Source organism: Triticum aestivum, chromosome 2B (genome assembly GCF_018294505.1).
Source record: "Triticum aestivum cultivar Chinese Spring chromosome 2B, IWGSC CS RefSeq v2.1, whole genome shotgun sequence".
NCBI classification, from domain to species: domain Eukaryota; kingdom Viridiplantae; phylum Streptophyta; class Magnoliopsida; order Poales; family Poaceae; genus Triticum; species Triticum aestivum.
In genome coordinates, this window is record NC_057798.1 from 183,272,034 (window position 1) to 183,344,122 (window position 72,089).

Consider the following 72,089-nt stretch of genomic DNA (forward strand, 5'->3'; position numbering starts at 1 on the left):
AGAAACTGTTCTCAGGTCTGATTCCGTAGCTATGGTCCATACTCCTTTGCTGTTGCATCACCGTATTTACTCATACCAACTACTTTCGAATTTGAAGGATCCAATTGAAACTCCAATGGCGTAACAAGTATGTTTTAAACCTATTTCTTTAACTAGATTGCTGTTCTAACTTCTTGCTCTATGTTGATTTTAGTTTCAGTTGTATAAAAAGTTATGTTCTCATGTGATGCACATTACAAGTGTTGCCAATGTTGTGTAGTTTCTCACACTTATATTCTGTCTATGCTGCTATGTCTTTAAAGTATATGAGTTGAACTGTGTCTCTATCTTGATTAGGAAACATAAACTAGAATGATATGGACAATACAGTGACCATAGTACATAGGTATATGTTTCTTTCATGTTGTTATCCTGTCCACCTTACTACTGAACCGGTTACCAAAATGAGTTTTGTATACTACATGTTAAACCTATGATGTGTCTTCTTGTTTCTCTTGTAGTATGCGAACAGAATATTGGAGAAGAGCACCCCACTATGCAATGGTAGAGAAAGTAATGCAGATAAGGTTCAAGATAGTGAGACAACCCTGCTGGTCTCCAAGAAAGGTGATAATAACGATCTTGTAGATAGTGAGAAAACCCCACAATCCTGCGTTGATGTAGTGTTCGAGTTACTGGACAGTACCTCTGTCACAAGCTCTTTGAACTCGCTGCCGGAATCACTTCTGCTTCTTCAGTCTCAGCTACAAGCCGAAAGGCATCAGTCAGCTGTGATGCGGCAAGAAGCCGAAGGACTGAGGAAGTCCCTACAGAATTTAGATGCATACTTTCTTGTGCAACAGCAAGCGCTGGAGGATTTAAGCGCCAAACAAGAGAAAGTTAATAAGCTTGCTAAGCATCTTGCCAACATTATGGGTACCAGGATATTGTTTCTTTGAGCTCTTCTGAAGTGGTTTCAGTTCTAGACTTATTTTGCTGCGGCGTTTATATGCTACTTTGTTCCCTATATTTGCACTGGTGGTGAACTTTGATGCCTAGTGGATGTAATATGTGTAATAGCCGTGATAGCCTAGCGTAAGTTGCTTGCCTATTTATTTCCTTGTTGTCTTGTTTATTTGTTTGCTTGTAGTCAGTGCAGTTCTTTTTCCGCGGTTTGCTAGTGGCCATAATAACCTATTTTTAAAACTAGGCCACAATAACCATGGGCTACATATTTACTATAGTGACACTCGGCCTCCTACAGGCCGTAGAAACAATGGGCCTTCTACGGGCCGTAGAAACAATGGGCCTTCTACGCGCTGTAGACACAATGGGCCTTCTACGGGTTGTATCATCAATGGGCCTTATACAAGCCGTATGATCGATTGGCCAAATATGGGCCAATAACAAACCACATTATGGCCGTAAACGGGCTAGAGTTGGAATCGTCCGTTCGTGGGCCGACCATAATAGGCCATCGTTAATCGGCCGTATTTGATGACGCTATGAAAATGGCCCAACGTATTAATGGGCACAAATGGGCCAACTGTAACCACATGCTGAATTTGACCCACAAGCAGAAAATTACAGTAACGGGTCGTAAGTAACCGAATGCTGGAAATGAGCCCAAGAATAAATGGGCCCTGAGAAGGCCGAAAGATAACACTAGAAACAACCCAATGGAATAATGGGCTGTTAATGGGTATAATGTGATACACTGTTCATTATGGGCCACAAGCCGTTAATGGGCCAAGAGTTACAAAGGGCCTCATATGGGCCGAAACACATCATGGGCCATACATGGGCTGGAAGTTAAAATGGGTTAGAATCATATTAGACGACCCAGATGACGCTACTGGGCCTAATTTGAATAGGTCGTAACGGCCCCTGGGTTAGCGGGCTATAAATGGGCTATATCTGAATAGGCCGTTAACAGGCTTTTTGTGGGCCGGCCCGCCACCTTTTGACCAAGTCAAACGGGCCGGCCTTTTCACAGGAATGGGCCTCTGTTGGGCTGTGCCACGTGTTGACATATCATAGGCGCCTTCGGTCAAATTAGTGGATGACATTTGTCCCAATGGTGAGCCGACACGTGTTTCCTCCGGCCAATGATGATTTTACACGTGGAAAATCCCCATTGGTCGGGGCTGTTAATGGGTTATCGGATCCAAAACCGGACCCGATAGCTTAACAGCGAGCCGTTACGGTGGATGCCACATGTCGGTCACCCTTGACGAAAGCACTTCTATGACATGCCATTTACCGTCATGGAAGTGGACACTTCCGTGATGATAATTTTGGTAATGTCATGGAACACTTCTACGACATCACAAGTATGACTATCTTGATTCTGTCACAACATTGTCATGGATGTACATGCATGACAAAAAACGTGACCTACTGTGACAAACACGTATCATCACGGAAGTGTATTTTTTTGTAGTGACTACGGCTATATATGGGTAGTAGTAGTGGGCTATACAAAATAGTGCCACTGCTAATAGTTGTAGCGCTTGATTTTAAAAGGCGCTACTGCTAAGTACATACCCCTTGCTACTATTATTGTTATTAGTTTCTGAAATTTTTTCTGCTGCATATTTCTTTTGTATTTGTACAGGTTTTATACAATAATCTCTAGCATATCATACACATACAAATCTAATCATGTCATACACATACAAATAGTCTCATCAAATCATGTCATCATCGTAATCATCATCCAGCACAAAGTGATGTCTCTCGTCATCATCTCGAATTAGCGATAGAAGTCTCGGATACTTGCAACTACATCGTCATCCATCTAAACAATGATATAGAACAGAACAACTATCACTATGAGTGAGAGCGGAACTATGCAGTACATGAGGCGGCGGTTCTAAATCCTCTCTTGCACTAGCGTGAACCTCAAGTAACTAGCTTCTGCTTCTTGTGTGCTTTTGAAGCCTTTATGGCTGGCGTCCAAGAACCGCTCCACTTGCACCTGATACTCGGTCCACTCATCGTACACTCACGAAACCTTCCCTATGTACATGACATAGCACTGCTTCTTTGCCATCAAGGATCCAGGTACCTGTTAGAGATGCATCCTCATCAAGAGAATCTACAATAATATGCAACAAAATATACTTGAGCAACACAAAAAAGAAAGGGTTAGCAAATAGATGCAACATACAGTAAACTTAAATAATCAACACAGTTTCATCGTACGCAAACTAATTAACTAGAGGTACGCATGTCATCGTACCCAAACTAACAAAGTAGCGTTAGGCAAGTTCGGTAGGGATCGCGGACATCACAAAGTTTCATCACTATAGAAAGTATACAAGTTCAACCGACACATCATCATCATCAGAATCATCAATCACTAGAAGTTCCATCCATCCATATCACCGAGGATGCACACTAGCTTCTTGAATGGCGTCAGGTCCTAATGTTGCATGCCTATGCGAGTTCGGACATCATGTGGTGGAACATCCCCTTCTATTTGATGACTTCTTTCATGATGATCGTTGCGATGTCCCTCTGCATGCGAAAGAAGTCATCTCTGAGTTTATAATCCGATTCTCCTAGGGATTCTACCGATTTGTGGATATGATCATCACTTCTGTTTGTCATGCGAAGATATTGGTGATACCTTCTGAACTCCATCATGAGATGGAGGAGGTAGAATCCATCATTCTTACTTGCTTTCGGTTGATGGATGCCACAAAAGTTAGTTATATGCGAGAAACCCGTCTTGCGGTTCCTTTGTTTCCTGATCTCGATGTGGCCACCCCTCAAGCTGAAGCCGTGGAGAGCATAATCTAGAATATTCATTATGTGGGTGTAGACCTTCTTTTTGTAGTTTCTGGAAGGGTCGAAATACACGATGTGGGAGACCCGCACTCCTGCGTAAAGGATGATAAGGATGGCGCGCCCATTGCTGCGAGAAAAAACACCTCAAATTATTCTCCATATAAGTGAGAAGAAATGATTGAAATGTACGAAAGGGTTGTCCGGCACTGACTTACTTTGGATGATAAGGCAGGATGACCATTGCCTTGTCCTTATTCCTTATCATGAAGTTTTCGATGTACTCCCTAGAAGTTTTATGCTCAAAGTCACCGACACTCAAGGACTCGTGCATGTAGTATGGATCCGCCACACATATTTGTGAGATTTGTTCTCTCATGATGATGGAGTTCATATGTAGCGCAAAAAGGCGGACGGTTGTAAAAACAAGCCACCTTATCAGAAACATCTCGAAGAGGTGCTCAAACCGCAGGAAGAACACCTCCACGGGTCATGTGTCGACGTAACACTTCCCCTCAGGCACACGAACCATGTATAGCTGATATCCTAGATCCTTCAAGGCTAGTAGGCTTCTCTCAGTCAACAGCACATGGTCGTGCAGTCTCCCGAGATCCCCTGATATGCCCTCTAGTGGTTTCGACGGTAGGATCGGCTCGCCCGTGACATGTGTCGGAGTGATGGGCCACGGGTAGCCTCACCCGAGTCCCTTGGCACATCAAAACTTTGGGTCGGCTTCGTCCCATAGAAACCCCAGTTAAAAGTGCCGCCCTCTGGGGGCCGGCTATCTCCGAGGCCGGCTACCGGAGGACGGCCAAAGCACCAAAAGACGGCATTAGGAGCGGCCGGCTCCAGCAGGCCGGCTCCCAGAGAGGGCGGCCATCCAGCGCCCTCAGAGTCTGAGCCCCCATCAAGAGTACAAGATAGTGCATGGCTACAGTGGAGCACGACGCTCCCGAATCCCAGAGCCGGCGTGGCTACAGTGCTCCGTATAGGCGGAGATCTCCGTGCGACGGGGCACTGTGCCATGTCCCCCCCTGATGTCGCCCCGAGCAGGCGGAGTCCTGTTCCCCACGACGACCTATCGGTACAGCCTGCCAGCGGAAGGCCCCATCAGGCAGTGACACCGTAGAAGATGGCAGAAGCCCAATCAGCCGGGCTCGGGGAGGGCCGGCTTCCAGCAGGCGGCCGTCCCTCGCCTCGAGGCAAGCACGCCATTAAGCTGATGAGACCGGGTGTGGCTACAGTTATCTCCCACCAGACGGTGGGACTATAGCCACACTGGGATGACCAAGCCCTCGTCATCAATGACACGGCTACAGTAAGCAGCCACCAACCAGTCGACAGGGCCCACCAGGCAGCGGGCCCCAACGGTCGGCGGAGAAGCCGGATGCCGGAGACACTGACAGCCGGCACCCAGACGTATTACCATTGTAACCCTGGGGGGTAGGCCTATATAAACCCCCCAGGGCACCCATGCAAAGGGTTCCAACCCAGATAGAGCTAGCCAGTTACCTAGGACAGGGAAGAGCTAGCCTTGCCTTCTCCTACCTCTAGACACAGCTCAAGGAGCAACTTGTATCACTAGTGCCATAGTGATCATGCGGAGACCCCGTAGAGCAGGAGTAGGGGTATTATATGCACGGAGAGCCCCCAACCCGGGTAAAGTTCGTCGGCGTACTTGTCTACGCCTTATCCCGCTTCCAGGCACCGACGACGTTCTACTCGCTCCCACCATGATAAGCCATCCATTGGCATATGTCGCACCCAACCCCCGACATTTGGCGCCCACCATGGGGCGAGGTGCACCATCTTCCGGAGATCTGCTCTGGACGGGAACCCTGTTCCTTCCTGGCGAGCAAAGCCAGCCCAGCACGCCTGACGGCGTCAGCCCCGACGCGCTGCACGGCGCGGAGATCGCCTGCCCGGCGAGCTGCCTCGCCGACCTCGTCGGCGAGATCGACCTCTCCGACGAGCCGGCCTCCAACGCGGGCACTAGCTGCCCCGAGAGCCGCCTCGTCAGCCTCCTCGACTAGCTCCATGTCACCAGCGAGCCTGCCGTGGACCTGGAGTCTGTTGGCTCCGCTGATCCGATGATCGTGGACTCCGACACGACATCGTTCGATGCGTTCCCCACCAACATGGTGGTCTACGACGAGCCGCCTCCTCGCGAGCACAGCAGCGGGAGCACCGTCACGAAGGTGCTCGTCATCACCAGCAGAGAGCACTCGGACGAGAATGCTCGAGACCCCCTCGATGCGACTTTGCGCGACCTAACGGCGCCCATCCCCGAGGGCGCGGATGCTGAAGTGCTGGAGGCACGTCACATCCAGCTCCTTGAGAGCGCTGGCCGCCTGGCTAGCATGCGCCGTCTCTCGGACGCCTACCGGCGTGAGATGGATCGAGCCGTTGGCGGCACGCCAGCTCCTGAGGGGCCTAGCCGCCTCGGCACGGTTCGACAGCGTGGCGCGACCGTCGCCAGCATGTTCGGGGCAGAGCGCCCCATCTACGCCACGCCTGCGGAGAACATCCGGGCCACCCAGGCAGTGACGAATGAGCTGGACAAATGCGATGGCAATGAGCGCTGCCACATGACGGAGCGAGTCCAGCAGGTCCTAGACACGGCCGCCGCGCAGCATGAAGCCGCCTGCCGCGCTGAACCTCCATCCCGATAAAACAACGAGCCGCCCCCTCGCCAAGATCATGGGGCGACATCCCGAACGCTGACTGGTGGCGCCCACAGAGAAAAAGGCAATGAGCCAGCTGCCAGCCGCAGCCGGACGCGCCTCTCCATCGAGCGAGACGAAGACGTCCGCCCACATGCGGTGGAGCGGCGAGGCGACCTGCCGCCTCCCCCGCCTCATGGAACCAGGCACCCCACTCCACCTCCTATCACGCACCTGGCACTCGGCGACCGCCTTGGCCGCCGAGAGGGAGTCGGAGAGAATGACGCCCGCCATCGGACCGATCACCTCAATCGATCCCTGGCGCTAGAAGAAGAAGACGCGCTGGGCCCGCCCTGTTTTGGCCCTCGAATCTGAGATGAGCCCTTCCCCAAAGGGTTCACTCTCCCACGAGATACGCCCAAGTACACCGGCTCCATGAAGCCGGAGGACTGGCTGGTCGATTACTCCACAGCCGTCAGTATAGCAAATGGCAACAAGCGCGTTGCAGTGAAATACGTCCCTCTCATGCTTCAGGGGACGGCCCGGACGTGGCTCAACAACCTAAAGCCCCGCAGCATCAACAGCTGGGTAGATTTCACCAGGCCTTCATCCGCAACTTCACCAGCACGTACAAGCGGCCTCCCGACAGCTCTCCTTGTGCGTCCAAGGGCCCAGCGAATCGACTCGCGGGTACCTCACACACTCGGCTGAGCTGCGCAACTCCTGCGAAGGCGTGCACGAGGTGCAGGCCATTGAGTACTTCACCACCGGGTGCCGAGAAGGCACCCTCCTCAAGCACCGGCTTCTCTGCGATGGGCCTGCAACTCTCGACGAACTATTAATCATCGCTGACAAGCACGCCACGACCGACTCATCCATGAAGGTGGAGATCTTAGTCGATGCATCCGGCAAGGTGGCACCTCAGGCTCCTCGGATTCCGGCTGGCGAGACCAGTCGGAGGCAGCCCCCAAGCGACAACAAGCGGAAGGCCACCCAGCTGACTTCCAACAGCCGGCAGGTGGTGACAGTCGAGGATCAGTAGCCAGAGGGGCAGCCAGCGCCCAAGCGTCAGAAGGGCGGCAAGCCCAACTGGCTGCCCGCCTTCTCATACGAGCAGACCCTTGATGCTCCCTGCAAGTTCCACAGCAGCGCAAAGCCATCCAACCACACCACTCGGAAGTGTCATTGGCTCACCAGGATTGCTAAGGGAGATGTCCTCCTACCTCCTCCGCCTGCCGGCCCGCCGCCTCCTCCGCCCCAGCAGCTGGCGGCCCGGCCAGTCGACGCCATTCAAGATGAGTATCATGCAGAGCACGGAGCCTATGTTGTGTTCACTAGTGTGGCCAACGATAGGCGCAGCAGACGGCAACAATAGCAAGAGGTGCATGCAGTAACCTCAAGCACCTTAGAGTTCATGCACTGGTTCGAGAAGCCCATCAGCTGGACTAGGGCCGACCATCCAGAAGTAATGCCTTCCCCCGGTTCCTATGCCTTAGTCCTGGATGCCACCCTTGCAACGGAAAGGTGAGCAGCACGCTTCTCCAGGGTCTTGATAGATGGCGGCGGCAGCATAAATATCATGTACCGCGACACAATGGAGAAGTTGGGAATCAAGCAGAAACAGCTCCTCCGCAGTTGGACTGTATTCCATGGCATTGTCCCTGGCCTTTCCTACTCACCAATCGGCAATACCCAGATTGATGTCCTCTTTGGGGACAAGAATCATTTCCGCCGAGAGCTAGTTTGGTTTGAGGTGGTGGACCTAGAGAGCCCTTACCACGCACTACTTGGCCGACCTTCCCTGGCCAAGTTCATGGCGGTCCCCCACTATGCCTACCTCAAGATAAAGATGCCGAGTACCAAGGGAATCCTGACCGTAGTCGGAGATTATAAGAAGTCAGCTGCCTGCACCACAGACAGTAGCCGGCTGGCCGAGTCCCTCGTGATTGCAGCCGAGAAGCGGCTCCTAGATCGGGTGGTGGCCATGGCAGGCAAGAGCCGGAAATGTCACCCACCCCCAGGGAGTCAGACGTGGAGGGTTCGTTCAAGCCGTCAAAGGAAACCAAGAAGATACCCTTGGACCCAGAGCACCCGGAGGGGCACGCTGTCGTAGGTGCGAACCTAGACAGCAAATAGGAAAGCGAGCTCGTCGATTTCCTCCGTGAGAATTGGGACATCTTTGCATCGTCTCCCAAAGACATGCCGGATGTTCCGACGGATTTCGTCGAGCACCAACTACGTGTCCGACCTGACGTCAAGCTGGTCAGGCAACCCTTGTGCCATCTGTCAGAAGAGAAGTGAAGAGTTGTTGGAGAAGAAATAGCCCGGCTTCTGGCAGCCGGATTCATCATGGACGTGTTCTTTCCAGAATGGCTTGCCAACCCAGTCCTAGTGTTGAAGAAGAACAAGCAGTGGCGTATGTGTATTGACTATACCAGCCTAAACAAGGCCTGCCCCAAAGATCCGTTTGCCATACCAAGGATTGATCAAGTGATAGACTCCACAGCCGGATGCGAGCTGTTGAGTTTTTTGGATGCATATTCAGGCTACCACCAGATAAAACTGAACCTGGCCGACAGGCTGAAGACCGCCTTCATCACGCCATTTGGAGCCTTCTGCTACCTGACCATGACGTTCGTCTTGCGGAATGCCGGCGCCACCTTTCAGCGTTGCATGCAGAAGTGCCTCCTCAAGCAGCTCGGCAGAAATGCCCATGTCTATGTGGATGATGTAGTGGTCAAGACGGAGAAGCGCGGCACGCTGCTGGAATATCTCAAGGAAACCTTTGAGAACTTGCGCCGATTCCAGATCAAGCTCAACCCAGAGAAATGCGCCTTTGGAGTACCAACCGGCCAGCTTCTTGGCTTCCTGGTCTCAGAGCGCGGTATAGAGTGCAACCCTGTGAAGATCAAGGCAATTGAGAGGATGGAAGTGCCCACCCGACTGCTGGACATGCAGAAATTCACCGGCTGCTTGGCATCAAATTAGCCGTTTCATCAGCCGGCTGGGCGAGAAGGCTCTTCCCTTGTACCAACTCATGACGAAGACCACTTTTTTCGAGTGGAACGACAAGGCGGACGAGGCAATTCTCCAACTCAAGAAGATGTTGGCAACTCCGCCTATCCTGGCGGCTCCGACTGAGAAGGAGCCCATGCTCCTCTACATTGCAGCCACCAGTCGGGTTGTCAGCATAGTCATGGTGGTAGAGCGCAAGGAGGAGGACAGAGCATTGCTGGTCCAGAGACCGGTGTATTACTTGAGCAAAGTACTGTCCGCCTCCAAGCAAAACTACCTGCACTACCAGAAGATGTGCTACGGCGTGCATTTTGCCGCCAAGAAGCTGAAGCCTTACTTTCAAGAGCACGCGATAACCGTCGTCTGCACGGCTCCGCTTGCTGAGATCATTGGGAGTTGAGACACCTCTGTACGAGTGGCCAAGTGGGCTATTGATCTGGCCCCTTACACCATCTACTACCAGCCTCGCACCGCTATCAAGTCACAAGTGCTGGCCGACTTCCTCGTCGACTGGGCCGAGACCCAGTACTTTCCGCCTGCACTAGACTCCACCCATTAGCGGATGCATTTTGATGGTTCAAAAATGCGCACCAGTCTGGGAGCCGGCGTCGTCCTCACCTCTCCCAAAGGTGACAAGCTCAAATACATGCTGCAAGTCCACTTCGCCGCCTCCAACAACGTAGCTGAATATGAGGCACTAATACACGGGCTCCGGCTTGCCAAGGAACTCGGCATCCGCCGGATCCTGTGCTATGGTGAATCCGACTTGGTGGTCCAGCAGTCGTCAGGCGACTGGGACGCCAAGGATGCAAACATGGCAAGCTACCGCTTCCTCGTGCAGCAACTCAACGGATACTTTGACGGGTGCGAGTTCCTTCACGTGCCAAGAAACGACAACGAGCAAGCAGATGCCTTGGCACAGATCGGCTCCACCCGACAAGCAATACCAGCCGGCGTCGCCCTACGCCGCCTTCTCAAGCCATCTGTCAAGCCGTCTCCTGAATCAAATTCAATCTTTGTGCCGGCTTCCGAAGCAGTCGGATCTGACTTGACAGTCCTAGAGGCCGGCACGGGGATTTCGGCAGGCGACCCGGGGACTTCTGCAGTCGCACCCGGCTCGGGGACTCCAGAGCCCGGCCCAGGGACTCCAGTAGCTGCCCGGGGACTTCTCTAGCATTGCAGGCAGAAGCACCTGCCAACCCGCCACCTCCCGGCCCAACCGCCCTCATACAAGTTGCAGTAGTAGCAGTCGAAGAAATTGTAGCGCCATCTTGGGCTCAGCCAATCCTCAAGTTCCTGGTGAATAAAGAGCTGCCGACTGATGAGATCTCAGCCCTACAAGTGCAAAGGTGAGCAACAGCCTACACCATAGTCAATAGAGAACTAGTGCGACGAAGCATCACCAGGGTTTATCAGTGCTGTGTGGAGCCGGACCAAGGCCAAGCAATACTCAGGGATATCCACCAAGGCGAGTGCGGCCACCACACGGCTTCAAGATCACTGGTAGCCAAGGCTTTCCGTCATGGATTCTTTTGGCCGACTGCTCTTGAAGAGGCTAAAGAGCTAGTTCAGAAGTGCCAAGGGTGTCAGAGGTTCTGCTCCAAGCTACATCTGCCAGCTTCTGCGCTCAAGACCATTCCCATAGCCTAGCCCTTTGCTGTTTGGGGGCTGGATATGGTAGGACCATTCAGGACGGCCCGTGGTGGCATGACTCATTTGCTTGTCGTTGTGGACAAGTTCACCAAGTGGATAGTGGCAAAACCAATCAAGAAGCTGAATGGGCCGACTATCATGACCTTCATCGCCGACATCACCACGCGATACGGCCTATCGCATAGCATCATCACCGACAACGACACCAACTTCGCCAAAGGAGCCTTGGCTCGTTTCTGCACAACATAGGGCATCCGCCTGGACTTAGTGTCCGTTGCCCACCCGCAGTCAAATGGCCACGTGGAGCGTGCAAACGGCCTCATTCCTGGCCTCAAGCCTCGACTGGTCGAGCCTCTGGAGCGTTCGGCCGGCTGCTAGCTCGACGAGCTGACGGCCGTCCTCTGGAGCCTGCGCACAACCCCGAACAAGTCAACCGGCTTCACGCCCTTCTTCCTTGTCTACAGCGCCGAAGCCGTCATCACGGCAGACATCGAGTTCGACTCCCCAAGAGTCACCATGTACACCGAGGCGGACGCTAAGGAGGCGCGAGAAGACGGTGTCGACTTGCTGGAGGAAGGTCGGCTGTTGGCACTCAGCCGGTCGGCCATCTACCAGCAGAGTTTGTGCCGATACTACAACCGCAAAGTGAAGCCAAGATCCTTCCTGGAGGGAGACCTTGTGCTCCGGCTGATCCAGTGAACAGCCGGACAGCACAAGCTCTCGGCACCTTGGGAAGGCCCTTTCATCATCAGTAAGGTGTTGGGCAACGATTCCTACTATCTGATTGATGCCCAGAAGCCCAGAGCACGCAAGAGAGATGATTCAGGCAAAGAGAAGGAGAGGCCATGGAACGCAAACCTCCTCCGAAGGTTTTACAGTTGAAAGCAGTATGTATCACGCTACCTTTTGTACTATGTATAAAGACTCCGGGTCCCCGGAGAAGAGCTCGGGGACTACCCTCTTTTATCTATATGATAAGTGTTATGCCCATGAGAATGCGTAGTTTTATTTCTTCCGCCTAGCACCGGGTTCGACCAGTCGGCCCGGAGGCTCTCCGCCTTCTGCTATATGCCGCCTCCTGTAGCCGGACAAGTAGTGTGTTGGCACCAAAAAACTTCCTTTGTCAGAAGCCATAGCTCGCAGAGCGACTGCGTGGCGGGCAAAGGTTGCAAATTAGTGCCCCACACAAAAAATGACTAAGGAAGAAACGCATATAGTAGAGGACGACATCGCACCTAGTCGTCCGGCTGCCGAGCAGCCGGTCGGCCGGCCTCTGCTTTTATTACCAACGCTCTGAATGGCTAAGTACTAGCCCTCCCACAAACAGCTAGAAATACTCAACCCAGCTGCAGTCCGCAGAGCGGCTGCTTGGCTGGCAAGAGAATAGCCAAGGGAGGGCGGCAAAGGAAAAAACCAAGGAGCAAAACGAAATAAAAGCTAGAGGTCGGCACACCAAGCATAAGCAATGATAGAATATTTACAAGGATAAAGGCCTACCGGCGACATTCAAACAAAGTTCGACATACACCCCACGGGTGGAACTGAAATTTAACCAAGTTGTTCAAGACTCTTGTAAAAACAGGGGAAAGAGAAAATCCTAAGGAGCAGCAGAAGGCTCCGGCTGGGCAGTGCCGGATGGCATGGCAGAAGTCTCCGGCTGAGCGCTGGAGTTGGCTGTGCCACCTAACGCGGTAGGCAGCTCCGTCTGGGCAGAAGAACCGGCAGGAGCAGTTGGGACGGTGGAAGGCTGGAGGACGGAGTCAGTGGCGTCCGTCGGAGGAACGGGCGGCTGGTCGATCCCCGCCTGGCCGTCCCCAGTAGCAGTCGGCGCCTTGGCGCCCGACTCGTTGCTTGAGGCCCGGTCAGGCTGGGGCTGACCGTCCGCCCCGACCTCCGGCAGGTCGACGTCGCTCTCCTCCTCCTCCTCCTCCTCCTCCTCCTCCCCTTCTTACCCTTCATCACTAGAGTCGATGACTTCAGCCGAGTCTTCACTATCCTCCGGGTTCAGCCCAAGCCACTCCCGCGGTGCTTCGGCGCCTTCCTCGACCACCTCCGGAACAAAGAATCTGGTGTCGGTGAAGTCGGCGATCGCCGCCGCCCTGTTGATGAGTTCAGCTTCCATCACCGCCAGCTCCTCCTGTGCCTCCAGCCGGAACGTGGTCAACTAGGCTAGATCTAGCCCAGGATACCACGCCTTGACGAATTCCAAGGCCCGGCGCGCCCCTGCCCGGGCTGCTGAACCCTTCCAGGCTTCCAGCCGGCCGGCTGCCACCGCCAGCTAGTCGGCAGTCCGACTTGGGGTGCGTGGGGCCGGCAGGTCGGGCTAGAGGGCGGAGACCGCCTGGGCCCTGATGCACTGTAGGCGCCGTAGTATTTGATGGGCAGGCCGAAGGCGGGCCTGGATGCTAAGGATCTGCTCACCAAGAGTCCGGGGTGCGTCAGCCGCGATCTGCACGCCCTCCACCCGCCGCTCCTTGCCTGGGCTTCGATCATCTGGATCGCGGCAACAGAGTGGCCCGGGAAGAAGTCTGCTCGGGCAAAAGGAAAGAGAAAAACCAAAGTTGTAAATAAGGGATCGGCCTAGATGAGGGCCAACAGTTCGAAACAAGAATCCAAGAGAATGAAGCTTACCGTTAACCAAGTCTTCAATACTGCTAAAGCAAGCCATCATCTGGGCTTCCTTGTCGGCCCAGGCGGAACGCTCGACTTCAAACTCGGCAAGGAGGTCAGCCTCCTTTGTCTTCACCTCCACCTGGGCCGCCTTGAGGGCCTCCACCTGTTCAGTAAGCTGAGCGACCAGCCGGTCCTGCTGTTCGGCCAGCTTGCTGCACTCTGCCTCCTTGCCATGTAGGGCGGTGTTGGCTTCGCCCAGCTGCTGCTGCAAGGCGGCGTTGGCCTCTGAAGAAAGAAAGAAAAGGAAGAATATCAGTCAAGTGACAAAGCAGGTGCAGTTAACCGAGGAGATTCGGCCCGACTGCTCAGCAGTCGGCCCGAACCTCGAGGACTACACCCCGCGGGTGCGTTGGCGTGCCCCCGCAGAAGAAAGGAATCAAGGCTTACTCCAGCTCTCCGACAGATGGCCGGTCTACGTCTCCAGCTCCTGGACCCTGGAGTTGTAGGCGACCGCGTGGAGGTTGTGGTAGTCCTGCAGAGGGGAATGTCAGACAAAATCAACATTCAACTCCAACAAGATAAAGTTCCGGACCGCCTGCTCAGCAGCCGGCCCGAAACTTGGGGACTACAACCAGTGGGTGCGCTGGCGCGCCCCCACGAAAGTCGAAAAAAGATCAAAAGAAAGAAGAAACATCAAGCTTACATGGATAACAGCTCGCGATTCCAGGAACGCCTCGTTGCAGCGCCAGAGGGCTTCGGCTTCGGCCCGAAGCTTGGCCTGGACGTCGAGGGACGCTTGGTTAAGGGTGCCCGTCCCGCCTCCATGCACCCGGCCAGTCGGCGCGGTGCTGGATGCCTTGGTGTCGGGGGCCGACGAGCTCGCAGCTTTGGTCTGCAGAGGTCGCGGCGCCAAGGCCGCCTTCTCAAGACGGCAGTGCACGGGTGTGCGGACCTGAGGAATTAGGTCCGTCACCACCACGTTCTCGGCCGGCGGCACTGGCGGCTTGGCCGACTGCTCGGCCCGCGGTTCACTAGTCGGAGGCGGCGGCGGCACGAAGACGTCAGGCATGGCCACGTCGCCGCCCTCCCTCTCCATGATGGGGAGCTCATTGCCGGCTCCCCTGGTTGTCGCTTCAAACTCCGGCGGAGGTGGCGCGGTGTTCAATGGCGTCACGAGCATCGGCTCCTGGCGACGTGCGGCCTCCGTGAGCCGCTCTCTCTCCGCGGCTTCAGCCTCCGCCTGAGCCAGCCTCCTCGCTGCGGAGGTTGCGGCCTTGTCCGCTTCCGCCTTTGCCAAGCGGTCGATCTCTTCATCACGTGCCTCCCACACATTCCTCTCTGTCGCCTCCCGGAGGTCGGCGGCCAGATCGATCCGCCGGCTGGTGGAGGAGGTCGTCGCCGACCTGATGACCGAGGCGGCACCCGACTTCTTGAGGGTGAGAGGGGCCCTGAGATATGAAGACATGACAAGGAATTTACTTTTAGGCCATATTGAAATAAGAAGCGAAGTCCAGAGAAAGACACTTACGCCGATACCATGACGGGCACCTTCGGTCGCCTCTGATACTTGGCCGCCTTGGCTGCGGCCTCTTGCCGCTTGGTCGCTGCGGCCGGGTTCTTGGGCTTCTTCGGTGCGCTGCCAAACAAGGCAGCACCTTACTTTCGCTTGTGCTTGCCGCCGCGAGTGGGCGGCCCAGCAGAGGGGCCGGCGTCGGTGTTGGCCGTGCTCCGAGTGGGGCGCGACTCGTCCTCGTCATCATCGTCATCGGGCCAGGTCTCCACGCCGCCGCCTTCCTTAGTGCCGCCGCCTCCACCGTCGCCGCCGCCTCCGCCTTCGCCGCCGCCTCCGCCGTCGCTGCCGCCTGTCGCGTCGTCCGCCAGGGCGACCGCCCCCAAGTCGGGGTCATCCTCGTCCCTCACCGCTCTGTCCGGGTGGTAGTCACCACCCAACCCCACGATGGCGGCCAACGCCGCGAACATGTAAATATGCGCTCAACAGAGGAGTCGAATCACAAGAAGAGCAAGACCAAAGACAAATCCAAAGGAAGAAATCGAGGGACTTACGATAGGCGGCGGATTATGGCGGGAGTACGGCCGCTTCCCGTATCGCCATTCTTCCTCCAACACCTTGAGGTCGGAGATCTCATTCACCATCCGCGTGACCTCGGCAAGCGGCATCCCTCTCGTGCACAGCCAGCACGGGTCACGGTGTCCTCCCATCCGGAAGATCGGGTGAGGACGGCTCTGGAGCGGGAGGATCCGGCGCTCAACAAAGGCGATGAGGAGGTCGGAGGCCACGAGGCCCTCTGAATCTTGGAGCACTCGGAGTCAGCCGATGGCGGCCGCCGCGTCCGCTGACACCGGCTTCGGCTTGAACTCCTAGTTGGGCCGGAGGATGGTGGGGGGGGGCGGCCTCGTAGGGCGGCAGGTTGAGGAAGTCGGCAGCAGGATCTACGTTCTCGACGTGGAAGTAGGACTGCTGCCACATCTTCACCGACTGGACCAGCTTGATGACCGGGAAGGTATTCCGTTTCGCCGGCCGGCGCACGGCGACGTAGCCGCCACACTCGGCCGGCGTGTCCTTGGCGGAGGTGCCAAGATTCCCGTAGAAGAACGCTCCCCACAACTCAATCGTGGGGAGGATGCCGATGTAGCCCTCGCACGCCGTGACCAAGGCGGAGAGAAGGGTCACGGAGTTGGGCGTCAGATGATGAGGTTGGAGGTGGTTGAAGTCGAGGAACGAGCGGAAGAAGCCGCTCGCCGGGAGGCCAAAGCTGCGGAGGAAGTGCGAGCGAAATACGACCCGCTCGTCCCCCTGCGGCGCCGGCGAGATCTCCATCTCCGGCGGCACCCGCGCCTTGACGAATGCCGCGCTGGGCATCCGGCGCGTGTCGCGGTGGAAGGTGATATGGTCCTCAATGACCATCGAGCCATCCCAGTCGCCGCCCTTCTCACGCGCCATGGCTACGGGCGGAGCTACGGGAGGGGCAGGAGCACAGCGACGGCGGCGGCGGCAGCAGCACCACGACAAGAGGCAGCAAGGACGAGAGGAGGAAGAAGGAGTGGGAGGGAGCGTGCGTGCCCCGCCGCACTCCTTCCTCCCCCTACTTATAGCCCTCAGGCTGTGAAGCCGAGGGGACGGGACGTGGGTCGTGGGATTAACTGTGCCCACGACCCCACGACCCCACGATCGCCACCACACTTACTGCGCTGTAAATGACCACGAGAATCGCAACCGCCCGCCTCGGCACAGTGGATCCGCCCGTGTGCCGAGGCCCGGTGGTGGCGGCCCCGTCCCACTGTCACATCCCATCAGGAGCGTGGGATGGCAGGCTGGCCGGGCTGGCGTGCGCCGCGTGGCGTTCCCATGGAGGGCGGCGGCCTGGGAAGCTTAGCAGGCACACCACCTATTCTCTCGCTGTGAAGTTCGAAATCGGCTGACGACCCCGCCTTGTCGAAGCCGGCCTCAGAGGCCGGTGCACCACAAGTCGGACCAAGGTGTCGGAGCATCACAAAGCGGATCATAGCACTCTCTGGAGCTCGGTGAGGGGGGAAGCTGCTGAGTCTTCACGGCCCCTCGACCGTGATGGCTCGCCGGCTTCGGGGACTACTGTCGGAGTAATGGGCCATGGGTAGCCTCACCCGAGTCCCTTGGAACATCAAAACTTGGGTCAACTTCATCCCATAGAAACCCCAGTTAAAAGCGCCGCCCTCTGGGGGTCGACTATCTTCAAGGCCGGCCACTGGAGGACGGCCAAAGCACCAGAAGACGGCGTTAGGAGCGGCCGGCTCCAGCAGGCCGGCTCCCAGAGAGGGCGGCCATCCAGCGCCCTCAGAGTCTGAGCCCCCATCAAGAGTACAAGATAGTGCATGGCTACAGTGGAGCACGACGCTCCTGAATCCCAGAGCCGGCGTGGCTACAGTGCTCCGTACAGGCGGAGATCTCCGCGCGACGGGGCACTGTGCCATGTCCCCCCCTGACGTCGCCCTGAGCAGGCGGAGTCCTGTTCCCCATGACGACCTACCGGTATGGCTTGCCAGCGGTAGGCCCCATCAGGCAGTGACGCTGTAGAATACGGCGGAAGACCAATCAGCCGGGCTCGGGGAGGGCCGGCTTCCAGCAAGCGGTCGTCCCTTGCCCCGAGGCAAGCACGCCATTAAGCTGATGAGACCAGGTGTGGCTACAGTGGTCTCCCACCAGACGGTGGGACTGTAGCCACACTGGGATGACCAAGCCCTCGTCATCAACGGCACGGCTATAGTAAGCAGCCACCAACTAGTCGGCAGGGCCCACCAGGTGGCGGGCCCCAATGGTCGGCGGAGAAGCCGGATGGCGGAGACACTGACAGCCGGGCCCAGCACCCGGACGGATTACCATTGTACCCCTAGGGGGTAGGCCTATATAAACCCCCCAGGGCACCCATGCAAAGGGTTCCAACCCAGATAGAGCTAGCCAGTTACCTAGGACAGGGAAGAGCTAGCCGTGCCTTCTCCTACCTCTAGACACAGCTCAAGGAGCAACTTGTATCACTAGTGCCATAGTGATCATGCGGAGACCCCGTAGAGCAGGAGTAGGGGTATTATCTCCACGGAGAGCCCCCAACCTGGGTAAAGTTCACCGGCGTACTTGTCTATGCCTTATCCCGCTTCCAGGCACCGGCGATGTTCTACTCGCTCCCACCATGATAAGCCATCCATTGGCGTATGTCACACCCAACCCCCGACAACATGGTACATGGCCACACCTTTGACGGTTACACGCTCTACAAAATACGCCGTCTGGATGCTATGTGCTCTAGCTTGTTTGTAGGCAGCAGAGCCTTTCTTCAGCGGTCTCTTCCTCTTCTTTTTCTTAGGCTGACCTTCCAGACCCTTCCTTAACCCCTCCACCAGTGCTGTCGGGCTAAGCACTGTACGACCCTTGGCTAGTTGAGCCTGCATTGAGGTGGCATCTTCAGGCGTGTTCTGTGAGGATTGCATGAAGAGAGACTCCTTGCTATCAACCCTAGGACATTCCTGCCCGGGCACATCATCCATCTCCTCATCAGCATGCTAATAGCCCGAGTCATCATATGGCCGACTCATCATTTCTACATCATCGTCATAGGGCCTGTATTGAGGAACCGAAGAGGGTCATCCTCGTCCATCTCATCATCCATTTTTGTTCTACGGGGGCAATTACATCATCCACTATTGGAACCCCTTCCTCATGTTGTCCGCCGCTCTCACCCGGCACTACTGGTGCTGGTAATCGCGTAGGCCAGGTGGTGGTGTTCGTACCTACTTGCTGATGTGTGGTTATTGGTGTGCTCTCATCCGCCTCCAGATGAAGAAGATTCTTTGGCCATAGCAGCATCCAACCCTTGCAGTTTCCAAGCCATGTTGGGTTCTTGTCCTCGTCTCCCCCGAGCCATAACGTAGGAGGCAAATCCTCGTGCCCCGATTTCACACTCAACATGATAACCCTGAAGTGGCCAACATGGATTGGCTGGCCATGGAACGTGAGTTCCAATGGCTTTGTTATCACTGCCTTTCCCACATCCACCTTCTCGCCTTTGATCATGTAGAGTATGGTGCACAGAGTTTCGTCGGCCTGCAAAGACATGTCTGCGGCGTAAGACATCTGAAAGGCAACAAAAATAGAATATTCTAGATATATGTTGGTGCAACATGTATTGTGAGGGCGTTGAGCTCAGACAAAGATGAAGGCCCGCCTAGCACGCCAGAGATAGAGGATGAGGTTGTCCTGCAACAAGGATGATACAAAGGAAATATGTGAGGAAAAACTGCTTATGAATAGATGGATAGAATTTGCTTTCGACTCTCAAGGCATTTTAATCTGAAGCAAACTTCCTTCTCCTGCAGGGATAGATAGCAAATGATAATCATGGTAGCATATCTAATCATGAGACACATATAGTTTCAAGGAGTAACATATATCTTCTCAGAGAAGCATTATTTCCTATCCTCCTTGCAATGATTTTACTTTCCCTGCATGACAAATAAGTATAGAGGATAACTTTTGCAAGGGAGTAAGCTTTCGATAGCACCTGCAGACAAATAACTAGATGCAAATAGCATTGTAGGGGGGGGTTATTAACGGTACATGACGACGAAGTGTTTCAACATCACAGGCAGTGCTTTGAGTTCCACACCCAAAAAGTTCGATGAAAACCAAATAGAGTTCGACAAAAAAGCAAATGGCGAAAGGAAACACCCCTGCAAATAACCCGCTTATCTATCACTCAATGTTCTTCTCCCCTTTTTGTCAACAAGTGTCAAAAAGGAAAGAAAAGGCATATGAGGAACTACTCATCTGAAGAATCCTCAGAATCAGAACTTGAGCTGTTCGGTGAAGCAGAACGAGCGATGGTCGAGGCTGAAGCAGGAGTTGGAGTTGCAGCTTGGGCTTCGGGAGTATCTGCGCGAGGTGCATCTGGATTGAAGATAACTATGCCTGATGTGTCTTCAAGAATATCATCTCGTTCAACATACAACAGGTCGGTGGAGTCAAAACACTGGGGAAGCACTGGGGTTTGCCTTCGGATGCCAGAAACTTCAAACAACTCCAGATAATCGTATTCTTTCTTGATACCCTTGGCACACAATTGCTTCCAAGAATAATTCTTGCGTAGAAGGGTCCAGGAGTGCTTCTTTTGTTCCTTCTCATACAGAAGATCTTGAAGAGCATAATTGTGAAGATTATTTATTTCAATCATCATCTCCATCTTCACTTTCTGATTTAGCTTGATATGACTTTATGGTGCTTGCTGAGTGCGAAGAAAGATCTCGTAGAGAGAAGGATTTTCTTCATGAGGGATTTCAAATTTTACTTTCTTAACCTTTGGAGCTTTTGCAGGAGTAGACATGGAAGAACGAGCAGTGGCATCAATCGGTATCTATCCTTTGCCAATGTCCTTCACAATTCAGAGTGTGTCACGAACTGGTGGCATGAAGATTTTCGAAACATGTGGGCATAAAAACTTTTCCTCAATAAGTTGCACGATGGCACACATGATCCAAGGTGCATAGGGCTTCAAAGCTTGAGGGTTATCAGCTGCATAGGCCAAGTTGCGAATGAAAAGATCTAGAACATCAAAACGGATCCCCTTAGTAGTGGCTAGTAGAGCATTCGCCACGATGGCTTGAATGGTCTCTGGCCTGTTGGTTGACGTGAGGGAATTGCAGAGAATGTAGAACAACACTTTGTTCTCATATGCCAGATTCTTTGGATTTGCTTCTATACATTCATCACCAACAAGTTTGGGGTCCATCAGCATATGAAGTTGGGCTTCAGTTACTCCCCAATAGTGCAACCTATGTTCTTGAGCAGCATCAAATTCACACCAAGGAAGATTCAACAATGCTAAGAATTGGTCTGCCAAGCATTTGATCTTTTCTTCTCCAGTCATCCATTCAAGAATCCATGTGCTGCAATTGCCAAGATCCCCTAAAATATAAAGTGTGGCATAGAACTGAAGAATTACTTCATGATTCCAGCCATGATTGAAGCAAAGGAGAATCTTCAGGATGACTTGTTAAATCTTCTCGATGGTGTGATGAAAGCAAGTTAAACTTTCAAGCTCAGCAAAATCTAGAATCTTATGCTTGAAGATGTGATTCTTCTCATACAAAATGTGAGCATAATACACGACATGTTCCTTAGTCTAGAATCTTCATATGGGTTGGTCCCAGAGAATGCAAGTTTCGAATGATGTACTTTTTGGTTAAAAGCAGGACCATTTGGGCCATCTTCGAGAAGAAACAAGGGAAATGTTTCCAGTGGGCTTCTCAGCTTTTGTTCTTCACTCATATCCCTGGTCCATAAGTCATCAGGTGCAGCCATACCTTTCTCAATAGGTTTGAGAGGAGCACTAAGCTTCCTCGATTTCTCTTGTGCAGATAGCTTTTAGGAACTTGTTGGTCTATCAATATTGCTCGCTGGAACTCCTTCAGCAGCTTTCTTTCTATCAGGCACTAGGGCATTTTAATTCACTATATTTTCTCCAGCGGGAGGCGCAACGAACTCTCTCTCAGATGCTTGGGGCACAACTGGTGGAGCAACTTCTTCTTGAGCCATCGGCTCATCAGATTTGTTCTCTTCCTATTCCAACTGTGGTGCAGTCGAACGAGGATCAGGATAAACATCCATCTGGGTAAGGGCACCAGATGATGCGATCGGGGTGGATTTGTCTCGGGAAGCATTTTGCTCCCCTCATTCTTTTCAGTCTCCTTATGTGGTACGGAGGGATCAACTTGCAATTTTGTCGGAGGCAATGGATCTTCCTTTTCAACTTCAATTTCCTCATCGACCTCATCACTGGGGATTGCTGCTCAGGTGTTGCATTTTCTTCATCAGTCTGATTCAGGAAGATATCCACAACATCAGGTTGCTCGTGGGCTGCTGGAATAGGAACGATAACCTCCACATGCCCAGCTTGCTGCATTTGTTCATCCTCGTGAGTTGGAGATGGTGAAACCTGCTGTAATGGAGTACTGGAATGAAGTGGAATATCAGCAGCAACAGTCTGAAGGCGGCGATCTTTGTTTACTTTTGGCTTGCTAGCTCTCGCCCTAGCCTTCTAACGTTTTTCTTCTTGAATTGTCCTTCGAGCAAGGTAATCCTTGAAACCAATCTCATCATTCCTTCTGTCACACAGCTGAGATACTTCCGTTTTCAATCGCGAGTGCCAATCAATTTTCTCATTCCGCATGATACTGAGAGCCTTGGTGAGTTCAACAATCTCTTTGTTTAGAGTCTTTCTTTCGGATTCATTGTTGGCTTGTCTCCTCATTTGCTCGAGGACTTGCTTGTCCTTGGCAACCTGATTCAGCCTCTTGGTAATTTTCCTCAGCTCGAAATGTTTGTTACATTTTGGTAACATCATCAGGAAGTCCAAAATGCTTATATCATCAGATTTTGCATCGTAAGCGGCACTCTCAATTAGATCAATCATGTGATTGAAATCATAATTATGTTCCTTTGTGGAAGTAGGAACACTGGGTTTGGCCTTCTTGGTAGAGGCTTCAACTTTTCCTTCAGACATTAGCTTTCTCTTTGGTGCTGAACCTGAAGGTTTGTCAGTGAGGGGATTGGGTGCAAGCCTTGGTGATTTCCTTAGAGAGGGTGAAACTTTCACTGGTGAAGGACTCTAATATGGCTTGTTGAGAATGGTGTGATGGTCATACATATGAATTTCATTAACATCATCTTTGCTGGATGACTCATCACACTTGTGAGAAATGACCTTTTTGGATTTCTTGGAGATGGTTTTCTTTCGAGGAGCCAGAGGGGAAACTGGTTTCCTGGATTTGCTTCCCTTGGAGGCAGAAGCACGCTCCTTCTTCTTCTGGATGTCTTACTGTGTCATCGCGACATTTTCTGCTTCAACTTGGTTTTTCTTCACTTGCATAGCATCACACTTGGATTTGGCCTTCGCCGTCTTAGCCACTTCATCAGGAAAATCAATGATAGTTTTGAGGGAGTCAGGATGAGCATTTAAAGGCTATGGTGGTCTGACTTTTTCAGCATCTGGTCCAATGCAATTTTCAGCGATGCAATCATTCCATGGTGGAGTGAAGGCAAACATGATTTGATACTTCTCCCATACATTTTCCTAATTGAACCATTTCTTCGCCCAGTGGCGGTGAATCCTTTGAAGTCTGTTGTTGCGATCAGTTGTTGCGATCAGATATTTGAGCGGTGGTATTTTCCTCTCTGCCACGACCACCCTCTTTAGGATTACCATCGGAGAACATGGTTAGGGCGCCAGTGACCAGTTCATCTTCGGGCTGACTGTGAGCAGATGGAATTTCATCATCATCTCCTTCGGATTCAAACTTGGGTTTCTTCTTCAGAGTATTTTGAGGCTTTGAAGATTTTCCTCCTCATGTCAATCTAATCCTTTTAGACCTTGGTGGAAGGTGAGTCAAATCTCCTTCAGAATCTGAATATTCTTCGGAACTCTGTGCCATGACCAACCTGTGAAAAGAATAGATACGAGGGAAAAAGGGTAGGGTCATAAACATGCACAGAAGGTTTTTGAACGAAAATGAATTGATTTTGGAAGAAACATAGGACTTCATGGTAGTCTTTGAGAAGATATCATCGGTAGATTTTGGAATAGCCAAAGAAAATAAAAGGCAGAATAAAGACTATCTAATCTTTCAAAAGAGCACACATCGAAGTGAACTAGTACGAGGAAAATCTACAAACCGTACGAGTTAACTCTTAGATATTCCTAAATATCTACTGTAGTGAAATAAATCAAGAGAAATATCGTCGATAAGAACTTCCTTAAGAACAGATATGAGGACCGAAGTAGTTTTGGATCTAAGTGCCCTAACTTGGCAACTTAGATCAACTACAGCAGTAGACGAGAAGATTACCACACTAGCGTGATAAAGTATGACGGAGTTCTACCGGAGTTGCACGACGAAGATCCCGTTGGAGTTGCTTCGAGCATAGGCTTAGATGAAGGTGAATGAGGGTTTGAGGAGCAGGGAGGAAGAAGGCACAGTGAGGGGTATATATAGCTAGTGAGCAGAACCACCTCTCCGAAATCTATCGCCCATAGTTGCGGTACATTCGGCATTCGACATACACGATCACGATTGTGGAGATCATGGGCACGTGGCAACCGTTTCCTGCGAGATACTCGGGAAGAGAGCGGGAGGCCGAAAGGTATGAAGGAGGGCAAACGCCAAAAAGTTGTAAACGTTCGAAGTTGATTTCTTTCGCGATCAAGGACATGGGATAGAAATTTCCTTCAGATCAAATTACATGCTTATGATGGACACCATAATTGGATGAGTAAGAATAGAGGGATAAAATATTCCGAAACAAAACACTCAGCCAAAAGAGAGGAAACACACAACACAGAGCTATGAGTGAGTTGTTCATCGGATGAAACACAAATATAGCAACAGAAAAACAAACACAAGAACAAAAGCAAATAAACACACCGAATGAGCACCAACAATATACATCTCAGGGCTAAGGATAAGAGAATAGAATCCCTGAGAGAGTTCCTACAAGAAGGAATAGTTCTTTTTCACAACCCACACTTGTGTGGGCAGCGAGCACCTAATTTGTTTTGTCTGAGCAGGAACATTCCTCCAATGAGCTCTGTAGTTCGCTTGTTCATTTCATGAGTAATCATATGAAAAGGCATTAAAATTGTTTCCAGAGACATGAGCATAATGATACAAAGAGGTACGCATGTACTCCTTCTGTCGAAGGTTTGATGGATATCTATTCGAGGAAGTTGTAGTGCCATTTTTTGAATGATAACCATTTCCTCAAAGAGAATTACTCTGCATATTCAGGTTAGCAGTGACAGATAAATTTTCAATGATGCACTTCTTTACCCAGATTTGCTTCTTGGGTGACCCAGACCTTTAGTTAGTCCCAGTATATCGGGTGAAGACCGTACCATTTTGTTGTTTGAAGAATTTGTAGTTTGAGTCATCAGACTCGTAAGTAACAATAGAAATGGGTGAGTTATATCCAGAAAGAATTTCATATTCGAGAGTTTTACTTTTAGCAAGAACCCACTCGTTTGAGGATATTGCTCGGGAGTCCAGTAGGTTCCATCAACGTTGAGTTTTCTTTCAAAACCCAATCCTTCCTTTCAGGGATTTTTTTGCAGTATTGTCTTCTTGAGCACATCATAGAGAGTTTATGCCCTTTGAGGCTCTTTAGCATTCCCATCTCAAGCAAGTTCTTTAATATACAATTTTCATCAGAGAGAGCAACAAATTCCTTGGAAGAGGGGTTTGAAATATCATTCGTAGTTGTTGCAATATTCTCGATGACAACATTAGAGGTTTTAGCATTCGAATCAGCATTGCTACATTCTAGGCATTGCAATCATGGAGGCAAAAAATCATCAGGAAGTCGTTTAAATTTCTCAGCGAAGAGAGAAGCTCTCTCTTTAGCAAGCACGTTATGAGACTCTTTGAGTGACTCGAGTTATTGATTCCTGTTAAGGAGTTCATTTGATAAACTCTCATAGTCAACTATAAGCGAATCATATCAGTTGGAAAGATCATCAATAGTTGAGGAAAAAACATCATGCTTTTCGATCAACTCTTGATTCTTCTCCATCTCTTCGACAAGTAATCCTTCGGTGTTCCTAAGATTATTCTCAAGTGTTTCAAGCTCATCTTGTTGAGATTTTGCAATCTTGACGAGTTTAGCATAGGCAATGCATTCAGGAGAATATGCATTCATAGATGTTCGATGTTTTGCTGATACATGATGCTTTGAGGTTTTTGCCATGAGATAGAATGCAATTGGTTCATCATCACTTGAGGCCTTGTCATCATTGTCTGATTTGAGTGATTTCTCAAATGATTCACATGTAACAAATGCATTGCTTCTTCCTATCCTTTCATGAAGCTCTTCATCTTCTGATTCTGATTCGGATATCTCATCTTCCGAATCCATAGTCATTTCAGCACATGCTCTATTTAGTTGTGATATTCTCCTCATATTAGATTCGATGGTTGCTCTGGCTTGCACGTCAGTGGCTGGTCTCATTGAAGATGATGAGTGAGGGAGTCCTGGATAAGGGGGTATCCGGACAGCCGGACTATATTCATCGTCCGGACTATAGAAGCGTCAAGATACAAGACTCAAGACTTCGGCTCGTGTCCGGATGGGACTCTCCTTTGCGTGGAAGACAAGCTTGGCGATCCGGATATTATGTTTCCTTCCTTGTAACCGACTCCATGTAAACCCTAGCTCTCCGGTGTCTATATAAACCGGAGAGCATGGTCCTTAGAAGGCCGATCACAATTACAATCATAGCATCATAGGCTAGCTCTTAGGGTTTAGCCTCTACGATCTCGTGGTAGATCTACTCTTGTATTCCACATATCTTCAATATTAATCAAGCAGGAAGTAGGGTTTTACCTCCATCGAGAGGGCCCGAACCTGGGTAAACATTGTGTCCCTTGCTTCTTGTTACCATCAGCCAAAGACGCACACATCGGGACCCCCTACCCAAGATCCGCCGGTTTTGACACCAACATTGGTGCTTTCATTGAGAGTTCCTCTGTGTTGTCGCTTCGAGGCTTGATGGCATCTTCAATCATCAACAACATGGTCCAGGGTGAGACTTTTCTCCCCGGACAGATCTTTGTGTTCGGTGGCTTCGCACTGCGGGCCAATTCGCTTGGCCAGTTGGAGCAGATCGACAGCTTCGCCCCTCGTCACCAGATCAGGTTCGGAAACTTGAACTACACGGCAGATATCCACGGAGACTTGATCTTCGATGGATTCGAGCCTGCGCCAGGAGCAGCGGACAGCCGCGACGAGCACGGCCTAGACCTACTATCGGACAGTGCCCGGGACATCATCCTCGAAGCAACCTTAGATCTAAATCCAGGGCAGGTTGCGTTGCCTATGGACGGAGGGCCGGACCTCGCTCCGCGGGCCGCACACTTATCGGCGGTAGAGCCGAACACGGGTCCCACTTCTGTGGAGGCCTGTAATCCCGGATCCCCGGACTCATATCCGGCTGTTGGTCCTGGTCCGCTCACTCTAGAGCCAGCCGAGCCAGGTTGGGCTCCGGTGATGGAGTTCACCGCCGCGGACATCTTTCAACACTCACCCTTTGGTGACATGCTGAACTCATTGAGGTCTCTCTCTTTGTCAGGAGACTCTGGGCCGAACTATGTCCAGCTCGAGTGGGAAGCAGGCGACGAAGGAATTCGGCGCCCACCCAGCACCCACTTTATTGCCACGATCGAAGAATTAACTGACGTGCTTGACTACGAAGACATCGACGGTATGGACGACGATACAGGAGAGGCTCCAGAATCCCTGGAGCGCGGGAGTACTACCTTGTCACACGATATATACATGGTAGATATGCCCAATAAGGACGGCAGCCCGGACGATAAAACACCCGGGCAAAAGCCAAAGAGGCGGCGGAGACGCCGCTCAAACTCCAGCAATGGCAAAAACAGCGATAAGAACGCAAGAAGGGTTGATATACCCACAAACTCCAAAAGCAATAATGATCACATGGACCCAGCGATGGAGCAGGACGAGCCAGGTCACGCCAAATCAAGTTCGGAGCAAATACCCGATCAACATGATCCGGAGGGACGAGCTCAAGATGCCGCCCCAGAACAAGAAGATAGTCCGGACGACGATGCATTCATCATCCCGGACGAACAAGTGGAACGAGACAACCTCCACAGAAAGCTTATGGCCACCGCAAGAAGTCTAGAAAAGCAGAAGCAACGGCTCAAGGCCGTGCAGGAAAAGCTAAGTCGCAGATGGAATAAGGTGCTAGACACTGAACAAAGATATGGCGACGACCGCCATGCGAAAAGCTATCCGAAGCGGAAGCTACTGCCAGAATTCGACGATGCGGCCGTTCCACCAAAAGAAAATTCGACCAAGAAAACAGACGTACCACCTCACAACCATAACAGAGCGGCAGCGGACACTGCGCACGATCCACGCGAACATCCGGATAAAAAGACCGGCGCAGCCAGGTCCATATATGGATCTAGAAGACACACCCTAGCGCAAGACTATGGTCACCCAAACGCTCATAAAAGCCTGATACCAGTTCGGAATAAACCCCGGACACAACAACAGCCGACTACATGCCACAATGCGTCCAGATACACAAGGGCTGCTCGCCCCCTGTGCTTCACCAAAGCAGTACTGGACCATGAATTCCCACAAGGCTTCAAACCTATGAACATAGAAGCATACGATGGCACGACAGACCCAGGGGTCTGGATCAAGGATTTTATCCTAGATATTCACATGGCTCGTGGGGATGACCTCCACGCCATCAAATACCTTCCCCTCAAGTTGAAGGGACCAGCTCGACACTGGTTGAAAAGCCTCCCCGAAAACTCAATTGGGAGTTGGGAGGAACTCGAAGACGCTTTCAGGGCCAATTTTCAAGGGACTTATGTCCGGCCTCCGGATGCAGACGATCTAAGTCACATAATCCAACAGCCTGGAGAGCCCGCCCGCAAGCTTTAGAATAGATTCCTCACTAAGAAGAATCAAATTGTCGACTGTGCGGACGCCGAAGCCTTAGCGGCTTTCAAACACAGCATCCGTGACGAATGGCTTGCCCGACACCTCGGCCAAGAAAAGCCAAGGACAATGGCAGCCTTAACAAGCCTTATGACCCGCTTTTGCGCGGTTGAGGATAGCTGGTTTGCCCGTAAAGGCACCAGCGACCCCAGCACATCTGAACTAAGGGATGGCAACGGGAAGCCACGGCATAATAAAAACAAACGCCAAAACAAGGAAGAGAGCCCAGATAGCACGACGGTTAACGCCGGATTCAGGGGCTCTCAACCTGATTAGAATAAGAAGCCATTCAAAGGCACTAAAGACGGACCGTCCAGTCTGAACAGAGTCCTGGACAGACTATGCCAAATTCATGGCACCCCAGAAAAACCTGCAAACCACGCCCATAGAGAGTGCTGGGTCTTCAAGCAGGGTGGCAAATTAAACGCCGAACACAAGGCGAGGGGCACACCAAGCGAAGACGAGGATGAACCTCACCAGCCGAACACTGGGGTACAGAAAAAGTTCCCGCCAGAGGTTAAAACAATAAACATGATCCATGCGACTCGCACATCCATGAGAGGGCATCAACGCGCGCCCATAGAAGCGCATGATGTAAAGCCCATCGTACCCATGTCTCACTACTGGATGTATCGTCCGATCACTTTCGATCACATGGATGGCCGAACTAGTATTCGGCACGGAGGATCACAGGCCTTGGTGCTTGACCCAGTAATCGACGGATACCGTCTCACCCGTGTCCTCATGGACGGCGGCAGTGGGTTCAATTTAATATACAAGGACACTGTCCGTGGAATGGGGATAAACCCATCCAAAATTAAACAAAGCAACACCACCTTTGAAGGGGTGATACCAGGCGTTGCAGCCCGCGCCATGGGCTCCATCGTGCTGGAAGTAACATTCGGCTCCCCGGGCAACTCCAGAAGCAAGGAGCTGCCCTTCATTATCGCACCCTTCCAAAGCAGCTATCATGCATTGCTAGGAAGGATGGCCTTCGCCCGCTTCAACGCATTGCCGAACTATGGCCACCTTACTCAAGATGCCCGGTCCCCGTGGCGTCATCACCGTTAGCGGAATCATAAAGCGCCCTTCACGCGCAGAGGAATATGCGACGGCCCTGGCGGCCGGACTATAAGAGGCCTCTAGTTTTAGAAAACATGATTGGTCATTACGACCACAGACACGGTTAGACGAGTCCGGTAGCCCGGATAAATTCAAACAGAGCACTGTATATGTAATCCCATAAGGGAAACCAGGGGCTGCCTATATTTAATACAGCCCCACACTTGGCTCAACCTTATTGGCAGGCCAACAGCTTACAATCTTATTACTGATCGCATACTTACGTTGCACCCTCCTACGAGTTTTTTCCTTTTTGCAGACAATGTTCGCGTGATACCCTTCCAGGATATGGCACAATGGAGACAAAGGCACAGACGTGCAGCAGGGCCCCGTGCAACAGGTTTCTTTTTAGATTAAGCCCCTGTGTAAACCTTTTTTACTGCCTCTTGTTGTTTAACCATCCCACGGGTTCTATACCCACAGAGGATACTGTCGTTTTTGGCATTTGGCCACGGCAGACTAAATTGCATGTACCTAGAAATAAAGGACTTAAACTAGGCTCTTGTCAGCCTATCTTCTTTTACAAAAGACCGAATACCCTCGGGAGTGTTCGCCGTCACGAGTTTGGCCGTATATGCATCAGCTCCGAATCATGTCTTTGGTCAAAATGTTGGGTTTGCCCGGCTCCTCTGTTTGCCGCCTTACGTTCCGCTATCATCCGGCTAAGGCTGGCCAAAGGAGAACTACTGCGATTGTGCCCTGGTTATTCCGGATGAGCGCCTCAGTAGAGAAAGCCAAAAAGTGACCATCATGATACAGCGAGAGACTGTTCAACCACTTGAAGACTCACCGGAATCCCTAAAGATTCCTCCGCCTTAACGAAGGGCCGTTTCCCGACCATGTACACATGTGCACGTATTCGGATGCACGTGGAGGTACCAGGAGCTACATAGTAGCCCCACCATTAGACTCCCATGGCTCAGCGAAAGTGTTACAGCTATATAGTCCGGTTGCCTAGTTTGGCGTGCGATCACCTCCTTAACGGACCAAGATGTTGGATCAAGTGTGATTATGCATATTTTTTTGCCAATGCCCCCGCATTTTCCGCGAGGGGGTTGAAGCCAACGACTGCTATCTTTCAGACTACTTATACATATAAAATAGCCGCAAAGGGAGGACAATCATACTTCCGAGCAAAAGTTTAAACATAGCCTCATAATTAATCTAAACATTGTTTTTTACAATGATTCGACTTATCACTCGAATACAACACTCTTCAAGCACTGCGCCTCTATCAGGCGGGCACCTTCTATGACTTGCGCCAAGTAGTGCTTGGCTGGATGTTGGCCCCCCGCCGGATCCTGGCTAGCTATTACAGTGGCCTCCATATCCGTCCAATAGGACTTAACACAGGCTAGAGCCATCCGCGCACCCTCTATGCACGCTGACCTCCTCATGGCGTCAATCCGGGATACGGCGCCAAGGAATTGTTGCACCAAACCAAAGTAGTTGTCTGGCTTAGGCCCCTTCGGCCAAAGATGGTCTATTACAGACCGCATCGCAAGTCCGGACAGCCTGTGGAGCTCCGCCGTAGCAGCCACCTTTTCATTCAGTGGCAGCGGGCGAGTGGGAGCATTGAACTACGACCAGAAAAGCTTCTCCACTTCTTCATCGCTTTGACCCGCGAAGAACTTGACAGCGTCAGCTGTGCTACTCGCCAAATCTGCATATGCGTCTGCAGGACTCATGTGACCCGCCAGGGGAGCATACTTCGGATCCAAGAACTTCGTCCGTAGTAAGTACGAGCCCCCAGCCATGGTTTTGTCAGCTTGTTGGAGCTCCTCCCGCATACTCCGGATCTCGGTCTGCATCTCCTTGGCGGCATTCCGTGCCTTGTCCAGGTCGGCCGAACTAGCCTGGCTCTCCTTTTCGAGGAGCGCATACCGGTCGGTGGCATTTTTTAACTCTTCAACCATTTCGGCAATCTTTTCCTTGCTTCGGTGACGAGTAGACTGTTCGGCTCTCAACTCTTTGGCCGCCTTTAGGGCAGCCACATTGCCAGGTCGAGCTTGTTCCTTGGCTTGAGCGAGCTCCGCCCTCAGGGCCTCCACGGCAGCAGCACCATCTGCAGTGCCAATACATTGCATTAATATTATGCCGCTCTAGCATTTTCCTATACATTATAATAAAAACCAAGCACATACCCTGGGACTCCTCAAGCCGTTTATTCACCAGCGTGATATCGGCATCGATGGATCCGATTTGCCTCCTTAGCTCGGCAACTGCGGCAGATTGGTCGGCTGCCGGATCCTTGTATACATGCGCACATGTACGGCGCAACCATCAGTATATGATCCCCCGTTTGCCGCCAATGGCGGGCAACCAAAGTCTCAGGGGCTACTATCTATAGGGAGCACACCTAGCACGCGCTTCATAACCAAAAAGTTGTGCATTCTTTCGCTACATACCTCAAAGCCTATGAGCAGGCTTGTAAATGCCTCATTCAAGCCACTGGTAGCGGATGAAATCTTCGTAAGCACCGTGCTCATTAAAGAGCGGTGCTCCTTTGAGAGCGCGACTTGCTCCAGACGGCCCGTCAGTACGTCCGGTCGGACACTAAACTGCGCCAGACCCTTCTCATCGCCCCCCATGGGAGCCAAATGCTCCGGGCTCAGGGCGGCTGACGTACTAGCCTCCGGCTTCGACATATCCGGACTCTTCCGTGATGCACCTCCGTGTCGCCTGCCTCGTGAGGCGGAGAGTTGGGTGGGGTTTCGCTCTCCATCATCTCCGGGCGAAGATCCCCCGAAGACGAACTCTGTTGAGAAGAGCTGCTCGCCGGACTACAAAAAAATGAAGTATTGGTTATGGATCTCGGAGTAACATCTCACCTTCGAATTAATGAATGACTTATGGCTTGTTGGAGGGCTGGCCCGTTGGTGGGCATGACGTGGTGAGGGCGCCCGTCGCGACAGAGCCCCTTGGTGATGTTTTCTTCCCTTGTTTGGGCGTCTTCGCCTCCAAATCTTTGGAGGTGGCCCTCTTCTTCCCGCATGGGGAGGAGGCTTTTACCTTCCCTTCCCAACTATCCTCCATAGGAGGGTTAACGATTTTCCCGGTCTGGATGCGTACCGTGTGAAGTTCGGCTTCACTGCCCTTTCCTTCATCCTTCTCTGAAGGGATTTTGCTGAGCACCCGGTCCAGCATCTTCGCAATGGTGGGACCAGGCGAGCCCTCAGGAAGTGGTGCCGGACACCTGATTCTCTTCGCCTTGTCAAGCCATTCCTGGCCGCAGAGAGAATGTTAGAGTAGATAAATATAAATGAAGTGTCCGGCTTTAAGGTTACTCACTTGGGCATCTAGGCGATTGCAGCTTAGGCCCGCATCCTCGGTGGTGTCCGGACATCTTGCTTGTGGTCCGAAGAATAATTTACACATTCTTTCGAGCGTCAAGCCGAAGAAGTGCTTGATAGTCTGCGGACCTTCCAGATTAAACTCCCACATACGGAGAGGCCGACGTTTGCACGGCAATATCCGCCGGACTAGCATTACCTGAATTATGCTGACAAGATTTATGTCCCTCCTAATAAGCTCCCGGATGCGATTCTGCAGTTCTAGTACATCGCCAGCAGGCCCATAACTCTGTCCCACATCGGTCCAAGATGCCAACTGTGATGGAGGGCCTGAGCGGAACTCGGGGGCAGCTACCCACTTTGTGCCTCTAGGAGCGGTGACATAGAACCATCTTCGTTGCCATATGTCGGACACTTCCGAAAAAGAACCCTCTGGCCATGGGGCATCAGCGTTCCTGCTTATTATGGCGCCTCTGCACTCCGCATGTCGCCCCTCGATCATCTTCGGCTTCAAATTGAAGGTCTTTAGCCATAATCCGAAGTGTGGGTTGATGTGGAGAAAAGCCTCTCACACAATAATGAAAGACGAGATATGGAGGATGGCGTTTGGAGCTAGATCATGGAAATCCAAGCCATAATAGAACATGAGCCCCCTCACAAAGGGGTCGAGGGTGAGGCCTAGGCCTCGGAGTAAGTGAGGAGTAAACACGACACTCTCGTTGGGCTCCGGCGTGGGGATGACTTGCCCCGGAGCGGGAAGCATGTTCTGGATGTCGGCAGTCAGGTATCCAAACTCCCTAAGCTTCTCAATATCCTCCTCCTGAATCGAGGAGGCCACCCACTGGCCTGCTATGTCAGATTCGGAGATACTGGAAGATCTGGGGTGTTGGAGCTTAGGCTTTGGGCGATGGAGCTCGAGGTATGAGAAGGAGCAGGAAAGGTGGAGACGAGGCGTAGGCCTCGACCCCTTTATAAAAGGGATGAATACCAAGAGTCCTCAACGTGACCGCTTGAGACTTATCTAAAAAGAAACACGGAATTATATCAACAGTCGTCGTGGGGTCACATATGCCCATATTGATGAAAGATCCCGTATTAAGAGGGACACGATCTCTGCTTTGGCAGGACGTGCCGATAAAACCGCCTCGCAACGCGAATCGAGGTGGAGCAGGAAACACTGGTTCGTATTGGACCAGGTCACGATGCAAGGGCACGATGTATGAAGATTGCCAGTGGAACGGATTTATGCTAAGAGTGTGTGAAGATCATCTTGCAGATCCGGACACAACCTACATGTTCGATAATCACCTTGGAGTATTCGTAGGAGGAACCCGCCTTGCAATGCCGAAGACAAGGCTGCACGCCGGACTCATCGTCATTGAAGCCTGGTTTAGGGGCTACTAAGGGAGTCCTGGATAAGGGGGTATCCGGATAGCTGGACTATATTCATCGTCCCGGCTATAGAAGCGTCAAGATACAAGACTCAAGACTTCGGCTCGTGTCCGGATGGGACTCTCCTTTGCGTGGAAGACAAGCTTGGCGATCCAGATATTATGTTTCCTTCCTAGTAACCGACTCCATGTAAACCCTAGCTCTCCGGTGTCTATATAAACCGGAGAGCATGGTCCTTAGAAGGCCGATCACAATTACAATCATATCATCATACGCTAGCTCTTAGGGTTTAGCCTCTACGATCTCGTGGTAGATCTACTCTTGCATTCCACATATCTTCAATATTAATCAAGCAGGAAGTAGGGTTTTACCTCCATCGAGAGGGCCCGAACCTGGGTAAACATTGTGTCCCTTGCTTCCTGTTACCATCAGCCTAAGACGCACAGATCGGGACCCCCTACCCGAGATCCACCGGTTTTGACACCGACAATGAGGAAGATTCGTTCTTCTTTGAGAGCTTAGTATGACGATCAGTTCAAGTGAATCCATTGCAGTGAAGATACTTCCATCGGTTACTAGGTTTTTCATCCCAGCAAGGACAGTCTGCTATGAAATGACCGAACTATTTGCATTTCAAGTACTTCATTTCTTTCAAAGGTTCACGCAATTCAAGTTCATCATCATTTGTGAGACATAGATTCTGTCCCCTGAGATCACTAAGCCTTTCAGTGAGCACTTTTAGTCCTCTTGTGATAGTGTGTTGATTCTTGACATCTTCTTCTTGTGAACTGCCATAATGTGAAAGGATTTCCCCTTCACCTTTCGAAGAAGATTCCTGATGTCCATTTTCAAGTTCCATATTTTCTTCATGAATGGATGATGACCCACTAGTATAGGGGATCTATTGTAGTCCTTTCGGTATGTCAAACCCAACGAGGAGCAGAAGCAAATGACAAGCGGTTTGTAGTAAGGTATTCTCTACAAGCACTGAAATTACCAGTAATAGTTAGTTGTGTGATATGGTAAGTCGTAACGGGTATTAAGTACCAAAAGTAACCAAGGTGCAGCAAGGTGGCACAATCCTTTTTGTAGCAAAGGACAAGCCTATACGAACTCTTATATAAAGCAATGTGCTCCCGAGGACACATGGGAATAACTGTCAAGTTAGTTTCATCATGCTCATATGATTTGCATTCATTACTTTGATAATTTGATATGTGGGTGGACCGGTGCTTGGGTGCTACCCTTCCTTGGAAAATCCTCCCACTTATGATTAACCCCTCTCCCAAGCATCTGCAACTATGAAAGAAGAATTAAGATAAATCTAACCATAGCATGAAACATATGGATCCAAATCATCCCCTGACGAAGCAACACATAAACTAGGGTTTAAGCTTCTACCATTCTAGCAACCCATCATCTACTTATTACTTCCCAATGCCTTCCCCTAGGCCCAAATCACGGTGAAGTGTCATGTAGTCAACGTTCACATAACACCACTAGAGGAAATACAACATACATCTCATCAAAATATTGAACGAATATCAAATTCACATGATTACTTATAACAAGACTTCTCCCATGTCCTCAGGAACAAACGTAACTACTCACAAAGCATATTCATGTCCATAATCAGAGGAATATTAATTATCACTAAGGATCTGAACATATGATCTTCCACCGAATAAACCAACTAGCATCAACTACAAGGAGTAATCAACACTACTAGCAACCCACAGGTACCAATCTGAAGTTTTAAGACAGAGATTGGATATAAGAGATAAACTAGGGTTTGATAGAAGATGGTGCTAGTGAAGATGTTGATGGAGATTGACCCCCTCTCGATGAGAGGATCGATGGTGATGACGATGGCAATGATTTCCCCCTCTCGGAGGGATGTTACCCCGACAGAACAGCTCCGCCGGAGCCCTCGATTGGTTCTGCCTAGGTTCCACCTCGAGATGGCGGTGCTTCATCCTGAAAGCTTCCTTATGATTTTTTCCAGGTCAAAACACACCATATAGCAGAAGATGGGCGTCGGCCTATTAGGGGCCCCACAAGACCGGAGGGCGCACCCAGGGGGTAGGGCGTGCCTTCCATCCTTGTGGATGGCAGCTGGCCCCCTCTGGTCCTTTCTTCGCCCAATGTTTTTTATATTTTCCAAAAATATTCTCCGTGAAGTTTCTGGAATTTTGGAGTTGTGTAGAATATGTCTGTAATATTTGCTCCTTTTCTAGTCCAGAATTCCAGCTGCCGGCATTCTCCCTCTTCATGTATACTTTATAAAATAAGAGAGAATAGGCATAAGTATTGTGATATAATGTGTAATAACAACCCATAATGCAGTAAATATCAATATAAAAGCATGATGCAAAATGGACGTATCAACTCCCTCAAGCTTAGACCTCGCTTGTCCTCAAGCGAAAGCCAATATCGAAAAATATGTCCACATGTTTAGATATAGAGGTGTCGATAAAATAAAATACAGACATGAAAGTGCGTTATATCGACTAAAGGGGGGGTGAATAGGCGATTTTTATGAATTCTTCACTGAGGAATTTGCTGGTGAGGAAATTCCTAAATGAAGAACTACTTGCAGCGGAATAAGTACTCAGAAAGGAACATAACAGAACACAAGCATAGTCATCATGATGAAAAGAAGACAAGCACAGAGTACAGAAAGCGTAAACACAAGATAACACAAGAAAGAAGACAAACAGACTGAAGACATGGAACTGAGGAAATTGAGGAAGTCTTCAGTCAAAGTCTTCAAACAGATATGAACAAACACACAACAACAGACATGAGGAAATGAAAGAGTTGAGGAGATAGAACCAGTTAGCTAGATGAAGACAATGATATGGTAGACCAGTTCCAACTGATGTCTCAGTTGTACATCTGGTTGGAGCGGCTGAGTATTTAAACTCGAGGACGCCCAGTCCCGGACTCACAGTCCTCGTTGTATTCTCCTTGAGCTAAGGTCACACATACCTCGCCCAATCACGCGTGGTAAGTCTTCAGGTGACTTCCAAACCTTCACAAACTCGGTCACTCGGCAATCCACAATTCCTCTTGGATGCTCTAGACCTTTACGCCTAACCGTCTGGAAGAAGCACAGTCTTCAAAGGAAACAAGCATTAGATCCACGCAGGATCAATCTCTTCAGTGATGCTCAATCACTTGGGGTTTTGTAGGTTTGGGTTTGGGATTTCCTCACTTGATGATTTTCGCTCAAAGTCCTCGGGGGATGGGTTGCTCTCAAATGACAAGTGTCAGTTTCTCTTGGAGCAGCCAACCAACTAGTGGTTGTAGGGGGCGGCTATTTATAGCCTAGGAGCAGCCCGACATGATAAGACATAAATGCCCTTGTCTGATATGACCGTTAGGTGGGTAGATATTTTAGGACAGCTGGCGCGTAGCACAACAACGGTCGGAATATTCGGGTTCGAATTCCTCAGGGCTATCATGTTCCTCACTTTGTAGGCAATCTGCATTGGCGAATTCCTAACTCTTCAGTCAGAACAAATTCCTCAGAGACCAGAAGAACTTCGTCTCTGTCACTGAAGAATATGACTGAACTGTGCGAGATTTCCAATGGCTTCACTCGAAAGGGATTGGTGGTGTAGGATTTTGAGTTGAGCATCACATGGAAATGTTTCCTTAGTATTTCCTCGACCCCCTTTAACAGTACGGTGTTTCCTATGACTCAAGAAAGAGAAAATGAAATAGTAAAAACAAAAGTCTTCATGCTTCATGTTCCTCGAATGATTACCAAGTCTTCAAGGTCACACCAATTTCTTCACTTTCAAAGTCTTCAGAAAGTCTTCAGAAAGTCTTCAGAAATCCAAAGTCTTCAGTTGAAGAACTTCATTTTTAGGGATCGACTTTCTCTGTAAATATCAAACTCCTCATAGACTTATAGACCTGTGTACACTCACAAACGTATCAGTTTCTTAACCTATAAGTCTTCAATACTCCAAAATCACTAAGGGGCACTAGATGCACTTACAATCTCCCCCTTTTTGGTGATTGATGACAATATAGGTTAAGTTTTTAACGGGGATAAACATGTGAAGTGTAAATACTAACATTGAGGAATTTGATTGCAAGATATAGAAGAACTCCGCTTGAAGATGTGCAACGTGAGGAATTTTCTTTTGAAGCAATGCACACTTGAAGAGTATAATCATGGAGATCTCCCCCTGTATCTTGTAAATCATACACGCATTTGACATATAATATGAGGAATTTGAAATGCATGATGAAATATGGTGACTGATGTAATTCAGCAGGCGTGCATTAATATTAATGAGGAATAAGCATGCAGAAGAACACAACAAAAGTATCGAGCCACCATAGAGTTTAAGATTACAACTCGATCTAGCAAAGTCGTCAGAAGAACGAGAGTTGTAACTTAGCAAAAAAAAACGCCCATATATAGACCCGCTTGAAGACTAACCCAAATTTCTCCCCCTTTGTCATCAAATGACTAAAAGGGTTGAAACTGAGGACTAACGCCCCTGAAGAATATCATGATGATGGAGGAGCGCCAGTGTTGTCAAGGTCTTGAGTCGTTGTAGGGCCTGCTGCAGTGTCGTCCAAGTCTTCATTCTCATCCGTGGCGCGTGATGAAGAATATGAGCTGGCCAGCAAGGAAGGAACCTTGACCTTCTTGAATTTCTTCGGTGGAGGTGCAGACCAGTCAAAGTCTTCCTTGAAGCCCATTTGCTTCAGATCTTCTTTACCATATAGATGTGACAGAATAGCCCAGGTGCGATCAAACACTTCATGGAGGTAGTAGTGGTTTTTCTTCACTACATTATGTGTAGAAGTCATGTTGTGAAGAATAGAGCCAAACTGACGCTTAACCCATTTGTGATTCCGATCGACCTTCTGGTGAAGACTTATAAGTAGTTCATGGTCAGTCATCACACGAGGAGTAGTAGCTTGAGGACTTGACTTTGGAGCATTGGCAGCAGAATCATGTGTGGCAGAGTCATCATTGGTGGAGTAGGATGCAGCTTTGCGGAATTGACCATCCAATGGACGAGTGCCTTCATCGATCACAGCTGGTGACTTGCCCTTCTCATCAGATGAGGAAATTGTCCGCTTGAGGACTTCAATTGGGGGCAAGTAGCTGAGGTGATTCTGAAAATCAGCCTTGTAGTTGAGTGAAGACCTTGTTCTGAGGAATCTCATGATCCACGGTGCGTAAGGCTTCATCTAAAATGGAGAAAGTGCAACATTTGCGAGAGTCTGCATGAAGAAATCATGGTAATTGATAGGAATACCATGCATGATGTTGAAGAGCATATTCTTCATCATCCCCACAATTTCTTCATCAGATGAATCATGACCTTTGATGGGACTGATTGTCTTCATCAGGATGCGATATATGGTCCTTGGTACATACAGCAAATCCTTCACGAGGAATTTGGTCCTTTGGGCTTGTCCAGGCTTCAGCGGCTTCATGAGCACTTGCATATAGTGATAGTAAGTTCAGGTTCATCATACAGACAGCGAGCGCCTTCTGGTGGAGGACTGATTCGCAAGGCATGAAGCAATTCAGAGGCTGGTGCCTTATAGTGAGTGTTTTCAGTCATCCAGTCCAACACCCATGAGTTGACGTCAGCAGCATTGCCTGTGATATGCAAAGTTGCGTAGAACTGAAGAATAAGTTCTTCATTCCAATCAATGATGTCAGTGTAGAAATTTAGCAAGCCTGCATCGTGAAGCATACTGAGAACCGGCATGAAGCAAGGCATAGTTTCCATGTCCACGTGAGGAATGTGCTCATGATCGAACACTTTGTCTTTGTCAAAGAGGACTGAGGAATAGAAGTTTGCCTGGATAGCAGTCCAGAAACGCTTCCTTCTAAGACGAGCATTGTCATACGGGTTGAATTTAGTGAAGAATACGTGCTCGCCGAAGAAATCACCAGCCTTGAATTTTGACTTCTTGGAGAAGGGATTCTTTGGCTTGGGCTGAGGAGTGTCTATGATTTGCAATATCACCTCAGGAATCGCAATCTCAGGTTCCTCATGTTGAGGAATTTCAGTTTCTTCTGCATCTGCAGCCTGAGTCATCACTTCTTCATTCATAGTTTCTTCAGCACTAGTGGCTGGAATGTCTTCATGAATAGACGGGGTTGCACGTGGTTCATCAGATCCCACTTGTACTTCAGTAGTGCCTGGGGACTGAGGAACAACTTGGAGAGGAGTGAACATTGGTGAGTTTGGATGTTGACTGTCCCAAAATTCATCATTGAGCACATGAGTGATACATCCAATGTCCACATCCTCATCTTCAATTTCTTCAACACCTGCCTCTTCAGCAATAAACTGAGGCATAGGTGAGGAAATGACAGGGGTTGAAGGGATCTCATCCACTTCAATTTCTTTGTCCAACTGCTCCGTCGAACCAGAAGATGGAGTTTCTTCATCAGATTCCTCGGGAATCTCATATTCTTCACCAAAAGGAACAAGGTCCTTTGATGGCATTGATGAGACGGGAATGGCATCAATTGGATTATCAATGGAACTGATCAGAGTCTTCATCTTCTTAGGAGCTGAAGAATTTGATGAAGCTGATGCCTTGCTTTTCTTCATCGCTGCATGTTCTGCAGCCTTGGTCTTCTTCACATCAGATGCAGATGGAAGGATCGGAGTTGGTGTAGGCACAAGAGGTGCATTTTCTTCAGGCGCAACTGTTGTAGTTGCCCTGACTTGTTCACTTTCTTCAGGCGCATCACTAGTGGATGCCCTCGCAATATCATCAGCGGCTGGAATGGAGTCATTAGCCCTGGTACTCTCATTTCCTTTAGCAGCCATACTGACATCAGCGGTGCTGGCATGTTCTTCAGTGGGCTGAGCAGATTCTTCAGCCTGAGGAATTTCAACATGCACCGGCGCAGCGGCAGTTGAAGAGAAAGTCTTCTTCAAATTGACGAATTGAACCTTTGCTCCCTTCCAATCAACATGGTACCGATTGAAATCATCACTCAGTTGCTTGATTTCAGCTTGTACAGCAATGAGTTGTTCGGGGGTAAGATTGAGGACATTGTCCTTGAGGTAGCCCTATTTCTTGTATTGCGCTTTCTTCAGCCTTCGTCCTTCTTCATATTTCCACTTTTCTTCCTCAATGAAGTGAGTGAGAACATGACTTTGACCAGGAGTGAGGTTGATCTCCGGCAAAGGTGTAGCGGGGTCCTTGTGCCATAAGTCAATGAAATCGAGGATCAGCTTGGGATCCAGAAGTAGTGGCACATTGCTGCCTTTGGCTCTAGTGTCCCTGGCTTGCCTGTCTCTGATGATTTTAGCAAGTTCATCATCATCCGCCTCATCATCATCAGAGGGCACTTGGAAAGTGACTTGCTTCTTGTGAGGACTTGGTCGAATACCTCGTCCAGCAGTGGCCTTTTTCTTCAGCAGTGAGGGACCAGCTGATGAAGGTCGAGCAGCTGAGGAGCTTGCAGATGCTCCTGAGGCAATAGAGAAGCCTTGAGTCCTTTGGCACGTGGCAAGATGCATAGGTGCCAAAGATTTTGTCGGAGCAGCCGAAGACTTTGTCGGAGGAGGAGGAGGAGCATACTGAGGAATTGGCTGTGACGGCTTTGAAGATGCTGGCCGTGCGGGTAATGCTGAGGAACTTGGCCGTGAGGGCATTGAAGGAGAAGCACTGGACTTGTGGTCAGGCTTCTTTGGCATAGCCTTCTTGGGCTTACTACCAGATGCCTCAGCAGCATTAGCAGCAGCAGCAGAATCTTCATTGAATTTCCTCACTGCTTCTTTTTCTTGCTTGGCTAGTTTGGCCTGGCGCCTAGCCCATTCAGTAGCATAGTCCTACCGCGCTTGAGGCTGGGGGGATCCGCCAGTTGGCCAGGTCTCAATGGAGGTCTTGAGCATGGAGGATTAAGCGCGAATTTCTTCATGTACTTGGGAGTAAGATACTGGTACTCCCTCCATTCTCGTGCCCATCTCCTCTCAATACGTTGGATGCGCACTTTGCGCTGATTCTTGTCCTCCTTGCCAAACTTGGCCTCATTAGGAGTGCAGTATCCGGCATAAATATCCTCAGGGATTTCAAACGCTGTGTTGACCTTAGGCCTTTTTCCTCCCTTTTGTGGCTTCAAGTCAGTCATTTTCTTCAGCTGAGGAATATGAACAACTGAAGTTTTTGAAGAGGTATGCAACTTTTATTCGAGGAACGCTGCAAATGAGTTAAGTTGATGAGAACCTAGTGATTCAGCAGCGGACATTTGTACCTGTGATCAGAGTATAGTTGCGAGGAATTTGGAGAGGTCATATGCGTTCTCAGAAGATTTTCGAAACAGAATAGGTTTGAGGAATTTGACCGATGAGTCTCGAAGAATTTCGCTAAGCGTTCTTTATCTTAGGTTCCAGAGTTGTACAGATTTGAAAATCCACACAATTGAGGAATCTTGAAGAAAATCATTGCTTAGAGAGACGAATCAAGAACAGATAACATGTGAGGTGTTTTAGTGTGTGAAGATTTGAAGAATAAACACCTTTGAAGATTTTTAGGAATACACTTGAATCAAAGCGGGAAATAAAAGTAACTTTTAATTACCCGAAGTGAAGAACACGACGAACTGGGAAGTGTTGAGATGAAGTTCATCCATTCAGATCTTCGATGCCCTAACTCGGCAGAGGAAGACGACTACGGCGGCGACGGAGTGAAGAAATCCGCAACCGGCGCGAGTACGACAGCGACGAGGTCGAGGCAGTGAAGCTCTTCCTCACTGGCGATGATGAAGTAGCGGCAGCGCTAGGGTTTGGGAAGCTCGAGCGGGAGAGAGAGGTCGAGCAGAGTAAAAGTGAATTGAGGAGAAGGCAGGGTATTTATAGCGGTAGTGAAAAACTATGCGCCCGAGGATTTCGGACGAACGTGCCCCTGGCTTTTCCCATTCACATGACATGTGTCACCCACGTATTGTGAGGTGGCGATCATGTAGGATCGTGGGTGAATAGATAAGTATGTGTCGTGAGAAGCGGAACGGTTTGAGCGGCAAAGACGAAAATTTAGATAAGATAAGTTTTAAATTACCGTTCGCAATTTCTTCAGCTGTCAAGGGCACAGTGAAGATTTTGAACGAGTTTCAAATCAGAATGCATATGAAGAATTTGTGAAAAGATTAGATTGAGTTTAGCATAGAGGGGAAGGGTCCGATCACATTCACTTAGCGGAAAAAGTCAACTTGAAGAATTAGCAATAAGTGAATGCTGTAGAGGACATAAACTCATATATATGTATTCAACTGAAGACAAACGACAGAAATAGTGAAGACATTGCAAGTTGAAGAATTTAAAAAAAACTGAGGAATTTCAAAACTGAGGAAAAACTCAAATTGAAGATTTTCAACTTTTTGTGGTGGCGTAACCCACCGTATAAGAAAGTTGGCTTCAAACACCGCATACAATTGTCGTAGGGCTCTGAGTGTCAATTTATTCATTAATTTCTTCACACTTAGAGGGTTAGTCTTCATTGATTGAAGAAAAACGTTACTTTGTGTGTTGCGCATCTAAGTCATCAAGTCAGCATAAGTGTTAGGATGAGTGTCCATTTCAGAGAACATTCGGAGATTCTAGGATATTTAGCTCACACCGCAACTTGCTAAATCTCTTCTCATCCAAGGGCTTAGTGAAAATATCGGCCAGCTGATCTTCAGTTCTTGCATGGCAGATGGAGATATCGCCCTTCAATACATGATCACGAAGAAAATGATGACGAATCTGGATGTGCTTTGTCTTCGAGTGCTCAACTGGGTTGCGAGAAATCTTGATAGCGCTCTCATTGTCGCAGTAGAGAGGCACATTCTTCACGTTGATGCCATAGTCCTTGAGAGTTTGCTTCATCCATAGTAGTTGAGCACAGCACGATCCAGCAGCAATGTACTCAGCTTCTGCAGTGGAGAGAGATATGCAGTTCTGTTTCTTCGAGGACCAACAGACCAAAGATCGTCCGAGGAAATGACATGTGCCTGATGTTGACTTGCGCTCCACGCGATCGCCGGCATAGTCAGAGTCTGAATATCCAATGAGATCAAATGAAGAGCCCTTGGGATACCATAGTCCAAGTGTTGGTGTGTGAGCTAGATATCGAAGAATATGCTTCACAGCCTTATAGTGTGATTCCTTAGGTGTAGCTTGAAATCAGGCACACATGCAAACACTAAGCATAATATCTGGCCTAGATGCACATAGGTACAATAAAGAGCCAATCATGGAGCGGTATACCTTTTGATCGAAGTCTTGACCATTTTCATCAGTGCATAGATGGCCATTTGTGGGCATTGGAATTTTGACCCCTTTGCAATCTTGCATGCCCTCAATAGATCTTTGAGGTATTTCTCCTGCAATATGAATATACCATTGCACTGTTGACAAATTTGAAGACCTAAAAATAATTTCAACTCTCCCATCATATACATTTGATATTCCTCACTCATCATATGGGCAAATTCATCACTATAGCGTTGGTCAGTACAGCCAAAGATAATATCATCAACATATATTTGGCACACAAGCAATTCACCATCATAAGATTTAGTGAAAAGAGTTGGGTCGAGTGAACCGGGTTTGAAGCCTTTCTTCATGAAGAATTCCTTCAAAGTGTCATACCACGCCCGAGGGGCTTGCTTGAGGCCATACAGGGCCTTGTTGAGTCTGAAGACTTTGTCGGGATTCTTTGGATCTTCAAAACCTGGGGGTTGAGCAACATATACTTCTTCCTCAATCTTACCATTGAGGAATGCACTTTTCACATCCATTTGTTGTAAGATAATATTATGATGGTTAGCGTAAGCAAGTAATATGCGAATAGCCTCAAGTCTAGCAATAGGTGCAAAAGTTTTATCGAAATCAATTCCTTCAACCTGTGTGTAGCCTTGAGCTACAAGCCGTGCCTTATTCCTCACCACAAGGCCATTTTCATCTTGCTTGTTGCGGTAGATCCAATTTTTGCCAATGATGTTGTGCTTGCGAGGATCTGGACATTTGACCAGTTTCCAGACATTGTTGAGCTCAAACGGATGTAATTCTTCTTGCATAGCCTGAATCCACTCAGGCTCCAGAAATGCTTCATCTACCTTAGTGGGCTCTGAGATAGAGACAAAAGCAAAGTGCCCACAAAAGTTAGACAAATGTGAAGATTTTGAGCGAGTGAGAGGACCTGGTGCTTCAATGTCATCAATGGTCTTCTCAATTTGCACTTTTTTATCAATGCGAGTATGAGTGGGTTGTCTTAGAGGAATTTGATCAGTATTTCCTTCAGGAGCATTTTCTTTAGCCCCATTTTCTTCAGGTGCGCCAGCTCGGTGATCATCATGATCAGGAATGAATTCTTCAGCAGAATTCTTCGGTAGGAATGACATCCTCAGTAGCCTTGAACTTGATAGAATCTTCAGGTGCTGGTTCATCTATCACAGAATGTAGGTGCTCTCTTTGTGAGCCATTAGTTTCATCGAATCGCACATCTATAGTTTCAACAACTTTGTGAAGCACGTTGTTGAATACTCTATAGGTGTGCGAGTCCTTTCCATAACCAAGCATAAAACCTTCATGTGCTTTCGGTGAGAATTTAGAAGTGGGATGAGGATCTCTAATCCAACATTTTGCACTGAAGACATTGAAATAACTCACATTTGGCTTTTTGTCAGTGAGGAGTTCATAAGCAGTTTTCTTGAAGAATTTGTGAAGATATACCCTGTTGATGATGTGGCACGCAGTATCAATTGCCTCAGTCCAGAAGCAACGAGGCGTCGTGTATTCATCAAGCATTGTGCGAGCCATTTCAGCAGGGTTCTGTGCTTGCGCTCCACGACGCCATTCTGCTGAGGAGTATAAGGAGCAGATAACTCATGAGTAATACCAAGTTCATCAAGATAGCCATCAAGACCAGAATTCTTGAACTTAGTCCCATTGTCAGTTCTGATGCGCTTGATCTTCACACCAAAGTTGGTTGAAGCCCTCGAGGAAAATCGTTTGAAGACTCCCCATACTTCGTGTTTGTAAGTGACAATGTGCACCCATGTGTAACGAGAATAATCATCAACAATAACAAATCCATATTGAGATGCATCATTAAGAATTGCAGAATAGTGGTTAGGACCAAAGAGATCCATGGGAAGCAATTCAAATGGACGAGTGGTAGTCATGACAGTCTTCGCTGGATGCTTGGCCTTTGTCATCTTTCCAGCTCCACAAGCTCCGCATAAGTGATCCTTGAGGAATTTGACATTCTCAATGCCAATGACATGCTTCTTCTTCGCAAGCATGTGCAGATTCCTCATGCCAGCATGACCAAGTCATCGATGCCATAGCCAGCCTTCTGAAGCTTTTGCAAGTAAGCACACGGCTGGTTGTGGTCCTGTAGAGAAATCAACAATATACAGATCTCCTCTCCTAAAGCCTTTGAAGACTTTGGAATGGTCAGCTTCCATGATCACAACACAACGATATCTTCCAAAGACAACAACCACATCAAGATCACAAAGCATTGAGACTGACATGAGGTTGTATCCTAAGGACTCGACAAGCATGACTCTGTCCATGTGTCGATCCTTTGAGATCGCAACCTTACCTAGACCCAATACCTGACTTTTGCCTTTGTCAGCGAAGATGATATGCTTCAGATGTGACGGTGATAAAGGAGCATCCACCAATAGATTCTTGTCACCCGTCATGTCATTTGTACATCCACTATCGAGGACCCACTCGTTTGCTTTGGGCTGATCATCCTGCAGATGAATTAGTGCAACTTACGAACTCATATACTTCATCAGTGAAGAATATGACATATTTATCATTAGTTCAATTTCATCAAGTAATAGCACATATAAATCAGTATGAGGACGTGAGAAATGTAAATTCATTTCTTTATGATTAGCCTGCGTCCTTTTAGGCATACTCAGGCCTCCAGCAAATTCTTCAGTCGTCTTGAGCACGACTGGAGACCTGACCCTGCATAAGAGATTAGTTCTTTTTCTTCACCACCCACATCTGAAGGGGTGGCAAAGAGTTCATCACTCTATGAGCACCATATGACAAAGGTGGCATAGAAGCCAGTCTGCTTCGTTTCACATAAGAGGGGTTAGGGTAAGCATACGAGTAAGCAGAGAAATTCTTCGAGGACTTATGAACATAATAATTTGAAGAATAATGCTCATATTCATAGCCCTTAGCTCTACCCTATGAAACATAAGGGTTATCTCAATGATGATCATATGAGGACTTTGATCCTTTCGAGGAATTTGATCCATATGAAGATTTTGGTTCATATGAAGAATTTGATCTGGGGTTCCTATTCTTCACAGGTGGTGTCATGAGGACATTCACCTCAAGACTTTCAAAGATAACTTTTGGGAACATAGATTTTCTTCATAGGAGAACCGTTCCTGCAGTTAGTGCCAACATATCTAGCAAATACTTCACCATTCTGATTTTTGAACAGTTTATAGTTGGAGTCAAATGACTCATCAAAAGAATGGGGAGATTCACATGTAAAGCCAGATAGATTGGATGGATCAACTGGAGGTCCCTTTGGAGCAATCCATGAGGTTTTGGGGCATTGCTTAGGTTTCCAATATGTTCCATCAGCATTGAGTTTCCTCTTGAAGGCAATACCCTCTTTCCTAGGGTTTCTATTGAGGATCTGCTTTTTGAGCACATCACAAAGAATCTGATGCCCTTTGAGGCTTTTGTACATGCCTGTTGTGTACAATTCCTTCAGTCCTGCGTTATTAGTAGTACTAGCAATGTCCTCAGATGAGGAATTAGTGATAGCAGAGACAGGTGAAGAATTTGTAACATTTTAAGCATTTGAACATTCAGGTGAAGAATTAGCAGATTCATGTTCTATGCACTTCAGACATGGAGGAACAAATTCTTCCTAAGTAGAGTTGATTGTTGAGCAAGTAATGAATCACGATCCTTCTGAAGATCTTCATAACTCACTCTTAGCTTCTCAAGATCTTGCTTTCTTTGAAGAAATTCATAAGAAAGCTTCTCGTGATCAGATAAGAGAGTGTTATGATGACTTTGAAGGTTGTCAAACTTGGACTGAAGTCTCTGAAGATTTTCAGTTAAGTCTTTAGTGTGGTCCATTTCATCACCCAACATATCATCACTTTTGTCTAGCATGTTTTGAAGCTTTTCAATAGCCTTTTTTTGTTTCATAGCAATCTTAGCAAGTTTAGAGTAGCTGGGCTTAAGATTTTCATCAGATTCATTCTCACTTGATTCAGAGGAGGGGTATTTAGTTACCTTGGCACCCTTTGCCATGAAGCAATAGGTGGGAGCGTAGTCATCATTGCCTTCATCAGTGTTGTTGGTGTTGCCATTTTCTTCAGAGTTGAAGATAGACTTGCTGACAAATGCGGTAGCAAGAGCTAGACTTGCCACGCCTGACTCAGACTCCTCGGATGCCTCCTCTTCCTCATGATCCCCAGATTCAGCCTCAGAATCCATTTCCTTGCCAATGAATGCTCGAGCCTTCTTGGAGCTGCTCTTCTTGTGAGATGAAGACTTTGAGGATTTTGATGATGAAGACGTTGAAGATTTCTTCTTCTTCTTGGCATCATCAGAACTGTAATGCTTGTATTTATTCTTCTTTAATTCCTTGTCCCACTAAGGACAATCTTAAATGTAGTGACCGGGTTTCTTGCATTTGTGGCATAGCCTTTTCTTCTATTCACTAGATGAGGAATCGTTGCTCCTTGAGGATTTTCCAAAGCGACCATGTCTTGGGAACTTCTGAAATTTCTTCACGAGCAGTGCTAGTTCCTGGCTCAGTTCTTCAGGGTCACCAAGGCTGTTGGTAGAGTCTTCTTCCTCAAACTCAGAGACTGCCTTGGCCTTCAGAGCACGTGGTTTGCCATAGCTCGAACCATATAGATCTCTCTTCTCAGCAAGCTGGAACTCATGAGTATTTAGCCTCTCGAGGATATCAGCGGGATCAAGTGACTTGTAATCAGCACGCTCTTGGATCATTAGTGCCAGAGTGTCAAATGAAGAAGCGAGTGATCTCAACAATTTCTTCACCACCTCATGGTCGGTGAAATTAGTGGCTCCAAGCGCCTGAAGCTCATTTGAGATATCAGTGAGGCGATCGAAGGTTTGCTGAACATTTTCATTGTCGAGTCTTTTGAAGCAGTTGAAGAGATTGCGAAGAACGTCAACACGAGAGTCACGTTGAGTTGAGACTCCTTCGTTTACTTTGGAGAGCCTATCCCAGATAAGCTTAGCAGTTTCCAAAGCACTCACTCTACCATACTGCCCTTTACTCAGATGGCCACATATGACATTCTTCGCTTGAGAATCGAGTTGCTTGAATCTCTTCACATCAGCAGTATTCAGGGAAGGTGTGGCTGAGGGAATACGATTTTCCACAACATACTAGTGATCGTTGTCAATTGCCTCAAGATGCATTCGCATCTTATTCTTCCAGTAGGGGTAGTCCGTGCCATCAAAGGTAGGACACCCAGCGGAGACCTTGATCATACCTGCGGTCGACATAACTAGAACTCTAGGTGGTTAAACCAAAATCACACAGAACAAGGGAGTACCTTGCTCTGATACCAATAGAAAGTGTGTTATATCGACTAGAGGGGGGTGAATAGGCGATTTTTATGAATTCTTCACTGAGGAATTTGCTGGTGAGGAAATTCCTAAATGAAGAACTACTTCCAGTGGAATAAGTACTCAGAAAGGAACATAACATAACACAAGCATTGTCATCATGATGAAAAGAAGACAAGCACATAGTACAGAAAGCATAAACACAGGATAACACAGGAAAGAAAACGAACAGACTGAAGACATGGAACTGAGGAAATTGAGAAAGTCTTCAGTCAAAGTCTTCAAACAGATATGGACAAACACACAACAACATACATGAGGAAATGAAAGAGTTGAGGAGATAGAACCAGTTAGCTCGATGAAGACAATGATTTGGTAGACCAGTTCCAACTGTTGTCTCAGTTGTACATCTGGTTGGAGCGGCTGAGTATTTAAACTCGAGGACACCCAGTCCCGGACACACAGTCCTGACTGTATTCTCCTTGAGCTAAGGTCACACAGACCTCGCCCAATCACTCATGGTAAGTCTTCAGGTGACATCCGAACTTTCACAAACTTGGTCACTCGGCGATCCACAATTCCTCTTGGATGCTCTAGACCTTGACGCCTAACCGTCTGGAAGAAGCACAGTCTTCAAAGGAAACAAGCATCGGATCCACGTAGGATCAATCTCTTCAGTGATGCTCAATCACTTGGGGTTTTGTAGGTTTGGGTTTGGGATTTCCTCACTTGATGATTTTCGCTCAAAGTCCTCGGAGGATGGGTTGCTCTAAAATGACAAGTGTCAGTTTCTCTCGGAGCAGCCAACCAACTAGTGGTTGTAGGGGGGCGGCTATTTATAGCCTAGGAGCAGCCCGACATGATAAGACATAAATGCCCTTGTCTGATATGACTGTTAGGTGGGTAGATATTTTGGGACAGTTGGCGCGTAGCACAGCAACGGTCGGAATATTGGGGTTCGAATTCCTCAGGGCTATCATGTCCTCACTTTGTAGGCAATCCGCACTGGCAAATTCCTAACTCTTCAGTCAGAACAAATTCCTCAGAGACCAGACGGACTTCATCTCTGTCACTGAAGAATATGACTGAACTGTGCGAGATTTCCAATGGCTTCACTCGAAAGGGATTGGTAGGTGTAGGATTTTGAGTTGAGCATCACATGGAAATTTTTCCTTAGTATTTCCTCGACCCCCTTTAACAGTACGGTGTTTCCTATGACTCAAGAAAGAGAAAATGAAACAGTAAAAGCAAAAGTCTTCATGCTTCATGTTCCTCGAATGATTACCAAGTCTTCAAGGTCACACCAATTTCTTCACTTTCAGAGTCTTCAGAAAGTCTTCAGAAATCCAAAGTCTTCAGTTGAAGAACTTCATTTTTAGGGGTCGACTTTCTTTGTAAATATTAAACTCCTCATAGACTTATAGACCTGTGTACACTCACAAACGTATCAGTCTCTTAACCTATAAGTCTTCAATACACCAAAATCACTAAGGGGCACTAGATGCACTTACAGGACATGAGGGCATCATGATCATATTTAGAACAACAACATATATTGTCATATAATTTCTTATGTTGAAGTAACAATTCATTCACAAGGTAAAGTATGAATCAGAAACTTCATTGAAAACTAAAAAACTATGATATCAGTCATTGAAGCAATTGTAATTTATCGTAACATTAGCAAGAGTCAATTCAAGAGCTTTTCAGCAAGTCCACATACTCAACTATCATTTAGTCTTTCAGAATTTCTAACACTCACGCGATACTTATGGGTTCAAAGCTTAAATCAGACACAAAAAAAGATATGGGCTTATGGTTTCACCTCCCAACCTTTTACCTCAAGGGTAATGTCAACAATAATACTTGATGAAAACCTATATCCGAGTGGATATATATCTAGATCTCTCCAACACATAGTGCTTGCCAAAAGGAAAAAGTGTAAAAAGGAAAGGTGAAGATGACCATGACTCTTGTATAAGGGTAGAAGATAAAAGTAAAAGATAGGCCCTTCACAAAGGGAAGCAGAGGTTGTCATGCGCTTTTATGGTTGGATGCACGAAATCTTAATGCAAAAGAACGTCAGTTTATATTGCTGCTTGTGATAAGAACTTTATTATGCAGTCCGTCTCTTTTATTTCTTCCATATAACAAGTTCGTATAAAGCTTATTTTCTTCACACTAATAGATCATACATATTTAGAGAGCAATTTTTATTGCTTGCACCAATGACAACTTACTTGAAGGGTCTTACTCGATCCATAGGTAGGTATGGTGGACTCTCATGGAAAAACTGGGTTGACGAATGTTTGGAAGCACAAGTAGTATCTCTACTTGGTGCAAAAAATTTGGCTAGCATGAGAGGGAAAGGCAAGCTCAACATTTTGGATGATCCATGTCAATATAACTTCTATTCAGATATAAGAAAACATAACCCATTAGTTGTCTTCCTTGTCCAACATAAACTTTTTAGCATGTCATATTTTAATGACTGCTCACAATCAGAGAGGATGTATATTTATATGTGAAAACCTATCTTTCTTTATTACTTCCTATTAATTGCAATAATGACCAAAACTATGTTTGTCAACTCTCAACACTTTTATTCATCATACTCTTTATATGTGAAGTCATTACTCTCCATAAGATCAATATATGATCTTTTTATTCTTTCTTTAATTCCCTCAAGATCATAGCAAGATAGCAAAGCCCTCAACTCAAAACTACTCTTTATTATATATAACTCATGGGCTCGATTATATAGATAGAGATCAAAACAAAACTCAAATCTAGATCATACTAAAATTTTATTCTTCTATATCAAGATATAAACAAAATGATTGAACTAAGAAAAAAGAGAAAGATAGAGGTGTGATGGTGATACGATACCGAGGCACCTCCCCCAAGCTTGGCAGTTGCCAAGGGGAGTGCCCATACCCATGTATTTATGTCTCTTTCTTTGGAGGTGGTGATGATGGAGTTGTTGATGATGTACGCTTGTCGTACATCTTCCAGGGCATAGGCTCACCATTGTAAAAGGATGAACGAGTCTCCAGGATCCTCAAATCTGCAGCCAAACTCATCCTCTTGAATCTATATTCATACTCATAGTTTTGGTTTTGCAGGTCATAGATCTGGGCTTGGAGATGCTCGATTTTCTCATGAAGCCTGAAGATGGCCTCCCCGATGTTCTTGGCAACCAGCTTGTGATTGTTGGTGAACTCCGCAATCATCATGTGATTGGCGTTGAGTCCACATTCCACCATCCCTTGGCACTTGAAAACTTGCTGTTCCATTGCTTCGAGTCTTGTCTCCCTGCTTCCGGTCTTCTTAGGCCCCTCAACATCGCGGATGTGCAGCACCCCCTCACGCATCTCAATGGTTTGAGGGTGTTGCAGCACCTCCGCGAGGTAAGGGTTGATGACCTTCTCAAAAAACTTGTCCTTGGGGGCGCTTGGAGACGTCATGGTGATGTAGATCTGTCAGAAAAATAGCTCGAAACAAAAAGAGAGGATTTTGTCGTGGTACGGTGGTCAAAACCCTCGGGAGATTATATAATGAATTTTTACTGACCAAAAGGAGTATTGTGCAAGAAAATGGAGTCTGGAGGACACACGAGGTGGCCACAAGGTAGGGGGCGCGGCCTCCACCCTTGTGGTCTCCTCGTGTCTCTTTCGGAGTACTTTTAATTTTCCTAATTTTTTAAATATTCCAAAACAAAGAAAATTGCTATTAGAACAGTTTTGGAGCCGGTTTACTTACCGTACCATATACATATTCCTTTTAGGAGTCCGAAACATTCTGGAAAGTATCCCTTATGTACTCCTCCGGCGTTATGGTGTCAATTATATTGGTCTCAACATTTATGAGATTACCTGAGATATAATGTTTGATTCTTTGACCGTTTACCACCTTCGGATTTGTGCCTTTGGCGTTATTGATTTTTATGGCACCGAAATGATAGACCTCCTCGATAATGTAAGGACCTTCCCATTTAGAGAGAAGTTCTCCTACAAAATATCTTAAATGAGAGTTGTATAGCAAAACACGATCACCTACATTAAACTCACACTTTTGTATCCTCTTGTCATGCCATCTTTTAACCTTTTATTTAAATAACTTGGCATTCTCATAGGCTTGGGTTCTCCATTCATCAAGAGAGTTTATGTCAAATAACCTCTTCTCACATGCAAGTTTGAAATCATGATTGAGTTCTTTAATAGCCCAATATGCCTTATGTTCTAGTTCGATAGGTAAGTGACAAGCCTTTCCATAAACCATTTTATACGGAGACATACCCATAGGGTTTTATAAGCAGTTCTATATGCCCACAATGCATCATCAAGTTTCTTGGACCAATTTTTTCTAGATCTATTAACAGTCTTTTGGAAAATCAATTTAATCTCTCTATTACTCAATTCTACTTGACCACTAGACTGAGGATGATATGTAGATGCAATTATATGGTTAACATCATATTTAGCAAGCAATTTACAGAAAGTACCATGAATAAAATGTGAACCACCATCAGTCATTAAATATCTAGGGACTCGAAACCTCGGAAAAATAACTTCTTTAAGCATCTTAATAGAGGTGTTATGATCAACACTACTAGTTGGAATAGCTTCTACCCACTTAGTAACGTAATTAACAACAACTAAAATATGTGTATGTCCATTAGGGGAAGGAAAAGGTCCCATATAATCAAAGCCCCAAACATCAAATGGTTCAGTAACAAGTGAATAATTCATAGGCATTTCTTGACGTCTACTAATATTACCAATTCTTTGGCATTCATCACAAGACAAGACAAACTTAAGAGCATCCTTGAAGAGAGTAAGCCAATAAAAACAAGATTACAATACCTTATGTGCAGTCCTATCTCCAGCATGGTGTCCTCCGTAAGCCTCGGAGTGGCACTTGCGTAGGATATGTTCCTGTTCATGCTCAGGTAAACAACGTCTAATAACACCATCTAATCCTGCTTTATAAATGTGTGGGTCATCCCAAAAGTAATGTCTTAAATCACAAAAAAAACTTCTCTTTTGCTGGTATGTGAAATTAGGTGGTATAAATTTAGCAACGATGTAATTAGCATAATCAGCATACCATGGAGTATTACGAGAAGCATTTATGACAACTAATTGTTCATTAGGAAAGCTATCATCAATAGGCAGTGGGTCATCAAGAACATTTTCTAACCTAGACAAGTTGCGTGCAACGGGGTTCTCAGCTCCCTTTCTATAAATAATATGCAAATCAAATTCTTGTAGCAAGAGAACCCATCAAATAAGTCTAGGCTTAGAATCTTTCTTTTCCATAAGATATTTAATAGCAGCATGATCAGTGTGAACAATTACTTTGGAATCAACAATATAAGATCTGAACTTATCAGAAGCAAAACAACTGCTAGAAATTCTTTTTCAGTAGTAGCATAATTTCTTTGGGCACTATCTAGAATTTTACTGGCATAATGAATAACTTTCAATTTCTTATCAATTCTTTGTCCTAGAACAGCACCAACAGCATAGTCACTAGCATCACACATAATTTCAAAGGGTAAATTCCAATCAGGTGGTTGAACAATAGGTGCAGAAATCAAGGCTTTCTTAAGTATTTCAAATGCTTCTACACAATCATCATCAAAAAAAAAAGGAACATATTTTTGCAAGAGATTAGTGAGAGGCCTAGAAATTTTGGAGAAGTCTTTAATAAACCTCCTATAGAAACCATCATGACCAAAGAAACTTCTTATACCTGTGATATCTTTAGGGCACGACATGTTTTCAATAGCATCTACTTTAACTTTATCAACTTCAATACCTCTTTCAGAAATTTTATGCCCCAAGACAATACCTTCATTAACCATAAAGTGGCACTTCTCCCAATTCAAGACGAGATTAGTTTCTTCACATCTCTGGAGAACTCGATCAAGGTTGCTTAAAAAATCATCAAAAGAAGTTTCGTAAATGGAGAAATCATCCACGAAAACCTCAACAATGTTTTCACAAAAGTCAGGGAATATAGTAGTCATACATCTTTGAAAGGTAGAAGGTTCATTGCATAAACCAAAAGGCATACGTCTATAAGAAAGTACGGAAAGGGCAAGTAAAAGTGGTCTTTTCCTGATCATATTTTGACACAGGTATTTGAGAGAAACCAGACTAACCATCAAGAGAGCAAAAATGTGTATGTTTGGATAGTCTTTGTAGCATTTGATCAATAAAAGGTAGAGGGTAATGATCTTTTCTAGTAGATTTATTCAATTTGCGGAAATCAATTACCATTCTATAACCTGTAACGATTCTTTGTGGAATCAATTCATTCTTATCATTAGGAAAACAGTAATACCTCCCTTCTTAGGGACACAATGAACGGAACTTACCCACTTACTATCAGCAATATGATAAATTATACCTGCTCCCAGAAGCTTTAATATTTCATTTCTTACCACTTCTTTTATCTTAGGATTTAACCGTCATTGATGATCAACAACTGGTTTAGCATCAGGCTCCAACTTAATTTTGTGCTGACATAGAGTGGGACTAATGCCCTTAAGATCATCAAGAGTATATCCAATAGCGGCACGGTGCTTCTTCAGAGTTTTCAATAATTTCTTTTCTTCATGCTCTGAAAGGTTAGCACTAATAATAACAGAATATATCTTCTTTTCTTCAGGATAAACATATTTCGAAGTGTCAGTAATTGTTTAAGCTCAAACATAGGATCACCCTTGGGTGGAGGAGGATCCCCAAGGATTTCAATAGGAAAATTGTGTTTCAAAATAGGTCCTCGATCAAAGAATATTTCATCTATTTCCCTTCTTTCATTCATAAACATATCATTTTCATGGTCTAGCAAATATTGTTCTAAATGATCAGTAGGAGGCACAACAATAGAAGCAGGAGCAATAATTTTATCATTACTAGGCAATTCTTTATCATGGGGTTGTCTATGAAATTTAGAGAAATTAAAATCATGGTACATATCCCTTAAACCAACAGTAACAATATCTTTCTTGCAGTCTATCTTAGCATTAACAGTGTTCAAGAAAGGTCTACCAAATATAATGGGACAAAAATCATCTTGTGGGGAAGCAAGAACAAGAAAATCAGTAGGGTATTTTATTTTCCCACACAAGACTTCAGTATCTCTAACAATCCGAATTGGTGATATAGTATCTCTATTAGCAAGCTTAATAGTAACATCAATGTCTTCTATCTCAGCAGGTGCAATATCATTCATAATTTCTTGTTATAAGGTATAAGGTATTGTATTCACACTAGCACCCACATCACATAAGCCATGATAACAATGATCTCCTATTTTAATAGAAACAACAGGCATGCCAACAACAGGCCTATATTTACCTTTAGTATCGGGTTTAGCAATCCTAGCAGCTTCATCACAGAAATAAATAACATGTCCCTCAATATTATCGACCAAGAGATCTTTAACCATAGCAATACTATGTTCAACTTTAATTTGTTCAGGGGGTGCAGGGGTTCTAGTATAACTCTTACGAACCACATTTGAAGCTTTAGCATGATCTTTTATTCTAACAGGAAAAGGTGGTTTCTCAATATAAGCAGTAGGAACAATAGGATCAACATTATAAGTAATAGTATCTTCTTCAACATTAATAGGTTCTACTACTTTAACTTCAACGGGAGGATGATATTTAAATCACTTCACCTTAGGGAGATCAACATGAGTGGCAAATGATTCACAGAAAGAAGGTACTATCTCAGAGTCAAGTCCATATTTAGTGCTAAAATCATGAAAGGCATCGATATCCATAAAAGATTTAACAAAATCAAACTTAAGGTTTATACCTGACTCCGTACCTTCGTCGAGTTCCCAATCTTCAGAGTTGTGTTTAATTATTTGCAATAAATCCCATCTAAATTCAATAGTCTTCATCATAAAAGAACAAGTACAAGAACTATCGAGCATGGATCGATCATTATGAGAAAGCCGAGCATAAATTTTTTGAATAATAATTTCTCTTGAGAGCTCATGATTGGGGCATTAATATAACATTGACTTAAGCCTCGCCCAAGCTTGAGCGATACTTTCTCCTTCATGATGCCAAAAATTATATATATAATTCCGATCACGATGAACCAGATGCATAGGATAAAACTTCTGATGAAATTCCAATTTCAATTGGTTGTAGTTCCATGATCCAAAATCATCACAAAGCCTATACAATGTCAATACATTTCCCTTAAAATATAAAGGGAATACCTTCTTTTTCACACCATCCTCGGGCATACCTGCAAGCTTAAACAATCCACAAACTTCATCCACATAGATTAGGTGCATATCGGGATGTAATGTTACATCTCCTGCATAAGGATTAGCTAGCAGTTTCTCTATCATACCTGAAGGAATTTCATAATAAATACTTTTAGTAGGTGCAGTAGGTTGAGGAGCAACTCTTTGCTCTTCCGTTCAAGGTGAAGATACCCCGAACAAGCCCCTCAAAGGATTATTTTCCATAGTAACAAGTGACAGTAAATTTTAGCACACTATATAAATGTTTCCTCACCAAATTCCACTTACCAAAGGCGCTTCACTCCCCAGCAACGGCGCCAGAAAAGAGTCTTGATGACCCACAAGTATAGGGGATCTATCATAGTCCTTTAGATAAGTAAGAATGTTGAACCCAATGAGGAGTAGAAGGGAATGAGAAGCGGTTTTCATCAAGGTATTCTCTGAAAGCATTGAAATTACCAGTAACAGATAGTTGTGTGACAAGATAATCCGTAACGGGTAATAAGTAACAAAAGTAACTAAGGTGCAGAAAGGTGGCCCAATCCTTTTCGTAGCAAAGGACAAGCCTGGACAAACTCTTATATAAAGCAAAGCGCTCCCGAGGACACATGGGAATTATTGTCAAGTTAGTTTTCATCATGCTCATATGATTCGCGTTTGTTACTTTGATAATTTAATATGTGGGTGGATTGGTGCTTGGGTGCTTCCCTTCCTTGGACAAGCCTTCCACTTATGATTAACCCCTCTTGCAAGCATCCGCAGCCATGAAACAAGAATTAAGATAAATCTAACCATAGCATGAAACATATGGATCCAAATCAGCCCCTTACGAAGCAGTGCACAAACAAGGGTTTAAGCTTCTTTCACTCTAGCAACCCATCATCTACTTATTACTTCCCAATGCCTTCCCCTACACCCAAATCATGGTGAAGTGTCATGTAGTTGATGTTCACATAACACCACGAGAGGAAAGACAACATACATCTCATCAAAATATCGAACGAATACCAAATTCACATGATTACTTATAACAAGACTTCTCCCATGTCCTCAGGAAAAAAATTAACTACACACAATGCATATCCATGTTCATAATCAGAGGAGTATTAATTATCATTAAGGATCTCAACATATGATCTTCCACCAAATAAACCAACTAGCATCAACTACAAGGAGTAATCGACACTACTAGCAACCCACATGTACCAATCTGGGGTTTTGAGATAGAGATCGGATACAAGAGATGAACTAGGGTTTGAGAGGAGATGGTGCTGGTGAAGATGTTGATGGAGATTGAACCCCTCTCGATGAGAGGATTGATGGTGATGACGATGGTGATGATTTTCCCCTCCCGGAGGGATGTTTCCCCAGCAGAACAGCTCCGTCGGAGCCCTAGATTGGTTCTCCCGAGGTTCCGCCTCGAGTTGGCGGCACGTTGTCCCAAAAGCTTCCTTTTGATTTTTTCTAGGTCAAAACACACCATATAGCAGAAGATGGGTGTCAGGGGCCTGCTAGGGGCCCACAAGATCGGAGGGCCCGCCCAGGGGTGTAGGGCGCGTCCTCCATCCTTGTGGATGGCAGGTGATCCCCCTTTGGTGCTTTCTTCGCCCAATGTTTTTTTATATTTTCCAAAAATATTCTCCATGAAGTTTCAAGACTTTTGGAGTTCTGCAGAATAGGTCTGTAATATTTGCTCCTTTTCCCGTCCAGAATTCCAGCTGAGGGAGTCCTGGATTAGGGGGTACTCGCCAGACTATATACTTTGGTCGGACTGTTGGACTATGAAGATACAAGATTGAAGACTTCGTCCCGTGTCCAGATGGGACTCTCCTTGGCGTGGAAGGCAAGCTTGGCGATTCGGATATGTAAATCTCCTTCTCTCTAACCAACTCTGTGTAACCCTAGCCCCTTCCGGTGTCTATATAAACCGGAGGGTTTAGTCCGTAGGACAAGAACAATCATAATCATAGGCTAGCTTCTAGGGTTAGCCTCTACGATCTCGTGGTAGATCAACTCTTGTAATACTCATATCATCAAGATCAATCAAGCAGGAAGTAGGGTATTACCTCCATCGAGAGGGCCCGAACCTGGGTATACATCGTGTCCCCAGCCTCCTGTTACCATTAGCCTTAGACACACAGTTTGGGACCCCCTATCCGAGATCCGCCGGTTTTGACACGGACATTGGTGCTTTCATTGAGAGTTCCACTATGTCGTCGCTGTAAGGCTTGATGGCTCCTTCAATCATCAGCAACGATGCGGTCCAGGGTGAGACTTTTCTCCCCGGATAGATCTTCGTATTCGGCGGCTTCGCACTATGGGCCAACTCGCTTGGTCATCTGGAGCAGATCAACAGCTATGCCCCTGGCCATCAGGTCAGGTTCGGAAACTTGAACTACACGGCCGACATCTGCAGGGACTTGATCTACGATGGATTCGAGCCTACATCGGGAGCGCCGAACAGTCACGATGAGCATGACTTAGATCTGCCCTCGGACGGTGTTCGGGATATCACGCCTGCGGCCGCCCCAGCCCTTAATCTGGAGCAGATCGCGCCATCCGAGGACGGGTGGATGGACCCTGCCACGGAGGCCGCATACTCATCTATGATGGAGCCGAACACAGACTCCACTCCCAAAGATATCTGTGCCACCGGACCCCCGGACTCGTCTCCGGTCTTAGGTTCCGAACCGCGCGTGTCTGTGCCTATCGAATCCGATTGGGCACTGATCATGGAGTTTACCTCCGCGGATATCTTTCAACACTCACCCTTGGGTGACGTGCTAAATTCATTGAGGTCTTTATCAGGAGACTCTTGGACGATCTATGGCCGGCTCGAGTGGGAAGCGGACGACGAAGAAATTCGTTACCCACCCACCACCCACTTAATAGCCATTGTCGGACTTAATCGACGTGCTCGACTTCGACTTCAAAGACATCGATGGTATGGACGATGATGCAGGAGAAGAACGGGAACCTCCGCCCATCGGGCGCTGGACAGCCACCTCATCATACGATATATATATGGTGGACACCCCCAAAGAAAACAATGGCGATGAGGCAATAGAGGATAATCCCTTGGGGAAGCAGTCAAAGCACCAGCGTAATCGGCGCCACTCTAAGCCCCGCCATAGCAGTACTGGCACAGGAGATGATAGCAATCCGGATGGTGCCGAAGATGAATCAATCCCTCCCAGCCTAACTTTGAGCAGGCCGAGCAGGAGGACGGGCAAGCCAGCCCAAATGAACAGGCAATGAACAGAGACTTGGAGGACGACAATTATATGCCTCTCTCCGAAGATGAGGTGAGCCTTGGCAACGACGAATTTGTCGTGCATGAGGATCCCGTCGAGCAGGAGCGCTTCAAACGCCGACTTATAGCCACTGCAAAAAGCCTGAAGAAGAAGCACCAGCAGCTTCTAGCTGATCAAGATCTGCTAACAGATAGATGGACTGAGGTCCTTGCAGCCGAGGAATACGGACTCGAGCGCCCAAACAAAAGTTACCCGAAGCGTAGGTTGCTACCTCAACTGGAGGAGGAGGCGCTAGAGCCTACAATACCAGCGCAGGACGAGGTGGACCGGCCACCTCATGGCCAAGACAAAGTGGCGTATCGGCCCGAACAACCGCCTGCACCCCGCTGCCAATCAAACAAAAATACTAAGGCCTGGGGCTACATGCAGGACCTGCGAGATGTATTGGAAAACAAAGCAAGACAATCAAGATTGATCTACGGATCGCGGGGGCACGCCACAACGCGCGATGATGACCGTCACGCCGGATACGCTAAAAACAAGTCCGGCTAGGCCGAACACAACAGACCAGACTCATTTGAACTGCATCGTGACATAGCCTGGCATAGAGGCACTGCACACCCCCTCTGCTTCCCTGATAAAGTAATGGATCATGAATTTCCAGAAGGGTTTAAACCCGTAAACATCGAATCATACGATGGCACAACAGACCCTGCGGTATGGATTGAAGATTTCCTTCTCCACATTCACATGGACCGCGGTGATGATCTACATGCCATCAAGTACCTCCCCCTTAAGCTCAAAGGACTGGCTCGACATTGGCTGAATAGCCTGCCGGCGAACTCCATTGGCAGTTGGGAGAACCTGGAGGATGCATTACTTGATAACTTCCAAGCCACTTACGTGCGACCACCGGACGCTGATGACTTAAGTCACAAAACCCAACAGCCCGGAGAGTCAGCCAGGAAATTCTGGACTCAGTTCCTAACTAAAAAGAACCAAATTGTCAACTGTCTGGATGCTGAAGCCCTAGCGACCTTTAAGCATAACATCCCCGATGAGTGGCTCGCCCGACACCTCGGCCAAGAGAAACCGAAGTCCATGGCAGCCCTACGACACTCATGACCCGCTTTTGTGCGGGGGCGGACAACTGGTTGGCTCGTAGTAACATCATGACAAGAAATCCTAGCACTTTAGATGCCTGAGATATCAATGGTCAAGCCACGATGCAACAGACATAAGCGTCGGAACAATGGCGACAACGCCGAAAACACGGCAGTCAATGCTGGATTCAGTGGCTCCAAGTCCAGTCAGCGGAAAAAGCCATTTAAAAGAAACAATCTAGGATCGTCCAGTCTGGACTGCATACTCGACCGCTCGTGTCAAATTCACTGCACCCCTGATAAACCAGCCAACCACACCAATAGAGAATGCTGGGTGTTTAAACAGGCCGGCAAATTGAATGCGGAAAGCAAGGAAAAGGGGTTGCATAGCAATGATGACGAGGATCCCCGGCGGCCGAACACAGGGGGACAGAAGAAGTTTCCTCCCCAAGTGAAAACTGTAAACATGATCTACGCCACCCACATTCCCAAGTGGGAACGGAAGCGTGCACTAACGGACGTCTATGCGATGGAGCCAGTCGCCCCAAAGTTCAACCCATGGTCATCCTGTCCGATCACCTTCAATCGCAGGGACCATCCTACTAGTATCCGTCATGGTGGTTCAGCCGCATTGTCCTCGACCCCATCATTGACAGATTCCATCTCACGCGAGTCCTCATGGACGGTGGCAGCAGCCTGAACCTGCTTTATCAGGACACAGTGCGCAAAATGGGCATCAATCCCTCAAGGATCAAACCCACCAAAACCACCTTTAAGGGTGTAATCCCAGGTGTAGAGGCCTGTTGTACGGGCTCAATAACACTGGAAGTGGTCTTTGGATCTCCGGACAACTTCCGAAGCAAGGAGTTAATCTTCGATATCATCCCCTTCCGTAGCGGCTATCATGCACTACTAGGACAAACCGCATTTGCTCGATTCAATGCGGTACCACACTATGCATATCTCAAGCTCAAGATGCCAGGACCTCTCGGGGTTATAACAGTCAATGGAAACACAGACCACTCTCTCCGTACGGAGGAGCACACTACGGCCCTCACAGCAGAAGTACAAAGCAGCCTTCTTAGGCAGACCGCCAACTCGGTGATAAAACCCCCAAACACCGTCAAGCGAGTCCGGAGTACTCTGCAACAGGATCGACTAGCACGCCTAGAGCTCGACTAGCAATTTGACTTCCGTCCTAGTCCCAGTCAAGCGGCGAAATTTGCGCCGCATGTACATAATTACGCACTCAGAATACCATGGGCATAGGCGGAGGCATGGCTACGACGCGGTCCACAATGCGGCTCGACCATAGGACCCGTATACCTTCATCATTTTCTTTCTTTCAGGACCCTACTTTCGGGAAGCCCTTTCAGATGGCCTGATTATCGGACTCATCACGGGAAGGAAACACCAAGGAGGCAAGAGGCTTTGACGTACAAGGGAATACCCAGCTAGTCTCTGTTAACGATCATTATACCTGTTTAACATACCCACACGCAGCCTGCCCTTGGTTAGGACATGTCAAATCATCCTATTTTTGCTTATTGCATTATTTGTATACACACGCTTTGACGTATTATTTAAATAACAATGGGAAAAATATACAGCATCAGCTTATTATTATATTTTGTTTGTATTTTCCCTTGATTGCTTATTTAATACAAATTACACCCGTACACTTTTATACGTTCAGTTCGCCAGGGGCTTCATTGTACCCCACAACACGGCAAGAAAAGTCCGAACACTTTCAACAGTGCGTCACCCCAAACTTATAGCACTATATGCATCAGCTCTGAATAATGTCTTGGGTCAATAGTTGGGTTTGCCCGGCTCCCCTGTTTTGATACCTTACATTCTGCTATATCGGCTAAGGTAGCACAGGGAGAACTACTATGATTGTGTCCCGGTTCTTCCGGATGAGCACCTCAGTAGAGAAAGCCGAAAACTGACTGTCATGATGCGGCGAGAGCTGGTTGCTGTTCGAGAGGTCTCAAATCCTTAAAGATTTTTTCCGCTTCGGGCAAGGAATCGGCCTTGTCCGATTTAGGCATGTATAGCGCCCGAAGTTCAGCCTTTTGAATACTAGGGGCTTCGCTGAAATTTAAAATTGCAGACTTCTATGGCTAAGTGAGAGTGATAAAGCCGTATAGTCCGATTGCCTTGTTCGCTATGCTAAGCACCTCCTTAAAGGACGAAAAACTTGGATAAAGAGTGTTTAGGTTTATCCCGAACACCCCAGTACTAGTTACATGGGGGCAGAAGCCGACGACTGGCCAACTTTCAGATTTTTATAAATGGCCGCACAGAAGGTAATATTTTAAATCAACAAGCGTCATATAGCGCACACGAACTTGTTTTCATATTATAGGATGACATGAGTACATTCATTCAAATATTACATCCTTGGCACATTCCTCCGCCACAAGGCGAGCACCTTTCATAACACCATCGTAGTACTTCTCGGGGTGGCGATGTGCTTGCCCTCTGGTGGCCCCTCCGTCACCAGCTTCTCAGCATCCATCTTCGCCCAGTGCACTTTTGCGCGGGCGAAGGCCCGGCGGGAACCCTCAATGCAGACGGACCACTTCACAACTTCAAGCCGTGGACAGACATTTACCATCCGCTTTATAAGGCCGAAGTAGTTGTTGGGCAGGGGCTCGCCAAACCACAGCCAGACTATGAAGTCCTTCATGGCCAGTTCGTCCGCCTTGTGCAGTTCGACCAATTGCTTTAGCTGGTCACTCAAGGGCATCGGATGTTCGGTCCCAGCATATTGAGACCAGAACAACTTCTCCGTCGAGCTCCCTTCTTCGGCACGGTAGAACTTCGTGGCATCCGATATGCTGCATGGAAGATCTACGAACGCTCCTGGAGAGCTCCGAATTCGGGTAAGTAAAAGGAAAGTCTCCTTCACATGCTTGCTTTGCATAATGAATGCCTTACCCGTCGCTATCTTCTTGGCCGCCTGAATCTCCTGGAGGGCCTTTTGGGCTTCGGCCTTGGCATCTTGCACGCTCTGGAGGGCCTTCGCAAGGTCGGACTCTTGCCTCTTAGAGTCACGCTCCAAGGACTCGAATTTTTTGCCGAAGTCTTGGAGCTCTTGCTGTACCTCATTAAGCCGAGCCTCTTATTTATGACGCTCGGTATGCTCCTTGGCCGCCTTGTCTTCGGCCTCGGACAACGCTTTCTTAAGGGCCTCCAATTTGGTCATGGCCCCTATTAAAATGCACGATGCTTTTGTTAGCATCAATGATTTTTTCCTTTATAGGGGTATCACTTACCTTTGTTCTCCTCAAGCTGCCTCTTCATGAGGCCGAGCTCTTCTTCGGCCCGCCCCAGGTCCCGCTTCAGTCCGGCGACCTCCGCAGTATGGGCGGCAGCGGCCAGCAACTATGCTTGCTTATTCACAGACATTTTCTGTTAGACTCCTGCGGATAAAAATTAACCCTCCATTTGGCTTTTCTTTCCAAACACCAAACAGAGTATCAGGGGCTACTGTCTATAAGGCGATATTTTCTTACACTTTTGTTACTTACCTCAAAACCTGTTAGGAGGCTGGCGCAGGCTTCGGTCAATCCGCTTTTGGCGGACCGAACCTTCTCAATCACTTTACTCATAAGAGTACGGTGCTCTTCGTAGGTGGAAGCGCCGCGAAGCACTTCCAGCAAATTATCCGATGCCTCTGGCTGGACAGAGGTCATTGGCACAGATGGCTCGCCCTCCTTAGCGAGGGGCTGCCTACTTGAATCCGGAACCATTGGAGGTTCCGGCGTAGTATCCGGCTGGGGGGCAGACTTGTTGCGGCCCCCATCTGTAGAATCCATGGGGGTTTTGCCCCCATGTGCCCGGCGTCTGGGATTTCGCCTTGGGGCATCTCCAGAACCTTCTCCCCCTGTTCCGGTATCCTCTGGGACAACACCTTGGTGTCGTCCGCGGGTCGAGGGGAGGTGGCCGTCGGGAGTGAATAGCTATTCATCTCCGATTCACTCAAGGACCTATCCGAAGAGGATACCTCGATGTGGGACTTGGCCGGACTGCATATACGAACTCGACATTATAACAAGCAATGAAGCTGAGACACATTAAAAGTACTAGGAAGTACGGATACTTGCGACTTCGCCAGGGGCTTGTCCCTGGGCAACCACTCCTCGTTGTTGTAGGCGGCCGTGGTGGAGTAGTCCGGAAGGGATGTCTTTCCCTTCTTAGGCGTCCTAGCCTCCCCCTCTGGGGCGGCTTTTCTCTTCTTCTCCTCCCCGGTGTTGGAAGGGGAGATTCCTTCTTCTTCCTCCCCGTCTTCGTGGGAGGAATCTGCCTCGGCGTCCTCGGACGACGAGTCTAATACGACCCTGCTCCGGAGACCTTTTCTGGTCCCTGTGGCCGCCTTCTTGGCCTTCTTCTCCGGCACCTCGTAAGGCGCCAGAAACAACATCTTCGTTAGAAGCTCCGATTCCGGATCTTCCGGTAACGGAGCCGGGTAGTCGATCCACTCTGCCACTGCTACCCAATCCTGCGGAAATAGTATGTGAAAAGCTTAGGATCATCCTCTAGATGTGCTGATGAAAAAGCGCACCTTGCGAAACACATGAACTTACTGGATTGGCGATGCGCCTGATGCTGAGCCCGCGATCTTCAGTTATGGGTGGTGGAACCTCGTTGGTCTTGAACAGCAATTTCCAGACGTCTTCGTGCGTCGTGCCGAAGAGCTCTCGTAGTGTCTGGTGTTCGGCCGGGTCGACCTCCCACATATTGCAAACCCGTCGTGGCACAGAAGGATCCGGCGGAGGAGCATGACTTGTACTATGTTGACGAGCTTGATATTCTTGCTCACCATATTCCGGACATAGTTCTGAAGTTCGGATAGCTCTGCCGCAGACCCCCAGGCTAAGCCCTTCTCTTTCTAGGAGGTGAGCCGCATAGGGGTGCCGGATCGAAATTCGGGGGCCGCTGCCCAGTTGGCGTTATGGGGCTCGGTGATGTAGAATCACCCCGATTGCCACCCCTTTACTGTCTCCACAAAGGAGCCCTCGGGACAAGCAACATTGGGAATCTTGCCCAACATGGCGCCCTTGCACTCGGCTTGCTGGCCGCCCACCACCTTTGGCTTCACGTTGAAGGTCTTCAGCCATAGGCCGAAGTGGGGTGGGATACGGAGGAAAGCCTCGCACACGATGATAAACACCGAGATGTTGAGGATGAAGTTGGGGGGTAGATCGTGATAATCAAGCCCGTAGTAGAACATGAGCCTGCGGACGAATGGGTGGAGGGGAAATCCCAGTCCGCGGATAAAATGAGGGAGGAATACGACCCTCTCCCGAGGTTTCGTGGTGGGGATGATGTTCCCCTCAGCCGGAAGCTTGTGCGCAATATTTGCGGCTAGGTATACGGCCTCCCTTAGCTTTGTTATATCCTCCTCCATGACAGAGGAGGCCATCCACTTGCCTCCTGCTCCGGACATGCTTGAGTGACTTTGTGGAGAAAGTGAGGGCTTGGGCGCTAGAGCTCGAGCGAAAGGGAATGGATGAGCAGAGGGAGAAGGGGGCGTGGGAGAAAAAGAAGAGTCCCTATCTCTTTATAGAGGCGATAGAAACTGTGCGCCTCCCCACTTGCCCTATAAATTCTCTTATTCCCCAAGCGCCGCATCGATGGCATAGTTGGGTTACCCACACCCATATTGATGATAATCCCGTGATAAGGGGACACGATCTCTGCTTCGACAAGACGTGCCAATAAAACCGCCTTGCAATACGTGCAGTAGCAGGCTGGGAAAAAACAGTTCGAATAATGATCGGGCCATGGCATGATGTCATGCCATAAAAATTGTCAGCAGATTAGATTCGTGAGAAATTATGCTCTCTACGGTTGTATATGGAATTTTTTTTGGAGAGCCGGACACGATTCATGTGTTCAAAATTTACCTTGGAGTATTCGGAGATGGAACCCACCTTGCAATGCCGAAGACAATCTGTGCGCCGGACTCATCGTCATTGAAGCCTGTCTCAGGGGCTACTGAGGGAGTCCTGGATTAGGGGGTACTCGGACAGCCGGACTATATACTTTGGCTGGACTGTTGGACTATGAAGATACAAGATTGAAGACTTCGTCCCGTGTCCGGATGGGACTCTCCTTGGCGTGGAAGGCAAGCTTAGCGATTCGGATATGTAGATCTCCTTCTCTGTAACCGACTCTGTGTAACCCTAGCCCCTTCCAATGTCTATATAAACCGGAGGGTTTTGTCCGTAGGACAAGAACAATCATAATCATAGGCTAGCTTCTAGGGTTAGCCTCTATGATCTCGTGGTAGATCAACTCTTGTAATACTCATATCATCAAGATCAATCAAGCAAGAAGTAGGGTATTACCTCCATCGAGAGGGCCCGAACCTGGGTAAACATCGTGTCCCCAGCCTCCTATTACCATTAGCCTTAGACGCATAGTTCGGGACCCCCTACCCGAGATGCGCCGGTTTTGACACCGACACCAGCTGCCAGCACTCTCCCTCTTCATGTGAACCTTATAAAATAAGAGAGAATAGGCATAAGTATTTGTGATATAACATGTAATAACAACCCATAATAAAATAAATATCAGTATAAAAGCATGATGCAAAATGGACATATCAATGGTCAGCAGTGTCATGACCTCGACGTAGTGAAGTTCTTCATAGTATGGTCTTTGCTTGATTTCAGCTACTCTTGGATTGAAGGCTACATCAAGAGCACTCAGTAGATTGTTGACCACATCTCTATCGATGATATATGTAACTCCTTGTTGATGAAGTCTTTCAACAATATTGGTCAACCAATCAGTGAGCTCCTTGGCACTCTCCTTACGAAGACTCCTGAAACTAGCAAACATGGCATGAAGCATTTCAGTGTGAGAATCTATTTTGGTAACAAATTCTTCATGAACCTTTTTTATGGCATCCTAGAGTTGCTTTCTAGTGTCAACCTTTTGGAACCAAATGAAAATGTCCTTAGATATACTTTCATAGATGATTTCTTTTGCTCGTGCATTCAACCACAACATAGCTTTGTCATCATTATTTGGAGCATCAGGGTGCTGAATGGTATATCCATTTTCCACAATCTGCCACAGTTCTATGTTGATAGCTTGAAGTCGGATTTTCATTCTTCTTGCCAGTAGATATAGTCATTTCCATCGAAGATAGGAAACCTTTCAGAGTGCGAAGATCTACCCGCGTACGACATACTCAAAACTCCAAGGTTGTTAGACCTTTAATAAACAGAGACAAAGAGTACCTGCTCTGATACCAATTGTTAGGACTAAGAGTATATCGTCCAGAGGGGGGTGAATGAATTATTGTGAATGTTTAAACAGATCCAAAGCACAACAATGGAAATAAGGTTCGGTAGATAATAACTTAACCAAGCACACTAGAGAGGAACATATCTTTGAAAGAAGGTACCAATAATCGTTCGAGCATAGGATATCACATGTTTGACAATAATGATGGTAATGCAATATGAAAACAGGTGCAGGAGCATGAATGAAAACAGGGTTAGAACTATGAAGGAAAACTGCACATCAAAGGGTGAGGAGGTAAATGAAAGATACTCAAGTCCAGCACACCAGTCTAATAGGATAAGTGCAATGAATGAAATCTAAGACTGGGACAATTACACTGAACAATGAGAAACAAAATGATGAGCAGCGAACTATTACAGATGAGAGTGACGGAGATGAGAGACAAAAGATAAGCAATAAACAATGAATGATCAGATAAACTTTCATCACAGAGTACGAATGTAAACTGCTTAAGGTAATGCAGTAAGGTAGAGTAAACCAGTGGTGCTCGATGGCAACATATGGATTTGGTAGACCACTTTCCCTTCTGCCAAAGGACTACGTCTGGTTGGAGGGGTTGTGATTAAACACAGAAGATAAACTCTCTTCGCCCTATTCTCCATCAACTCAAAGCTAATCAGACTCCATTTGATTTTACTCATGGTAGATACTTGTCGGCGATCTCCAAACCTTCGATCGACCTTCGTGAACCATAATGACTCTTGGTTGCTGAAGATCTTGCTCGGTGAAGACAACAACTCTTCAACACTTGATCCGACAACTATACATATAGAGAGTGCGCATCTCTCAAGAGTAATGGGTGCAAGAGCTCTAACTCAGAACTATTGTGATGCTCAACCACTGTCTAAGTTTGGGCTCTTGATTTTTCTCTCGGTGGATCTTAAACTCAAATCACTCAGAGAGGGGATGGTCAGTCAATCTTCTCAGAAATCTTAAGCGGGTCAGCCAACGGGCAACGTTAGAGCGGGGTGGCTATTTATAGCCATAGCCTTCCCTGAAAGGAAAATACCTAATTGGACATGTGCAGCAGCCAATGGCCGAATGGTACGAGTCCAACGGTCGGAAATTTAGCACAACGGTAACATTCCTTGTGGAGAAAGTAATGCTAACTCCTCAGTTTGAAAGATATCTCCTGCAGCACGAAGAACAACGTCTACTGCTGGCAGGATTTCGTTCGAACATAAAGAGATTTCTCTCAGTCTCGCATAGGTTTTGGGCTAAGCATCACAACGGATCTAAGCTTCGAGAACCTATACCCCTCTTAATAGTATGGAGGTCCTATGACTCAAATGAGTGAAAGAACAAGAACAAAATGAATACTATGTCTTCACTTTGTCTTCGACTTCCACTCGCTGCAATCAAATTTCTTCGGACAGAAACTCCGAATTAATGGCTTCATGTCAGCAATGAATCTTCGAGAGGTTATTATTTTCTGTAACGTAGATATTCTTCGGTGAAGTTCCTCGAACTTGGCATCGGAGACATCATTCTCTTTGGTTCTACATGGACCATTTCTCTCTGTGTGCACTAGCAAGCAAGTCAGTCCATGCATGTTTCTGTCAACAATCTCCAAAACATGGGAGGGTAAATGTTGCACCAACATTTTCCCTTGCCCTTCTTGAAACCGGTGGTCTTATTGACCATCAACACTTGATGCTCTTTCTTGATTTCTACCTCTGCGGCCTTAAGCATCGCGAAGAGCTCGGGGATCGTCCTTTCCATCCCTTGCATGTTATAGTTCATCATGAAGCCCTTGTAGCTAGGTGGTAGTGACTAGAGAACTCTGTCAATCGCTACTTCATCCCAAAGATTAACTCCCAACTGATTCAAGTGGTTGTAGTACCCAGACATTCTGAGTACATGCTCACTAACAGAGTTGTTCTCCTCCATCTTCAAGCTAAAGAACTTCTCGGAGGTGTCATACCTCTC